This window comes from Seriola lalandi, unplaced genomic scaffold (genome assembly GCF_002814215.2).
Source record: "Seriola lalandi dorsalis isolate HSWRI2012SDOR001 ecotype SW California unplaced genomic scaffold, Sedor1 jcf7180002054972, whole genome shotgun sequence".
NCBI classification, from domain to species: domain Eukaryota; kingdom Metazoa; phylum Chordata; class Actinopteri; order Carangiformes; family Carangidae; genus Seriola; species Seriola lalandi.
In genome coordinates this window covers 6,826,388-6,890,574 of record NW_019525660.1, presented here as the reverse complement: position 1 = coordinate 6,890,574, position 64,187 = coordinate 6,826,388, and the positions used below count along the sequence as shown (strand labels likewise).

The window sequence follows — 64,187 nt, the reverse complement described above, 5'->3', positions numbered from 1 at the left end:
TGACTTATAAAATGAACAGCATGTCACTGTGTGGAGAGCATTTGCATTCAGGTGGCTCTAACTTTAAGTGTAATGTCACAGACCTCATGCACTTCTGCACAGGTACAAGAAAGCTTCCCATTTCACAGTCAGTTTTTACAACAATGGAAAACAAATGCTTATTAACAATCCCTTAAAATAATATTAAGATCTATTAACTAAAAATCCCTATTGAACAAATGTTGGATAAGAAGAAAATCCCAGGTGATGGTTTTCACTGATATTGAAAATGTTCTTGCTTAAACAGCCTAGAAAACATCTGCACCAAAGTCAATTTAAAATTAAAGTAATACCCATGGATGGGTTGGTTTTTGATTATACAAATACCATACCACACAGTTTCCACTCAACACATGACCCAGTTTACACATTGTGTACAGACAAGTCCAAGCCCAAATTTTTTCAACATACGCCAAAACCTGAATCTATCATATTTAGCTGCTAAACTGCTAAACCATAAGACACCCTTGATGACTGACAGGTGGCGTTGCTACATAATCATTTCTCATTTATCCTTACAGGTGCTTAGTATATCAGATTTTAATACAGTCATTATTTTTTGCCATTACAACCAAACAGTTCATTCTTTTTTTCTGCTGTACAAGGTAAAGCCCCCCCTCTCCAGCTCTGCCAGGCTAAAACTGGACAAAAACTGTCTGACCATCAAGTAGGTGGTCCTGCTCAGTTTTTTAAAAGCTGAGCAATGTTGAACCCACAGATCGGAAACTTATGTGAATACAATTTATGTTTATATGTTGTGTGTGTGTGTGTGTGTTGTTAGTCATGTCGCTCGGCCTGCTGTTCCTGCTGTTGTCCTCCTGCCTCCCGGTCTTCTGCACTCCACCAGGCTCTTCTCTCGACGAGGGGCAAATGGACCACAACTCGCATGACAAGCAACACAAGAACATGTTTCAAAAGCTTGGCAGTTGGTTAAAGAAAAATTTCAAGGGTATTGGAGAGGTACTTATTGCTAGTTTAGAGCTGGGGCCAGTAGCTGGGCCACCCATTGCTGGAGCGATGAAAACCCTGCTGCTGCTACCACCACGAGAAGACAAACTGGACAATGTCCACTCTGACCTTAAAGCTCTTTGTGTTAAGTATGACACCTTTCATGCAGAAATGCAATGGGATGCCTGGCCAGCTGGTGCCTACCAAGTACCAGTGAACAATATAGAGAAAGCCTGGATTAAATACACTGAGCTTGTGCATGGCGGTAAACAGAAAACTAACAAAAAAGAGGTACTAAAGAATTTTTTCACATTTTACAGACAGTTTACAGGCAGCACTTTGGTCTTGCATCAATATCTGACAGCTAAACCACTTTCTTTAACACAGAACCTTGGTGACCTCCTGGCTGACAGATTAAGATGTCATGAAAAAGATATTAAAGCCCAGTTTTTGTATTTGAATAAACTTATGTGTAAAGGCAAGATGCTCAATGAAAAGTACTATGAATTCAAAGGCACAAACACCAATGCTAGGGTTAATGCTGCCAATAAGATTGCATCCCAGTCTGCCTCAGCTTAAATGACTTTGCAACAGCGATGCATATCTAGCAGTGCTGCTTACATAGAAAAGGACATTTTTGAGCGCATTGATGACACCATAAAACGTCAAGAAACAGCCAACATCAGGTCATTTTTGCAAAAACATATGACAGGTATGACTGGATGGTTGTTGCATTCACAACCCAAAACTCCAAGCATAAGCCAAAATTCCAAAAAAGACATGCTTTGTCAGGGTTTACTGAGGTAGAGAGAGGAACAGTTACAGTGGCTTTTGCCAAGCAGGTGAATGGAAGTCACACCAAGACTGCCACTGTTATACAAGCCATTAAAAAATGCTTATCTGAGAGGTTTGAAATCTGTTCAAATGTAACAGAGAAACTAGAGGAATATGAGGAGACAGTTTTTGGAAAAAGCTTGTCTCAGGCATACACAGAAGTCCATACTAAACTTCCGCCAATGCTCACAGAAAGCGCTCCATCATCTCCAGAACCCTCTTTACTGGGAAGTGTGGGACATTGTTTTGGAAGTTTATGGTCTTTATTAAAAGTGATGTATCATGGTTTGCCATGGCAGACACTTTTTGTTTGAGTTAATGTTTGGATTTTGCCACTTCCCGTTTTATTTTGTAGTTGGTTTCTTTGTGCGTCTCAATGTTTTTACTTCCTGTCTTGGTCCTGTTTCTCTGTTTGGTGATTGTCTGCCCCGCCCTAATGTGTTTCACCTGTGTTCAATCACCCTTACCTCCATTGTGTCTATGTAGTCTCTGTGCTTCCCTTTGTCTGGGTCGGTTCGTCTGTTCATGTCAGCTGTTATTTTTCCCATGAGTTACCCGTTAAGTCCTTGTCTTCCTCGTGCTTCCAGTTCCTGTGTTTCCCTGTGGTTCACCAGTTTTGTAAGTTCTTCCGTTAATAAACATTTTTTGCACTTCATCCCCATGTGTTGGCTGCATTTTGGTCCAGCCTTACCTGCACTGTGACATGATGAAGAGATAATGGAAGTAAATCCTTGCTCCAAAGTAAAGTGTTGGAAAAATGGCAAATGAAAAATGGACCAACATAGCTATGTGTGAGTTCCAGTACCCTTACTATGGTGAGCAGTGTGAGATGAGCTTAGAAAGTTACAAGAGACGTCTCCAATGGGAACCTGAACGCAGAACCCAAGCCCCAGAACGATTTCACAAAGGCATGTCAGTACCAGCTGGTAATCGTAGATCTCGCCGGCATCATCATAGACGCCGGCAGTGCGCCCAAAGCAAACGTACTAATTGGAGATATAGCCCGAATAACCAATGGCGTTCTTCACGTGAGAAATCGCGCGGTAGATCTCAGCAGTGCACCAGAGGGCGCTCTGCAAACAACCCGAACAGCATATTCATTTTGTGGTTCCCTTTGCAAAAACAAACCCACTGGAGTTTCATAATGTTGTACAGTATATAAAAACACAACAATGAAACTTTCCATTTCTGTTCAGGAATAAATGATTACCATGTTCACCAACTCTGTGCAACAAATTGCACATTTGTTCTAATTTGTGTAAAAATATATCCGTTACATTATTCAATTGTAAAATGCAACAAATCTGTCCCTATTGTTGATGCCCTTTATGAATGTGATCGTGTACTTATACCTGTGTGACTGAAGCCTGATGTACCTGCTGTCAGAATAATCTTGTATAGACTTTATAAAAAAAAAAAAGAAAATTTTAAGCCTTGAATTGCTCGCTTACAAAAAATGTAATCAACTGCTGTCTTTGCTTCTTTGAAATCAAGTGCTTTGAATATAAAGGATATGACTGAATATAGTGGCTCACATAACAATTGGTAAATGCTGCTGTATGTTCTAATGTTCTTATTAAGTGTACACAGGTGTCAGAGTGTCATTAAATTGCAACTGAAGATGAAACGATGCTGTAAATACAGTGTGGCTCAATAAATAAAAGTTTGTAATCATCTATAATGCAATTCCTAGCATTGGTAAATCCTCAGCTTGGTTATTTCAATACTTTTTTACAGCATGAATTTTCCGCTATTAGATGCATTGGCCATAAATTCATTGTCACTACAGTTACAAACTACAAACTTTTTACAGCCATGATTTAAACCTTCAGAGGTGAGTGTTTCATACTGAAAAATTAGATTTTTGGTGGAGTATCTATGAATCGAGGCAAGATTTGTCATCTTTGCAGAGATGATGCATTGGATATATTTAAAAGAGCATTAATATACTGTCAACATTAAAGGAGTCTGATTAAAAATAACTATCTTTAAAATCCACCTCCCCATTTTCTTTCTTTGGTTGCAGAGGTCAAGCAGTTCATATCTTATGAAATAATTAATATGCAAGTTTGCAAGTATTAATCAGTTACAAATGTTGACCAAAGTCATCATGTATTTTGTACATCATCCCCTCAAACTGCTGTTTATCTTTTTAGTTTTATTTGAAACTGTTACAAGATATTAACAAACAATGCTAATCTGTGGTTTACTTCAAATAGAGTAGAAGTATTACAATTCCCAAATTCCATCCTTCTTCTAGACTAGATTTCCTAATTTTAAGATTGTGATGTTCAGTATGAGATAATCCTGCCTTACAAACTAATACATGAAAAGTATGTCACAGGTATAAAAGTGAGAACATTTGCGATCAAATGGATCTTTAAAGTCCACTGAATACAAAAATTTCCTACACACTTCCAGAGAGTCTAAGTCATCTGTACGACCCTGTTCACCTATGATGAGATTTGTTTCCCACTTTCACCATATATTTCACCAATCAAAGAATCAGATCCATGGTTCCCAGCCCACCCAAACCCTGCCTAGCACATTTGGATCCATGGCTTGGTCAAGCAGACAGTCCACCTGCTTCTCCACTGATAAGCCTGCAGCAGGAAGTTTCGCTCGAATGTTGTGCTCCGCAGTCCCCAAGGCCACAGACTGCATCCCCGCGAAGGCAAGGTCCTTTTCAAAGCCCAGCTTCAGCTCCTCACTGACAATATAAACCAACATCTAATCACACACAAGTGAAATGTCTTTTTGAAGACAAAATATGGTATTTTGGATTGAAACCACTAAAAGTTGACCAGATTAAGATCATCGTGAAGTTAAATACCTGGTTATAGCAGCTGGATTTGCTCCCTCTAGTTTTCGTCTGGCAAAGTCCACCTTCTGTAAGGGATACCAGTTGATCTCTTTGGTGTTTACACTCTCTGTCCACGTGCCTCCTTTCTTCAGTTGTTTCAGCTCAAAGTTCTGTGGAACAGCAATGAGAAACATTACTTATACTGCAATTTAGCTACAGTTTACTGTGTAAAGGAAGGAAAAGTTAGAACAGCAACCTACAGTTAAATCAATTCAATCTTTCTAGCAAAAATCTAGTTATGAAAGAACTAAGCATAAATCAATTAGCCTTAGCACATGATGTCTGCCTTGGGGAATAGGTCCTAAAGCTGCTGCTACATTTTACAAAAACTCTAAAAGACAAAAGATCTGATTCACATCACATATTCCATCTTCAACACATTTTAAAATTCACTTATTTACTGACATCCCAAGAGATTTTGTCAAATGCCTTTCTGTCTTCTTCATCTACAGTTCACATGTCAAACGCTCAATGTTTAACAGGATCTTTGTTGCAGGACTGATGGTTACCTTCCAGTCCAGCGAGGGCTCCTTGACGAACACATCCATGGTGTTGAGCAGAAGGTCCGGTTCAGCCCTGTAGGCTCGCAGGGAGTGAACCATGACGCTCTGGATTAAACCCGACTCCTTCAAGGGTTGCATGAGAGTCACAAACTGTCTGGTCAGCCGGAAGGGCATGAGCTCAGGCACGGGGAGGAACTGTGAGGAAGGATTGCACAGACAGATTTTTTCATACAGGTGATGGCTGTGTTTTTTTAAACAAGGTTTAACACATCCACACACAAGAGACACAGTTATTATTTGAACTTGGACCGCTGTGGTAAAAACTCAGCCTTGATATACGGTATGTGCTCAACCAGGTGAGCTACTGGGGCACCCTAACCATATGGAAATTTCCATAAATGAAATATATGTACATATAAAATAAAAACATATGTAAAGATTATATATGAAACTTTTAGAAATTGGAACAATTTCATATATAACTCTGCATAGCAACATATAGCCCACATTAATATGTATATTTATGTATGCAAGCTCATATTGTAAACATATGTTATATAAATATATATCCATCCAAATGCCTGTCAGTAAATGTCCAAAGGTCTGAGACCATTTTCTCAGGATGGGAAATTAGAGATGTTGAAAGTTAACAAGAAATTAATAAGAAAGAAGATATATAAACATATAGAATTTCTATATGTATGTTGTTTTAATAAACTTGCATATATACATTTTCGTTATATAGAGTTGCAACATGTTATAATATATGAAAATTCATCATAAATTTTTAATATATGTACAAATTTTACTATGAGTATTTCACATGTGTTATATACTTACAGTATATCTTCATATATCCAGAAGATGTATATATATGTGATAATAATCTATCCCTTTATAGGTGGCAACATCACTCTTGATATAGGGACACACTACACAGTATGTCATACATTACATTTCTGTATGGGATCGATTGATGTTACATTATTATCATATGGGAATCGTGGTATGAAACGGGAGCTGGGAGCACAGTCTGGAAATGTTAATGCATTGACTTTTGACTAAAGCATTTTTTTAAGTCAACTCTGCCACTTTTATTCTCTTCTCTATTCTTTACTCTATTCTTACAGTAGCTTTTTAAATGACAAGTTTATTTTACAGCGTGTGTGTTCCTTCTCTCCCCTTTCATTAATAATTATAAATAGCAGTTTCATAGCTGCTCTTTGTCTAATGTGTTCTAACCCAGACACTTGGTGTTTACACATTTGATTCTACTCTTGTTTCAGTCAGACAGGTATCTGATTTTCCTCTGGGTGTTGATCTAAATGTATTTTAAACAGCTGCTCTGACAGATAACACTGTTTTTTCGCTTGACCGACCTGCGTGGCTGAACCGAAAGCATGACCAAAGTCGATGCCAATCATGCCTCCTGTTTCCATGTTGATCATGAAGTTGGACAGATGTCTGTCTCCAATACCTAGAATCCAGTGGCTCACACACAGCAAAGCATGAGAGCTGGTGAAGTGAGACCGCAAGGAGAGGAAGGCCTCAGGACTGTTGCACATCTTCAGAAAAGCTCTCCTGGAAATTAAAAAAAAAAGAGAAAACATGTTTTACTGTAAGTGTTAACTTTAATGAGGGTTCCTCCACCATTTTACACCATAATTATTAATGGCTTATCGGCTTTGTTTTATTTAAACCAGTCTTAGACACACTATCTGTAAATGTAATACCTACAACAAATTTATAATATATATTAGACATTTTAAGACTTAATTTTCCTTATTTTAATTTCAGACTTTTTAAGACTTTTTAATGACCTGCGGGAACCCTGTTAACGAGCATTTGTTATTATTTTAGTCTTTACTTACTTCAGGAGATCACTGGGCACGTGCTGCATCACTTTCAAAAAGTTGCTGACTGTATCAGCACGTTTTGCTTTCCTGGGAAAGAATAAATACGTTTAAGCTCATGGATGTCTGATATTTTATATTTGATAACGCCATGTTAAAAAAAGATGAATCAGATAAAATTAGTAACTGTTTACACTGTTTTATAAACAAAAATAAACAATGAGGAGACTTACTTGTAAGCCAGACCATACAGTGAGATAGGATTCACTTTTGAATTTGGAGCAAAGGTTGAGAGCCACTTATTGTAGTCTTCAACAGGCCTGAAAAAGAAGATATTACTTATAATATATATATCACGAAATATAAATATCACTAGTTTACTGTGGAGAGCTGATTGTTGTTAATACATTTACATAGCTGAAAAAAAAAAATCTGCACCTTTTGTGTTTTTTAAACATATAACTTTAAAATGAAATATGTTTTTGTTCAAGAAAGAAATTCAAGAAAAGAAGAAATAAATCCCTCGACAGCGGCACCTCATGTACAGTAATCTCAGTTTGTGTAAGAGGAGATTTTCTGTGAAGTTTTAGGTGATATAATAATAATACAAAAAATAAAAATAAAAAATAAAAAATCCTTTTATGGAAATTTTATTGGACAGTTTTTAATAGGTGTGAAATGTTTACAATGTACCTCTGTGCACTTTGCTTTTCCTTGTCCGTCATCGTGGTATTAAGGAAGTCTTTCAGAGTACAGGTGTTCTCCATCCATTCAATGAGGCCAATTCTGTAAAGGCAGTGAAAGTCATAAATTCATAAATGTATTAATTAATAAAATTATTGTTGGACAAAAAAATAAGTTTGGTATTATCAGGAAACTGTTGTGTTTTATCCTTTTCTTGCTGGATACCACTTTAAATGAAAATCTAATCAAGTTAGATCTACATGCATTAGTTTATACCTTGTGGATATGGGAATGACTTGATAGGTGCGGAGCTGCAAGCCTCTGTGTGTGCAGGCAGCATCACGACTCAACAAAATGTTCATGACAGCAAAAAGCTGCTCAATGCGTTGGTCCTGGCGGAGGTCCTCCCCACCCTTCACCAAGAAGGGGTGGTCCCGCTCATCATCCCCACGGATGATCAGACGTTTGGGACGACGAATGGATGACATCACCTTTACCTGCAGGACATAAATTCACACCAAACTTCCTCGTCAACATGCAAAGGGAAATCACACTTAACAGGCTGTTCGAACGTTTTACTTAATAACAATAAAAGCATACCCTTTCATCAAAGCCTGTTATTTTTGCATGGTACTCTGGCAGAGGTTTAGATCGCCCATCGTACTGTCCTACAGAAAGAGGAAAAAAGTTTGGCATGAACAACACATGTCAATACCAACAATATTTCCAGGGTTTTCAAGGTATTGACCTGGGATCTCCAGCTCATTGCTGAATGTGTCTGCTTTAAATCCGCTGAGCCAGGGCGAGTATTCCTTCAGGTTCCCCGGCTCGGTCAGAAATCCACGCATGGATACCGCCATTTCATCCACCTGCCGCACAAAGCTTTTGTCTTTCCTCTTCTCAAACAGCTTGCTGCCTTTAGCTCCCAGCAGTTTCTCCACATCTTTACCAAATTTCTGTTAAATCAAAAGAAAAAATGGCTGCATTAAAAAAATAGTAACAATAAAAACACCAAAAAGTTAGATACTTCTTGTTTACCATTTGAAGTTTATGCATGTATTTTTCATTTTTGCATTTGCATTATGTGTTTTTTTGATTGTATACGAGTTGAACGATCAAAGCAAACTACAAACCTGGATAAATTTCTTGCGAAACGTTCCATGACCATCTGCGTTACGATCCCCAAGCGAAGAGTGCATCTCGTCATACATGTTGCTCATCCTCTTCTTGTCAAAGTTTGGCTTTTCCAATTCATTTTTCACATAATCCCACCAGTCCTGTGTGGACCAAATGAAAACAATCAGTGACAGGCCAAAAAACATGGAGGATCCGTTCATGGTTGAACTCGTTACCTTAAAGATCATGTCAGGATTTGTAAGCTGCTGCAGTGCATCCACAAACTTCTTCACAGCTCCTCCCTTGTCCAGCATGCTCCTCAGCCTGTTGACACAGAAACAATTATCAGATAAATAAATACATTTTACTATCACACATACTGCAGTATCATCTCTCTTTGTTCCCCAAGTCAAAACATCAGGCAGTTTACCTGTTGACAAATTCCTGCTGATGGTGTCCCGTGGCCGAGTCCTCAAACTGGTAAGTCTCGCTGCTGATCATGAGAGCGTAAACCAGGGCCTGAGGGTAACACTCTGCTATCTGCCCAATGCAGTGTTGCACTGCCACAGCTTCGGGCTTGTCCAGCAGGGCAACCATTTGACTGATCCAGCTAATCAGCATCCAGCAGGGAACTGACATCATCTAAATACAGACAGTGCACATACAGTATATGATACTAATGAAGGCTACTCGTGACAGCAGTGATGTAGAATCTGATTTACGAGGCTTAAAAATGTTGATTTAATCATTATTTTACACTGTTCACTAATAGATTCTACAGTGAGAGCAAATACATGTCAGCAGTGACAGAACTAAAAGATGGAAGAATTTTAGACATACAGTATATTCTCCATCAGTCCTGAAAGGGTTAAATGTATGAATATGCAAATAAACTTAACTGAAGTAATGTGGAGGTTACATCCCTGGTCTTCACACACTAACCTCTTTTGTCATGATATCCAAGGTCTCAGAGGGGTACAAGTCGATGAGCTGGAGCAGACGTGGGAACCTGAGGCGAGCGTCCTCTGAGTTCATCTTCAGTGCCTTCAACATGCTCTCCACCACATGAACAGGCAGCGACAGAAGGTCTGGAGACTGGCTTTCTGTAACAACAGAAAAAGCAGTGGAAAACGGTTTCAACTAGACCTTGATATACTTTTTTTTTCCCCCCAGTTGTGCAATAAAGTTATCGCAAATGTTTCCAGCAATTCTCCAACCAGAGAAATAAGTGATTTTAATCATGGTAACTGCCTGTTTCATTTCGTCACCCGTCAATAACCTCATATCTCCTATGCACATGTGTTGGTGTTGCGGCTTTTATCTAGTTTTAAGTCACATTCTTAAGATACACTTTTCACACCACGGTCGTTTGAAAGATGAAGGATTTTAGTCATTGGACGTCTGGATCAGAGAAAAAAGCTGTGGATAAGCTGAGCTCTATGGATAATTAGCTGCTGTTAAAAACCTCTTCAATGTCTGGATCATAAGTTATCAGAGGAACAAAGGTTTGCAGTCTCCCAGCCACTCCCTGGTGTACACTGTCGGTGAAACACTGACTTTAAATGTGAAACTACTGTATTCTGTGTTTTTATTGGTTCTAATCATGTAGTTCGATTATTTTGGAAAGGAAGAGATCTCTGTGGATAATTCAGCTCTAGGTGAAAACCTCCTGAACGACTGACACGGAACCCAAGCAGAGAGAAGCTGATGATGAAGATGGTGGTGAAGACAACAACTCCCATGATCCCACACTACTTCATGGCGTTACCAAATGCAGTCTTGTTTACTTTGATTGAGAGACATACTGTGCGTTTCACTGTTCAATAAAAGTGCACAATTACTCACTAGTACTACTATTACTCACCGGCATCACTCTGCTCCTCCTCTCGTAGTCGTTTGTCACAGAAGTTAGCCAGAGCCATGTACGTCTCTGTGATGCTGCTGCTCTCCACAAAATCCTGACTGTAAGACTGAAGCTCTTCATCAGCCTTTCTGCTAGCATCACGCAGCAGCTCCAGTGCTTGTAACTGCAGCCCCGCTTCCACTTCCTGTAGGATAAACAGTCTCATTCTCTACTAGATAAATCTTCTTAAAACTACAAAACAGGGTTAGCAGGACATACTTGGCTGTGGCGGCCAAAGTACAAACTTTTCTAATCTAGACACATGAATCACAGTTTAGCTCCTGCAGTTTATACCACTATAATCCACATTTTGACATTTGCATAAAAATGCCACCTGTTCTATCCAGACTGGTCACTAGATTGTAAATTTGAAAATAAAATAAAAAAAATTAGAAGTACCTTTGGATTTTCAGTGGGCCAAGCAACTCTAGAAAGTCTGACAACTCTCTCCGCTTTCTCACGTTCAATAGCTCCCAGGACCGAGGGGCTTTTGCTTACAGCTGTGGCCAGGATGTGGAAAGACGTTCCCTGGAGCACCTTTTGATATCTGAATACTTTAGCTGTGGCCCTCTCACAGTCAGCCTGAAGGTCCTCTGCAGAGAGAAGAGAGCTGACGTGAAACATATCAACAGGCAACAAGACCGGTTGACATCATGTTTGGGCCCAGGTGCGTGTTACTGCCAAAAATTGAAATTCCCTCAAGGCATTACTGATGTGTTTTTTGAGGACTCGGCCATCGGACACCAGCAGCAGGTGAGGAGGGGTACAACTTTAGTGTCTTTTAAAACTCTTAAAACATTCTTTTATCAGAGAGCTTTTATGATTGTTTGATATAATGTTGTGTTTTAATCTATATTTTCATGCAACTTCCTTCTGTTTTAGGATGTATTTTTTTCTCTTGTTTTTAATTCCCCCTTTTCTTTCTGTAAGGCACCTTCTAACTTTAGGAAAAGTGCTACATAAATAATGTTTATCATCATTATTATTATTATTATTATTATTATTATTATTATTATTATTATTATTACACCAAGGGTACAAGGAACCTACTATAATTAATTTGTCAGAAATTTTACTTCCCTAAAATAAATGGCTTTTTCGAGGGCCTAAACATGCTCAAAAAGTCATGCAGATGTGTCAGGCCTGGTGAAAATTTACATATATTATGGGGTGTGGCCACCTAGAAAATTTCAACAAGGCACTACTCGCACTGTGTTTCACCTACATGTATTTTACCAGCTCGACATTATATTTGATTTATCTAATCTTAAGATCTTTACGATTCTAAATTGTGATGGTTTTCAGAATTTCAATGATTTGCACTGAAAAATCAACATTATAACTCCAGCATGCATTGTCCAAACTGCCCTTTATATGTTTTATCAGAGTCCAAGCTTGAAGACATCTATATGTCAATATTTAGATATAATCATAGCGCCCCCTTGTGACGACAGGGAATGTCATGTTTTACACTTTGCTGTACTCCTCCTAGCAGGTTGATCACAGCCACCCCAAATGTTGTCATAAAATGATTGAGACCATGATGACACTTCATACAGAAAATTGACTTTTCATTGAATGGCCTGAAGGTGGCGGTGCAGTGAATTTCAGTCTTTTCGCCACAAAACAAGGAAAGTGCTGTAACTCAAACATACATTCTTCAATCTGCATTTCATGTTTTATCAAAGTCTCACAATGAAGACATCTGCATGCTAATATGAAGTCATATTCACAGGGCCACCTACTGAAAACAGGAAGCATCCCTTGAGTAATTATCATCATTTGATTTACATGACCTTTGTCTGCTCTACACTTGAGATACAGGAACATAATGTGTGTTGGTTGCGTGGTCTCTGACTTCACACAGTGGACACAATTATGATTGCAAATAAATATGCAATAACTGTTGTCCTTCGCCGCACGGTTCAAGCAGGAACTCTTAACCTGCAAGTCCAGTGTCTGGCGGTTGCTACGATGCTTGGCTGCTTTAACTGGCCTACTGCGAGCGGCCCTGAGGAGTGCAAGGGCCCGCTCCATGCTGCTTGCAGCTTCAATTATTATCATTATTATTTTTATTGTTATTGTTGTTGTTATTGTTCACTACATTATCACAAAATCTGTCAAGTTGAATGTCAAATTTCATCATGAGATTAACAGATACAGTAACGATGTTTATATACGGCTGTCATTCTAAGTTGTGTAATAATGTAGAGGAGTTCTTTTCATGTCTTACCTAGGAGCGGGATGATCTTCAGCATGGAACTGATTTGCTCCCCAGGACCCAGAGCCTGGCTGCGTTTATGGCTGTAGCGAGTAAAACTGTGGACCCACTGCCTCAACCAGCCTCTGTTTGTTTTGGCTTCTCTGTGAAGATCCTTCAGCAGCTTGGTAGCAACGGCAAAGTTATTCTGAAACATTACAGGTCAAGGATGAGTTTTTTTAAATTTCCATAGTTTATAAAGAGCAAAAATACGACAACAGATGTTTCTTCACCTGCTTCCGTGCGCTATCAGCCATGTGAAGCTTCATATTGAACTTGCATTCGTTCACTAATGTCTCAATGTCACCCTCTGGGTCTGAACCATCAACCTCCATGCTGTCACTGGGAGCGTGGCCTCTCAGCTTATCCCTGATCTTGTCCAAGAAAAAGCATCTGAACCGTAGACATCAAATTTGAGGCTGTGTCAAATTTGGTTATTTGACAATCTGAAAGATTTTGTAAGCAAAATGTTAAAAACCTGTTCTTCTTACCGAGATGTAATGATATCATCCCATACTTTCACAGGATCCACTTTAGCATCGGGATACCGCTCAGTCCATAATCTGACGAGCCGCTTGAGGCCATTCACAGACACTAAGGAATGAAGTACAAAGTAAGTTACTAGATTGGGACAAAAAAAACTTCTATTCAAAGTATTAATGAAAGACAGATGCAAGAAATTATTCTGCAGAAAAACCCTTTCGGGAAGAGAGGAAAAGACTAATCTAACTGTTCATTTTACGTATTTATATTCATTGTTGTTTGGAGTTTTAAAGAAAGTATCCACGCACCATCTCCTTTAATGAACAGCAGGAAGTCCTGGATCTCAGTTAAGGCCTGCACTGACTGCAGGATGGTCAGCCGACTTTGAGTAAGCAATGTATCCACACTGGAGTAACTCTGTATGAGGGAAAGAGATTGAGTGCTAACTGTCGCCCCGTTTCTGTCCAAAGATGCATTTCTGTACATTCTCTGCCAACTCACCAGATATTCCTCACAGTATGGACCAGTTCTCCATATTGCATATCTACAATATACATTACCAACTTTTCTGCCTTTAAAAAATTAATGAATTATGATCTTTCTTGATCCAAAACTTAGCAGGCCATAGACAAAAGAGATGTATAACAGCAGACCTCAATGAAGAGCTGCATTGCGTAGTTGGTGTAGTATTTGGCGCGGTCATAGTCTTCCTGCAGGATGTAGAGCAAGCTGAGCTCCTGGCTGTAATGACTTTCCAGGAGCTTTTTGCGCTCCTCCACCCTCATGGCTTTGTCAATGAAGCTGAGAAGAGTTTGGTCCCTCTCACCCTGCTGCAGCTGCTTCAACATGCTGCGAATCATGTGCTGCAGGTACATTTCCTGCCGCAAAGGAAAAAGACTCACGTTAGCAAAGCATCACAATTCATGTGCATGTACCTGATACTATCAAATTAAGATAATTCTAAAAAAATCCTATGCTTGCACTGCATTACCACAGGAACTTGAGGGAAGCTTTACTTCCAATGCTGTTATCATGTTGTGAAATGATACAGATTTATTTTCTTTTTCTTGTAAAATTTAAGCTCAAGTGGGGCTCCCGTTAGTCCTAACCACAGCAGATGGAATCCGACCTCATCCCCTCTCTCTCTTCACAACCTTCCTGTCTCTCTCTCGCTGTCTCTATCACAATAAAGGCAAAAATGGCCAAAAAAATTACTTAAAAAAAAAAAAGAAAAAGCTTAAGTAGAACAGCAGGATCATATCAATAAAAATACCTGCATTATTACATAATATAGGTTCTCATTTCAGGCCATCACTGCACGTTCAATATGAGAGGAATTCAGCAATGGTTCCCAACCTGTGGGCTGGTGGGCCACAAAGGTATTGCAAGTGGGGCGACGAATCATTTGCAAAACAGTACAATTTTGATTAAAAGATGCAAAAAAAAAAAAAAAAATTATATATATACATACATATATATGTTTTCAAATGTTTTACAATGAAATGATCCTTAAAAACATAAAAGATTTATGAAAACTACTTTCATTGTTTTTTTCCCCCTCATATTAAGGACTATCACAGTGATAAGCCAATGTTAAAACTTTCATGTTGTCACTGTTGCCACATCGTATACTTGTTTGCTATCTCAGTCTGTTGCGCACTAAAATAATACATCCATGGCAAAAAACTTGAGAATCAAAATGGAAAGCTGGTTAGCAACAGGAAGAGTCCGAAGTAGAGAGATGCTACAAGAGTCTACAAGTGATCTCTCCCCAGTCAAACAAAAAAAGAAAATTGAGCTTCCCATTTCAGTTCAGTCCTGAATGTTTGATCATTATCATTGAAATAAAAAGGGCTCCTGGAAAGCATTTTTTGTCCGACGTATTGTTATTGGCCGCCAACTCTTTTGAGATTCTCAAATAGTTCTATGAGATGGAAAAGGTTGGGACCCGCTGACCAAGAGGGTGGCGGCCCTCCCTGGTACACAATTCCTGGATTGTGAAATGTCACTTCTGTTACCTGGTAGAGAGGTTCTGACCACATCTTCTCGAGGTCTGGTGGCGAGTTTTCATCCACGTACACAGTGGAGCAGTACTGAAGAGACTTCCACTCAGTCAGATGACTATAGGCCTCCATTGCTGCTATTTCCCAGAAGTCCTTCTCAGAGTCAGTGGGCTCACCATCACGCCAATCCTCAGTGTTCAGGGCCTGACATTAAAGAAGAAAGTTTCCTCTCAGCCTTCTATCCAACTTGGATGACTTATTCTACATAGCTTTACACACACAATCTGGTAAGAAAAAATCCATCTGTGTTTTAATGCTACCTGAACACTATGCTAGATTTCATAATTGCATTTCTACAATAACTTTATTCACAAGTAAATTAGGAATCAACCACTTGCTTCTACTGTCATGGGAGAAACCCATGACTTATGTACCTCATTATAGAGCTTCACAGCTTCTGCAAAGTCAGTATTCGCTTCGGCTTGAAGAGCAGCACAGGTGACTGACTTGGTGCCAACTTTACCACCAAAGATGCCACGTACAACATCATAATCCTCCAGAGATCTGTACAGCCTAGAGAGCAGAGGAAGCCAAGAGCATAGTCAGTATTACACGTAACAAAAGCAATACAATTATCCACAAGAGCGTGGGCTGTAGACGTAATGCAGCTGTCATAGTAACATTGTGCAAGGCCAGAGGCAACATACATGAATGTAACAGTCTCCACAAGAAAAAGGAAACTGACAAGATGATGTGGCATTAGAACATATATGAGAGCATCCCTGCATCAATGTATTTATGAAATTAATTTTGTCTATCTATAGTCAGTTATTAATAGTTTGGTGTGCCCAACCTCAAATCACAGTTTTATCATGGTGTTGTCCTCATAAGGTGACGAGCAGAGCTTCTAACATCGAAGAACTAGCAGTGTACCTTGCAAGGTGGATCCATTTCTTGGTGTCTGGTGGGATTTCTTTGCGTTCTCGTGACCGTTTGGCAGGAGGTTCACCCTGGACACTGGCATGCAGTAAGCTCTCCTCCAGGAGCAGGATGCCTGACGGCTGCTGGAGACTCACCTGGCAGGTGGAGCTGATGGCTACTGGATCGAGCTGCTGCAGGTCCTTATGCTGGTAGCACATGTCCTAAGAAGACAAAGAGCAGAATATCAACTCAACTTGTCAGCTTTCAGCCTTACAGTTTGGGATAAATAAAGTACCTGTCTATCTTCAACCTTTTTTCTTTCTGGCCATAAATACATTACCGTGGAAGTAAATGTAGTCCGGTTGCAGTAATTAATACATACTTCTACTTTAATTTTGACACCATCAATGGATGCCATGGTAATTTACAGATTCAAGACTTTGGATTACAGCAGCTGCCGAGGGTCGTACCTGCACACAAGCTATAAATGGAGGGAAGCAGAGCGTACTCTTGCTCAGGAAGGCATTCATGTTGCCCCGCAGCTTTTCTTTAATCCTTCCACTCTCCCCTGGTTTGTCTTTTTCCATTTCTTGGAGGATACCAGCAAACAGGGAGCTGAACAGCTGTTTGGCTAAAATCGGGTCTTTCTGCGAGGGAACATGCAAAGATTAAAATCGAAATGATAGTACATTTACAACCTGAGCCTTTAGCAGAGAGGACACAGAAAGCAGACGCAGTCTTACCTGGGCTAGCGCTTGCAGGGGGGCGATGAGACTACTGTATGGGATCTGGATGTCTGGAAAGTCTCCCACTCTGTAGTTACGATAGAGAGTCACCTGAGCCTCTTTTCGCAGCCGTTGATCAGCTTTTTCTTCCTGTGGGACAAAAACAGAGCCACTGATGGTTAGAGACACACTCAGTTTGTTAGTGACAGTAAGCACGGGATTATTCATCAATCAATCTTGAGACTTTTTTTGTGCTGCCATCCAACATTTCAAAAATGAATTGCTCTAAGGATAAATGTGGCTGTTTGGTACCTTTTTCTTCCTCTGCTGTTGGATCTCTTTTTGTGCAAACCTCAAGCCGACTTTCTCCTGATCCTTGAGAAATCTGCGCCTCAGTCTCAGGATGTTATTACGCTGCTCGGTTTCTGCTGTTGACACATTGGCATTACATATATTCACATTAACACAACTTCAATTCATTTAAAAAGTTTAACCTCTACAAACTAGTGACTGAAGAGAACATCTGACAAGTATAAATGATCATTACTGCAAGAGCATTTTAACACAGGTTCTTGCTTATTGGGTTTGGTGCTTACCATATTTTGTATTTGAGTTTCCCAGATAAAATAAGGATGCTGAGTTACCCTTTCACAGTTAAACAGGTCAGATTCACCAGTGTTAAAACTATACTCACCATCTCACAGCAACGGGTAAAAGCTATTAACCTTTATATGAAGCTTCATCCCCACCACCCTTTGAGCTACAATCAGGTTTTTCTCTATTAAATAGCGAAATAGTTCTAACTGTGTAACAGCTCTCACCAAATGTTTCTCCCTTAGAACATACTTAAGAGTAGGGTTGTCACCAAAACCGATACTTTGGTACCAAGTCGATGCCATGTGGCAAAAACCAGGACGGTACACGTTTTTTCATGGTATCGACGGTACCGAAAAGTACTGACAGGTGACGAGATTGATAGTCACCCTCTTAGGAAGTAACATAAGATTGACATCCTATTGAGGGAGGCAGTTGAATGAGTACTCGTCACGCCCGTCACTAACTGTATGAGCAACTTATCTCACAGTGCAAAAGTGTCTTATCTCAAAAGTGACAGTAATCTACCAAAAACATGTGTAAAAGAACATTAACACTAATAACTGCATCACTGGCAACATTTGAGTGACTCTGAACACATTTAAGCGCAGTTTCTCCGGCACATGCTCGGCCTCTGCCCACCCAAGGGAGGATGAGGAACGTCTACTACTAGGCTGCAGTCTAGCCGCAATAACGAATGGAAAATGGCGACAAGTTCAGGCACACAACTTGGTCCAGCTGCAGCACCTGGGCTCGTCGAAAGAAAAAGCCAGAAGAGGAAATACTTTGCTTTCGAGGCGGATGATGAGAGGTCGATTTTAGAGCCGTAAAAGCCCATTTGTAAACGGTGCCTGTGCACTTTCCAAACCACAGTTGAAATGCTCTGCAATAAGTGCAATATGTGTGTTTTTTTTTTTTACCGTGGTATCAAAATAGGTATCGAGAATCTTTTAATTTCACTGGTATTGGTATCGACTACTAAATTTCTGGTATCATGACGTCCCTACTTAAGAGTGTGACATGAATAATATTTATGCTGCATATTAAAATACATGTGTGATGTTTCTCAGAGACTAACCTCTAGTGCGACTGTCCACCTCATCGCTTGGTGCAGTGAGGCGCCTCAGGCCAAATCCTTCCCCTACTGGTCGTCTTGCCGCCGTTTGCCTCTCTGCTTTCTTATCAAACACCAACAATGAAGACAGAGATTCAGAGCCGAGTGTGTGCTCCGCTAGCGTATCCACACTGCTGCCTGTCAGCCAGTTATAAGCTGTACGTCGACCTGGGGGGGAAAAAAAAACAAAACTCAACAACATTTAAGAAAAAGTGGTAATTCCAAATAATATGAAGTACAACAAAAGTGAATGCATTTTTCCGTTCCTCTTAAAATGTACAGAAATGTCGTCCGGACATTTTACAGTCTCATGTTGCTGCTCTAATGTGGGGGATACTGAATTACAGCGGTACCTGTTGTTTGGGTTTGGGTGAACTCCAGAGAAGTCTGAGTGGCTCTGAGTTTCCCCTTCATGGCTCCAGCCTGGGATGCAGCCACACTCTCTGGGCCTTGAGAGCTTTGGGTTTCAACAAACATAGGAGTCATCACTGTGCTCCTAAAGCGCCAGTTGGAATCAATCACATAGTCCTAAAGAAGAAATTGGAAAAATGGAATTAACACATCAGGCTCATGGGTAGCATACAAATAAAATAAAAAAAACTCATACTAGACAATTTCAAACAGAGCCAGAGAGGAAGAGAAAAATAAATGCAGCGTATCTCCACTGACCTGGAAGGTACACTCTGACAGAGGATACTCAAACATGTTTCGTTCGAAGTCAGGACTCCGGCTGGTCATTTCCAGCAGCAGATTGGTCACCAAGCTCAAGAAACACCTTTCTATTTGACATGAGTACAGGGAACCAAGCACCATCAACATTCGGTCAAGAGTCGTAGTGGGAAGGCGCTTCTCCTGACTCCAGAAGTTCTGAACATAAAGCCTGAAAACAGAGTGGACAGGGATGGTCTTCTCAATCTGAACATTTCAGATTCTATAGTAAGTTATTGGGATTACTCTTCCCTGCATTATTATTAAGACAGTGTATGAAATAAATAAAACATAAAACAAGGGCAAGTGAGAAATGGTGGGTACTTACTGAAGGCCTTGGTTTTCTTCGGACAGTCCCTGAAGTAGTGTTTCTTTAGCTGCATTCAAAACCTCCACTGAAGTGCTGTCGTCCATGCTCTCTGCATCACTGGCAGAATAAGAAAACAGTGTATCATTAAAGATGGACTGCAAGCAACACTAAGTATATCACTATACATGAATAATGCAGTCCAGTGACCTAACAGCAGAATAATAAAAGGTTATTAAGTAATTGCAAATCCATTATAAAGGAGAATTTGCACCATTTACTAGTTTAGCTATTTGGAATTTATTTTGCCCCACATGGTTTAATAGTTTAAAGGTCCCATATTATATAAAGTTAGGTTTCCATGTCTTTTGTTTGATTAAAAAGCAGGTCTATGTTCCATATTAATACTGTTAAAGTATTTAAGCGCTCAGTCCACAGAGAAATACACACAACCTGTATTCAGCAACTGAGCCTTAAAACGAGCCGTCAGGACTTCTGGAACTTTGTGATGTAACAACAAAACAGTTACCGCCTTCAGCTACGCCCCAAGCCCCGCCCACCTGGAACCAACTTCTCACTTTTTCAGGATTTGGTATCTCTGGGCCTTAACTTGAAATCTGCTATATTTCTATTTGATCACTCAGAAAACAGTCAGCCAATCAAAAGAGAGGCTCAGAGCTTCTCCTCTGAATGGCTCACCGGGAGAAGCCTGAGAGAGGAGATGAATTGGTTTAAAATAAATATATCTTCTTATGGATATCAAAACTTATGCAAATAAAAAAGTGTTAAATATGGGACCTTAAAATTTTGCACCCCTTGGGTCAGATCAGAAAATATTACACAACAACATTATGGCATAAATGATGTAAATAATAAGAAAAGTGGGATATGATGATCTGTTTGAGAGCAGAGGCCCAAAAAGGCTCACCTGTAGTTGTCCTGGATCCACATGAGGATGTCATACATCCTCTCTCTGCACACTGGTGAAGGATGGGAGACAAACGCTGTCACAGCTCCCAGCAGCTCCTGAAGCTCAACTGGAGTCAGGAGGCCAATAATCTTGTGGACAATATCCAGACACATTCTCTGTCTTGCTTCATCCCTGAGTGCACGGAAGAACAACATGCAGAAACATGACTCAGCACAATTAAACATTCAGTAGTATCCTTTATTTTCATTTGTTACTCAATAGCTTCCAAGCTAAAGGGAGAATGCCCTGACTGTGAAATGTCTTGTTTTTTCTGTATTTGCAGATTACATAGGATTTAGACAAATTGTTTTGTGTGACATTCATTGTTTTCTAAAAGGCAATCCCAGCACATCTTGTACCTGATCAAAACCCTCCAATCTTTCACTTTACTGAAGAGGAAAACATGTTGGAAGTGACGTCACTATTTAGCACCATCACTTCCTCAAACCAGAGTGACTAAACACCTGCCAAACATGGAGAAGAGTGAGGCTGGGACATACCTATGGCCCATCATCTGAATGAAGCCTGTGGTCTTCAGCTGCATAAAGATGTCTGGGATGACATCAGCTCGGCTCAGGACACACTCCAAACAGTGAGTCTTTAAGATGCCATGCAGCTTTGGCAGGATGGAGAACACATAGTTGACAAACCTGAAAAAAAAACAAAAAAAAAAACCTGTATTTACTTAGGTAGGTAACTCAACCACTAGAATACAATTAAGTTCATTTTTAAGTCTCTGGTAGAGCCAAAAGCAATTTGAAATTATTTATATCACAGAGAAAAAATAAATACATTTGAAATATAAACTCACCGATCCATAAATGGAGGAAAGTGCTTTGACACTTTGTTCAAGCAAATAATAAACTTGTCATCCATGTGTGTTTTCTTCAGATTTGCTATCTTACTGGCAGCAAGACTGACAAGTTCTTGATGTTGCTGAGACAAGAATGAAAAATGAAAAATAAAATGTTGCAGGTGAGTCATATGATAAATGTGATGAACTTAAAATCAGAAAAATAAGACAAATATATTGCAAATAACGTAACACACACAAGAGGATTTTATCATTAAGCTATTCATCTACTGACTTTAACTAAGAATTAACTTATGAAAATAAATGTTCATTCCATTTGAGATCTTTCCTCGTAAAGGTGAATTAAGCAGTAATCAGACATGAACAGAAATGAAATAAAACTGATTCAGTAAAACAGAGATAAGGCTCATACATTGTCCGTTTTATTCATATTCTTCAGGATGAGGCCGATGATTTCAGCAGCAGCTGAGTAGACCTCTTTATACCTCACAAAGGACATGTTGTTGGTGAGAGACTGGATGTACCTGAGAAACCACACAACATGGAAATGATTTAAGATACTTGCCAAGATGGCAGCGTGAGCTACAACACACATTAGTAAATACACTGCTCCCTGCTTCATGGCAGCTCTCAGGTGACACAGTACAATGTGCTGCCATTTAGCTACCAAATATAGTTTACCTCTCATACTCAATTTCACATGAGGCATTGTAAGCAGGGAGGTTGTTGGCCAGGATGATTCCCAGCAGCTGAAGTCCAACCGAATTGTCTTTGCTGTTCGGGTCGGTGCCGCAAAACCGCTCGTATATCAGACTACAAAGGCAAAAAGAGAGATAAGGCAAAGGACAGGTTCACTTCCATTTGTTAGCATGCTACCAAATGTTACATCATCGCCATTTTCTAACGTGCTTCTTCCTTACATAGACATTTAAAGCTGAAAACAACAGATAGGCTGAATTCGACTCTGTTTCTACTTGGGTTTTAAGGAAGATTGAACCATCAGAGGATTGGTCAGAATGCCTTCATCTTTGTTTTTATTCCAAATGATTAAACTTGAGTTTCAGTTTTTTTTTTTTAACTTAAAATACACAATTTAAAAGAGTTTATTGGTCTGGCACTTCAGTCCCAGTCTATTCAGCCGACACAAGAGGTTTTGATGATGATAATTAGATTCAGCTTGAACAATAATAATAGCTAAAGACAAAACTGGTTGCATAATATATAATATATATAATAAAAATATAATGACAACACATTGCTAATATTCATATGAAGAACCCTTAAGATATCAAATTGAACCAGGACCACTCACTCTGTATTGTCGATCTGTGTTCTGCTGTTTCCACAGACCTTGTGTCAAATGCACATCAGTTGTTCAATGAGGATGTGCAAGTCCTACCTGTAAGGCACATGCAGACAGTCTTTCCAGCACTCTACCAGAGTGCGAATGATCTCCAGGTTGTGTCGGAAAACAGCCCTCTTGGAGTGGAAGCTGTGCTTCATCAGGAACTCCAACAGCCGGTTGGCAAGCACTTCATCTCTAGGGTTACCCTGAGACACAAAATACTAATAAAAGTTGATGAATTTTATATGATAATACAATGCAAGACTGACAAGAGGAAATTGGTTATACCCTTAAAATGTGCTGAAACTGAATTGCAGCTGATTTGTTGCCATATGTTGGAATTTTCACATTAAAAGTTACTACAAATCTTGATGTAACGACACAAAGTATAAACAATTTATATTTGCTGCCTTCAAAATGGAACTCTTAGTAACCTTGGGATTGGCCAGGCTTGTCCAAGAGAGCACTGTGACCACAACATCTACCACCATGAAATGTATCCCTTCTCCTCCATTTTTTCCACAGACGACAAGCTGCAAGAGCGGGCCGAGCCAGTGCTTGGCATATGGTCGAAAAACCTGGAAAGATGCAACAACAGCAAAGATTAAATCCATATAGTATCGTCATATCTATTAATCTTCAAATACAACGACTGTGTAAAATTTGTATGATGGCAAGACCAGATGAAATCATTCACCTCCTCTGTGTTGATGATCAGCTTTGAGATGAAGAGTCTAATATTCAGAGGTGTTGCTGGATTTGATAGTTTTCCATGTAGAAATTTCATCCATGGAGGAAGTTCACTTGGCTCGTTTCCCTGTTTCATGAACAGAGAGGAGAGCATACCAAATGACACACCATCTGAACACACTACAGTCATATCTATACATTATAATGTTAATGAAAGACAGCGGCTAAATCACTAGATCCAATTTTATGTTTTGGCAATATATTTAATATGATCTTACGTATTTTCTGTCATTTACATTAAGTATGATGAAATTATCAAAAACCTTTCTACAAACAGAAAGTTCAAACCTGCATTACTCTTCTTTACCACTGACCTGTTCAATTTTGGGGGTTATGTTGCTCCTTTGCATGTGTCCAATAAGAGCAGTCAAGGTTGCCATACATTCATGCTGATTTAGCTCATCCATTTCCAGGTCCACCATTGCATCCTGGGAGGGATTTGTCTCCTCTGTCTCCTACAGTTACAAACATACAACCAAGCCTCTTGTCAACAACAAAAACACATTATACTGTATCTTTTTTTTTTTTTTAAACAATGTATATTATCATTATTATTACAAAAAAAAAATGCTAAACCCATGAAGATTTGTAGGAAGAAAATCACATGACTAACTCTTTTTGCAACGGTGCGTCTTTGTCCTTCTGGGTTTTGGGAGCTGAAGGAAAAGCTCTGGACTCCGGTGGAAAAATCAAACTGACTCATCTCCTCACTCAGGCTGCTGTCGGCCATGTAAGACTGGGAGGACAAGTAAACTGGCGCTTCTACGGAAAAGACAGAAATCACACAAGCGCTCATCAACTTTTACATGATAATGGTCTAATAATTAAGCCTTTACACTGCACTGGACTGGAGCCAGAGCGTGCAGTCAAATGATAAGATGGAGAAATTCCAAAAGTTTCAAGCCACACCTCCATTCTCCTCGTTCACTTCTTTTCTTATCATGATGTATTTCTTCTTCCTCTCAAGTGGTACCTACGTTGATGAAAAAACAAATGAATAAGCCACAACTGAAACTCAAAGTATACTCTTGCAAAAAAAAAAAAAAAAAAACATACCTCAATTTCAACTGGGAAATTGTAGGTCCGTTCAACATCAATGATATTTTCCAAAATGAACTGATTCTGTGAAAGAAAAGAAAAAAACCATCGGTGACATGCTTTTAAGTTCTTCAGCCACTGTTCTCTTTCCATGGACGAGATAAAAAGAAACTCATAGGGTGGAGGATGAGACTGATGACCGAGGTGCTGAAGTCAGGTGGAAATATAATATAATATATGTCTGCCAGTACCTTCTCTGGCTTCTCACTGAAGAGGAAGCCATGGTAGAATTTGGGCTCACTGAAGCTGCAGCTGATGGCCGCAATGGCACAGTTGTATGCAGCACAGTGAAAGTGTCTCCTGAGTTCAAGCAGCTGAGTCTCACCAGCCATGTTCTCAGTGAAAGCTTCAAAACACGACCTATTATGAAATTAACAATAATTTTTTTTTTTAAAAAGGGACATTTTGCATCACTGTCATGTGACTTCTTGAAATTGAAGTTTTGGGGAGTCCTACTTGATCAAGGCCTTGGACAGCTCGTTCCCCTCTGTTTTGTTTGAGCGACAGTAGGCTTGATTGATGCGGGATTCCTTAGAGTAAACCTCTTCTTTAGGAAGCTGAGAATACAGGAGCTCCATCAGCTTGTAGCAGCCGTTCTTCTTCAGCAACTGGAGCTCAAAAGCTGTTTCACTTGACTGAAATTAAATAAATAAATAAAATAAGCAAAAAATATTTATTTTTTCAATATAAATCTTTTTAATTGATAAATACCAGATTAATGGGGCAAATCTAGAACAGGGTATTATCCATAATTCCATAGTTACCACAGTAAAAGTTAATAAATAAACCTATAACAGTGATTAAAGAGGTTATTGTGTTACTAATATCTCCAAATAATTCCTAAAATATAACAGAAGAAGCAAACCTTGGTGAAGCGACTAAGCAGCAATTCAATTATGTCAGAGACGTTTGCCACAAAGAAGTCACTCAGGGCCGTGGTGCTGCAGTAAGAGGCCAGAGGCAGCAGAACCCTCTCCATCATGGCCTGCAGCATGGAGCTCACTGGCACGTCACCCTTCTGGATCACCCCATACACTGTGCAGAGTAGCTGTAGCTGCCGCTCACTGCTTGACCTAATCAGACGTTGATTAATTATTATTAATTAGACACAGGGAAGTGAGCACAATGAAAGCAACACCTGTAATGGAGCGTTACAGGTCTAGACAACATTTCCACTGAGGTTTGTTTCCAGTGGACATGATATGTATTTTGTCGTTACTATCTGCAACTGTACTTGTTACGTTACACATAAACTCGACAAAGAATGAAACCTCACGTGTAACTTTATTTTCTTGCAGATGAAGGAGGCTTTACTAACCTCTTTGCAATTCTTTGGAAACAGGTTTGGAATTGCTCCTCCATGATGTGTTTTCTGTCTCGACACAGAATCCCCGACAGCAGTTTGAGCAGGAGGGGGCTCTGAGAAAGCTCCAGGGCATCCAGCAACTAAGAGGCAGAAATGTTACAGTTGGTGTCACTGTACAAAATTACCACCTCCCAAGTAACAATTTCTACTGAAACCACTCTTTGGTCTTCACCTGCCTTTACACATCATCTCCAATGGTAACAGTGCACTTTAACTAAAATTAAAGTGAAATGGTGACTCCTTCCTTATTTACAACTCAACCTGCAGCAGAACCTCATTCTGTACCACAGACTTCACCTTTCGAATACAGTCCATGTAGTTGTTGCGGTGAAGCGAGCCCTTAGCAAACTCATCGGACTGCATGGGGAAGTGCGACACTACCAGGGCGTCGAGGGCTCTCTGCAGCTCAGCCAGCGGCTCCTCTGGGAGGGTTGTGAAGAAGGGCAACACCAACAAGGCCTGACTCTAGACGGATGAGAAAACAAACTTAATTTACATGAAAACAAGAAAATTAAAAATCACAGTAATTTGAAATAATCCAGTAAAATGACAAAACTCATATCCTCTATGTTACCTTGAGATTCAGTGGCAGAGTCATGTCCACCAGCAGCAGGGTGAAAGTGGAAAACACCTTTCTGAACGCTTCATGGTTGACATTGGAGCAGACAGACGAATCAATCTGATGAGAGGGGGAAAAATGTCTGTGAAACAAATTTGCATCTAAAGACACAGTGTGTACCTTCTGCTGCTAAGAGTCTCTCAAATCGAAACAATAACAAAGGACGGCAGAAAAAAAACCCAAAAAACGGTAGAAACACTGAAAACAGCAGTTTCACGTTTAAAATCGGGGATATGATGTCATTGACAGGTGACCAAATGAAACAAACCGTTACCATGATTAAAATCAAGTATTTCTCTAGGTTTGAAAAGTGCTAGAAACATTTGGGAGAATACAAGTACACATCTGAAGAAAATATATAACATACCTCTAGTCATTTTTATACATTTTAATGTGGAAAAGTTATATATTATATACTTTTTATACTTGCATTATAGTGCATTGTGCAGTTTTTTTTTTTTTTTTTTAAATGATAATGATTTTTATTAGGATTATTACATGTGAATGTATTCACTTATATGAAGGATTTATTTTGGTAGGGGACATAGTCGTAACTTTAGCTTAATTTCACCTGTAGGAGCTTGGAGAGCAGCAGGAGAGTAGCAGTTTTGCTCTCTGGAGTGGAAGATTGTCCTTCCCACCACGACTGCAGACTATTCCACCTTCTTAGCACCTCTTCAACGAGCTGTTTTCCCTGCGTCTTCCTCACAGAGCGCTCTCTGAAGCTGTGGTCCAGCAAGCCATTCAGCAACGTGCTCACCTGACGAGACATTCAAGGCAGAAAAACTCATCTCACATACAGAAAACAGCAATGCTCCTTTACATGTGCACTTCTACTACGAATGCCTTTGAATTGCTTACAAAAAAGTTTTGTACAAACACTGAAAACAATTCAGACAGACAGAGAGAAAAGTTGAGGAGGCGTTACCATGCTGGGATTTTGGGAGGAAGCATTCATGAGGTGTGGCACTGTGGTGTCGAGGCTTCTCAGCAGCTCGGTGTTGACGGTCGTCTGGAAGAGGCTGTAGAAGTACTCGCCATGCGAGAAGCTCAGGAAGTTATGGCTTTGACTTCCAGATATTGGCACAGAAAGCATGATGGTGTTCAGCAGCAAGTCCACTAGCTTCTCGCTCTGCACAGGAATAATAATGTATAAAAAGGAGGCAAACAATGAAAACAGTTGGTGCCTTCAAAGCAAAGGAAAATTTGTCTCACACTGATAGTTCTTTATATTTATGTAGTGGTCTAAGTATATTTTGTGTTTTTACAATCAAATGTTCAAACTGTGAGTTTAATTGTGTCAAAAAAATCCAATATCCATCTGCCACATTCCTATTTTTGGCTGGACCACAACAGCGGGGCCAGTCCCTGACCCAGCCAATGCCCCTGACTACCAAGCCACAGTGTGCAAACAACTTTCATTACATGTATCATTATTGACAAAGGACGCTGAATAACTAAACATAAGACACACCGAGCAGATAGAGCAAGAGAGAGGGAGTGAGAGAGAGAAGTCATCGGTAAGGAGGCTTCGTACTAAGAGCTATGACCAGCTCTACTTATCAAACAGAGGGAGTTGGACATAAAGACCTGCCTCTAATAAAAGTCTGTTACGTTCTGGAGTTGAAAGTAAATAACTATTGTGAATTCCAAAAAAAAAAAAAATTTGGTTTGACTCAAAGTGTGATCCCCAATAGCTCAACTGGTGTGCGTCATCCTCTTTCCCTCTCTCTCTCTCTCCCTTTTTTCATCCGTCTTTCTCACTATGACAGAAATAAAGGCAAAAGCCTGGAAAAATAACTTAAAAAAAGAAAGATAATCTATCTCTCCTTACTTTCTCTCTGAGTATTTATAAGTAAATACAGCTGGAATCACACCTCAGTCTTTCATTCATCTGTTTGGTGATTTTGTCAGATGACGTCACAGTTATAAAATCAGGATTTCACCATAGGTGGTCTGATGGTGCCACATACTAGGTTTGACCTGCTGCAGCTCCAATTGCTCATGGGCAGTTACAATCACCAAACCCATCTAAAGAGCAGAAGCACAGAGGCACTGACCTGTTGACTGAGAGAGAAGGCGAGCTGAAGGAGGCCATCTGCCACCCTCCTGGTGTTTACGTCCAAGGATGGAAGTGCGTTCCTGTCCTCACCGGGTGCTATGCCTTTATACACCGTCATTAGAAGTTGGTAACCCAGGGATTTGGCATAGGCTGAATCCTTTAAGAAAGACATTAACACAAAAAAAGTGTGGACGATACTTCATCTGAGAATATACAAAAAGCACAAAATCCATCTAAGATCACAATATGTAATTAGTCCATTCGGTTACATGTATGAATGTATCAAGTCAATTTTTCAATATGTTTTGAGTGTTTGATGATCAATAAAACTGAGTTGTGATACGAATATTTAGCTCAGTTTGGGGCTAATGTTCTATCACACTGGAATCGAACCCAGTCACATACCTGGCTGTGCAGGATGGAGCTGAGGAAGCCGGCTTTGTGGATCTGCTTACAGGAAAACAGAACCATTTCCATCTGGTCGTGTTGGCTCAGAGTGCCTGAATGGTAAAAGTCTACAGCACACAACTCCTCTACACTATGGAGGTCATTAAATAAATTGAGAAAGAAAGAAAAATATGATTAGTTGTTAATAATGGCACTACAATTCACGATCATGGTCTCAGGGAACGAGCACTCGTAGATGATTAACATACCTTTTACGTGAGATCTTTGTTCGCAGGCTGCTTTCAAGATGACTGCGGTAAGTTGAGCTCAGCAGGGCTTTCAACAAAGGAACACACACTTCTGGTAGGTTCTTCATCACCTCCACATCTGCCATGTTGAAACCAACAGTGGATGGCTCACACACCGCCAGCGCAGTCAACTCAAAAAAAACTGCGCAAAAAATATCGTGCTCCAGAAGCTGTAAATATAGACAGGAAAGGGTGAGAAAATAAACAGTTTCAAAGGAACAATAACGGCCTAGTATCTTGAATTCAGTACCTTCCAAAACTCCTCATCTCCTTTGACAAGAATCATGGTGGCAAATTCCAGCAGGCGAACAATGATGGTGCACTTGCTGTAGTTGTACTGGTCCACTTCTCTTGGGCTGAAGTGAGAGTTCTTAGCGCCGAGATGGAAACAGCTCTCTGCTGCTGCCAGTTCCTGAGTTGCCAGCTCAGTCAAGAAGAAACGTACAGCTTTCAGAAAACTTGACTCGTCTTTGGAGCCTTGGAAATGAAGGGGAAAAAAGAAAAAAGAGATTTATTGAGATCACAACAGGGCCAAAACAATGTCACGAGCTTTTATGTTAGTAAGAAGAAAGGGGCAAAATCAATAGTCATATGAAACTGAAACTCCATTTTTAAAGTAAAACATATTAAAACACATTCAAAAATACAGAATACAGGTGTGAAAAGTGATTTTCTGATAAATTTGCAATAGTGTATCAGAGTGGTTATATCATGGAAACATGCATGTGACAGGTGCTGAGCAGCAATCTGTTAACGTCATCCCACTACACCACTGCTGGTTATGGTTTGGCTGGAAATACAAAAGTATAACTATCAGCCCTTCCACTAATAGGACTTACTAAGCATGTGTTGAGGCTTGATTATGTGTAAGCTGATGAAGGTGTTGTAGCAGTCCAGGGCAGCCAGCAGTAGGTCCATCCACTGCAGCGTGGCTCTGACACTGAACGGGCCCGTCAGGTCCCTGAGAGTGGGTTGGGAGAGGAGACCCCCACCCTCAAACCGCGAGATCAGGAAGCTTATGCCATGATCCTTTAGCATGCCGTCCAGCCACTGAGGCGGAGAGTTCTTTGCTGAGTACGCACACACACACACACACTTAATTAGAAAAGTTTAACATTTATCAATTTTTAATCACATCTATAGTTTTTTTTTTTTGTCTTCTCATCAAGGCTGACCCTGGAAGACGGAGCACTGGGTAGGATTGCTCACCTGGGAGGAGAGGAACAAACTCATAGAAGAGCTCCATGCACTTGTGGCGACACTCAGTCTGAGGACGGCCACATTGTTCTAAAAGCCATAAAACCATATCTGACAGGCAAAGCTTTTCATCAGGTGGGAAGCCCCTGAAAGAAGAGAACGGAACAAATAATTTATTTATACATATAAATTATAATCTCATCACTGCATAAACATCACTGAAATTATTTTTTAACCTCATTTTAGTCTGCAGTCACTGTATATGCTGTTTTTAGAGGTATTATTGTCTTTTGAGTTGTATCGAATGTTTGATGACTGCATTATGACGTAATTGTTATTTGAGTGGACCCCAGGAAGAATAGTTGCTACCCTGGTAGTGGCTAATGGGGATCCAAATAACTGAAAAAAAAATGTTTTTTAAAAAGGGGCAGTGCACACATACAGTACATACAGTATCTATGTAAAGCAATGCTTAATATACACGATTTATCTGACTGCTGAATTTCATTTCAAAGCATCTATAGGTTGTAATTTAGTATAAATGTTAATTTAAGATAACAGATGAAGTGATATCCATGTACACAGATTACCAACCTTGGGACACGTCTCTTAGCATTGTGCTGATTCAGACTGGGGGCCTTGTGCTTGATGATTCTTTTCAGATGGTCAATGGAACTTCTACACTGCTGCAACGTGCCTGAGGATGGAGGAGAGGCATCAACAGCTTCATACAACATGACATGGTTTAACCCAACGTGAGAGCTTTAAAAAAAGAAATACAATTACAACCAAGCGGCTTAAAACTAAATAAAAAAAGAGTTCATAATAATGTAACACAGGGATGTAGATAAAACATTTCCAGAGAAAAAGCTGCTTTTGAAGCTTAAATTAACACTGATAGAAATCGTTCATACATTTCACATCAGCCCATTTATTTATTTTTGATGAGAAGATGCTCACGATGATATGAAAACATGCGTGCCCTGTGTAAGAAGCTGAGGTGGAGGAACAGTTACCCATAGATCGCTCATCTGAGTGTGCAAGAGCCAGACTTTCCACAAATATGACAAGAACTTCAAAGACAAACTGCTCCACCAAGGAATTTTCTTCCCTGCAAAGACACAATCAGAGCGTGCAAAAAAAATACACTACAACAACCCTGCGAGATCATGAACCACATCAGTCAAACCCAAATATCAGCTTGTGATTTTGTAAATGGTCCATAACTGGGGGTCATATAAGGGTCGTACCTGAATTGTCTGTATATACTATTGAATGCTAAGGCAGCACCAAGTCTTTTGAACCCGTTGGGGTGGAGCGCCAAGCTGTAGATCCGCTTAAACAAGGACTTCATGTTGGTGGGGCTCTTCTCTTGCTGCTTGGGGGTGGTTTGTTTGATGGACCATTTGACAAACTCTTCAATGCAGCGGCCACAGAAGTCACGCAGGGTGCTGTCAATGGGGTCGACCACGCCGTCCTAAAGTGAGGCAGAAAAACTAAGTAACTGCAGGAAAAAGTCTGAAAACTCTATTCAACAACCACGTGTATACGTCCCATGGTAGAAAGCAAAAGGTGGTGGAATGACATTATTGATCCATGGTTCAAAGTGTTTGAAAGTTCAGCCTTCCAAGCCCTTCACACAACATAAACACTTACCAGAATGGCCTCTAGAACTGCTACTGTATCCTGGCTTTCAAACTTCTTGTTGTTTGTGAACCAGTGAATCAGCTGCATCACCAGTGGTTCAAAGAGCTGTCTGGTTACCTGAGAGACATCCAAAGTCAAAAAAAGATGTAGACATTATCATGAACAACACTCTGTGTGTTCACTCATCTGCTTGTGTGAAACACTGAATTGGGAGAATCACAGAAAAGAAAAAAAAAGAAAAAAAAGAAAGAAATTTGGGAAATAAACCTGTATCATTATAAAAATACAATAACCATTGACCAATTAGAGGCTGGTACACTTTACATGATGTGCAGTAAAAGATGAAAATGTCAAATACTGGCAAATGTAGCAGCTGAGTCAACAACTATGTTTAAAATTGAGTTCAGTTTCTTAATAGATTAAATAGTTTTACATTAAAACCTTAAAATCAACACCAAGAACACCTTTGTTATTAAATTGTAAGTAAAGTTTTTTTTTTTAATTAATGTTTCCAAGCAGAGTGTCTGTGGGCTCGATTTGTTAGGTTTTATTTTCAGTTAAAGGGGTCCATCTAATTATTATTATTATTATTATTAATTAATAATTAAGTGATTTAAATTAATTAGGGCTGAACAATTAATAAAAATATTACCGAAATCACAATATGGCCAAGGGCAACATCCAAATCGCAGGAGCTGCAATATTTTTAATGAAGGTAAAATCTGTCACAACATACTATAAAATGAAGCATTGCAGTGCTACATAGATGCCCCCAGATGTAAAGAATCATGTTTATTTGGTACAAGACCCAACAAAAAAAATACATTATCATAATTTTATTTTATTCTAATTTTTTTTTATTTTTCAGTGAAAATGAAATGCAAAAATGACCATTACCACTGATATCATGGCATAAATCACAATATCTGCCACAATTATCCCAATAGGATTTTCTTTGCATGTCGTTTAGCCCTAAAATGAATAAAATAAATGTTTTAAATGATGGAGCAAAGATGGAAATTTTCACCAGAGTTTCTGCTGAGGGTTTATTAATCAACATGTCTCATGATTACAAACTTTCCAAATACTATGAGGGATCCCATAATTTAAGGACATGTTATGACCAGTGGGAACTGTATGTGGGGTGACTATCTCAATGGAGTGCACACACCTGATCGACATCACAGGCCAGACGCAGCAGCACAGGAAACAGCCTCTTGTGTAGCTTGTACATAGGCGGCAAAGTATTCTTCCCTTCCACCATCTGAGCACTCTTCCCGACCATGTAGACCACCAAGCTGTGGAGCAGCTCACAGGCTGCTACCTGCATCAGAGACAAGACAGACTGGATTATCATAGTCACTCGTGTGTCAAATTAATTTTGTGAACCGACGCTGACAGCAGAAACTCTCTGATGTTAGATGACGTACTTTGGTTTGTCTGTCACTTGTGGACAGAGCCAGTTCACTGATGCGAGGCAGGAACGGGTCAAGGTAGATGACTGGCTTCATGTCGGTGAATGGCACTGCAAAGTTCAGCCTTTTCTCTGAGTCCCAGGCAACAAATTTCTTCATCTTTTCCTCTGATGAGACCACTAAACACCAAAGCAGAAACTTAGGGTAAAAGAAAAAGAGCACAGCCAACATCTGTATTCACTGTCAAGAGTCTTGGAGTACTACTGTGGAACATGGACCAAATACGCAAAATGTCACGGTAAAGTATAATTTGAAGGTCGGTTGTGAGTCCATACCAGTTACAAGGTTTCTGTTCAGCTTTCCTCCCAGGTGACCGAGCAGTTTCACCACCCTGAGCCTCACCGTGACAAGAGGAGCATCCTCCTGCAAACAGATACAAGTAATAAGTCAGCTGAGATACAGAACCTCAGTATTCTCATAAATATAAAGCTCCTGCACTCAGATCAGTTTCTGTACTGGGCAGTAATTGGTAGCTCATTATCATGTGTCCTGAAGAAATTACAATAGAGGGGATTACAATAGATCCTGCAACAGTGCATCATGACAAATTATGAAGATGACAAATCACACACAGTCCATTTCTTGTTCTGCAGGCTCCGAGCTTCAGCACAATCAATCTGAACTAAAATAATAGATACTACATTAAAATGCCCAGTCTTAGCTTTAATTTGAGTAGGTTTACATCAATATAGAAAGAACTGTGTGGGAGACATGTACAGGAATGTTATGGAGAGAGAGAGAGAGAAGAGATGATATGCAGCAAAGGGCCATGGGTTGGACTTGAACCCGCAGCAGTTAGGATGACGCCATGGTGCTCTACCAGGTGAGCCACCGGCGTCACTCCCCTAATCACTTTTTTTGTCCTTATGTGTGTCCACTGTGTTGCAAGTATTTGCAGCACGTGTCAAATTTACATTTTCTGTATTTTTTTGTGTTTTGTCTATTTATATGTTCCCCCTAAGTTGCAGTACGTTGAGCTCTCAGGGCGACCGTAGATATACACATGAAGTCAAACTAAAAATTCACTAAAATTAAAGCTGACCCTCAGCACTTTAATATAGTATCTATTATTTTATTTCAGATTGAATGTGCTGTAGCTGAAAGTCTTAAGAACAAAAAAGTTCATGTCTGGCCCGTACAAAGCCCTAAGTTTTAGCTTCCAGCTTCTTTACAACCCTCACTATCTCCTGAAATACTGAAATGTGTTTTCCTGTCTTCCCCATCTATTACCGTGGAAAGCTGCTTGGATTGCTTCAGAAGCCTCGTCATCACTTTGCTGTATCCTTTGTCACGTCTTGAAGACGAAGAAGACATCACCTCCCAGCTGCTGTCGTCTTTGTCTGGAGTCCACCACACACGGATTAGACATTTTATTCATTCGGCTGTAATCTCCATTTTAAACTTAACAAAAATGTCCATCCATCACATCATGAAACAAATGTGTCTGACCGTCTGCGACACTGGAATGGCTTACTGTTATTGGAAGTGGTTTTCAGGTATCCATCCAGAAGAGGGAGGATGTTGGTGTAGCAGGGCTGCATGGTCTCCAGAGGAATGTGGGAGGACCAGTCCTCAAGAGCATCTAGGGCTGCGTTGGCCAAAGGAGCATGGCTCAGACCCAGTTTCAGAGCCGCCTAGATGCCCCATAAACACACACACACACACACACACACACACACACACACGTTTAAGAAGTCATGTAGCAAACAATCTGAAATCTACACAGAATGAATCCACTTAACCTCTGGTTTCCAACCTTATTCCTCAGACATACTCCAACAGCCTTGTCAGATGAACTCACCCATCATCTTCAAAATGTGTTCATTTAAACTAAACTGGTTCAGTTATTAATAATTAAATAGTAAATATAATGTGGATGTAACTGTACTTTTTTCTTACAAATGAACTTGGCATTTCAATAACTTATCCATTCCATTTAGCTTAACATTTGTCTTTGCTTCTTTGCTTATTGATTATTGATGACTCAGTATGTGACAATCTTTTTATTAAACTGTAATATCTGTTTTGTGAAATTACTTGGCAATAGCAGAACCCCCCCCCTGAGGTACAAGTATGCCTGGTTGGGAATTACTACAGTAAACCATCTACTGCACATCTGCATTTGTATATTGTATTTATCTTTTTGTTTTAAGCTGTTTACAACCATCATCATCCCACTTATAAATACATGACGAAACAAATAAAAAGAATCCCACCTCAAGAGCAGGACAGTAGGCCTTGATGTCCAGAGCTACAATGCTGTGGTGCAGCGAGAGGACAAATGTCAAGCAGGACGACAGCAGCTCATCTTTGTACTGCTTCATTCTCACACACACCTGGTGGGAAAGCACACGTCACTCACATCTTCTACACATGAAGTTTTCAGTTACTACATTCCCACGAAATACTGCAAAGAGAAACTACCTCTTTTCCAAACTTGGAGAAGAGTGCAAAGCAAGCACTTTTCACTGAGTCACTCTGGGGGGATGTGGAGCTTCTCCGGCCAACTCCCTGTTCAAAAGCAGATTTGTATTGTTTTTATTATAAACTCAATGTGAGGAGTGCACCGTATGGCGTTGCTACTTTTCCTCTGAGTTTGTTCAATTCTGCCGTTATCCTGTACTTCACATGTCTGAGCTCAGTGGACATTCGTTCTTTGTTTCCACCTGGTCATGAATTCAGTCTTTTCTATGACACTCGTACCCTAATTCACTCCAAATATGCTACGAAACAAGCTGAATTCATTTCATTTATTTAAACAGTTGGAAAACACAATTTAATAGTCTTTTAACTGTGAAAACAAGTTCTGACCTTCCCAGATCATTTTACAAACAACAATAAACTGGCTAGCTTTGCACTAGTAGCCATATTACCTGGTAGTACTTGATTCTCTTGGCGATTTTCGTGGCGACTGAGAGCAGCTTGTAAAAGCCACTGACAAGTGGATTTCGTATGGAGTGGAGGATGAGTTCGTGGCTTAAGGGATACATCCAGGACTGAAAATACTCCACATGTCTAGTCAGCAACAACTCACTGCAGAGGCAGGAACAAAGACAACAGTGAGTAAAATGAGTGTGATAACAATAAGGTTGCCAATAGGAACTGCAAGTTTCAGTTTGACTGGACACTTTTTGAGATGCTTATACTGTCATGTGTGATAGATCAAATTTCTTCGTGGACATTAAGTTGAAAATGAAATCGAGTGCAGACCCGTCAGACCTGAGATCTGATCTACTGGACTAGTTCCTTACAAAAATAACACAGATGAGAGGCATCCTACACTGCACTCTTTATTTTCTGCCACCTGGCAGGAGTGTTCATGTCGTGTCTCTGTCACCTGCAGAAGTCCACCAGGTTGATGAAAGCCGTGAAGTCTTTGATTTTATTGGGCAACAGATGAGCTGTGGGGTCAGAGGAGGGCAGGACGTGGGCTGCATCGTCTGGAGCCTGACAGACAAGGAGGCAAGTGCCATGGATCAACACACAGATCACACTGAAGATCAGCTGAATTATGTTTTAACTGATGCTGCTAATAACAAGTATACAAAACCTTTTACAATTTCATGCCATCCAAATGAAGATTTTTTACTCACCATCAAAAAAACTACGGGAAAACTGAAGGACAGGAGTCTGAGACACACAGTATATATAAATGGGACCTGAGAGTGAGACCTCACCTCCTCTCCTGTTGTCACTTTCTGCACAGACAAGTCCAACTTCTCCACAATTCTAAGAATCGATTTCACCAACTCATCGTAAAGGAGACGGCTCAAAGACACAAGAGCAGCGTTCTGACTTTCAAAAGCTCCGTCCAGAAATCCTGAGTCCTGCAGAGGAAGATACAAAATATAATATACGGGTTTTTTAAAGTTCTTTCATGTAAAATATTTTCCACCCAGAAAAGAATGTTTTTCCACTTGCTCATCTGAAAACAATGAAACAATTTCTGCAGCATACACAGTGTACAGTGATCAGTGTGCAGCCACAAGGATTCAAAATGCTTTTGCAGTAGACAATATAATTATTTGACAACACACATGCTGGTAGTACTTTGAAAATACATAAACACTGTCTTCACATGGGAGCTCCATGGCGACATGAACAATTTTAAAACAAACTGCTGAAATTAGACATGCAAATTTTCAGTTCCCCAGGGGTTAATGAACCTTCACAAAGAACACAGCTGTACCTTCAACTGATCACAGTCTAAAAGTCCTTTAAACAGGCCGAGGTAGTTGTGACTAGCGGGAATTTTCCACTTTCCAGTACGAACTTGTGACGACTGAGAGGGATCATTTCCATTGTCTTTGTTCTGGGACAAGAAGGGCAAAAAGGCACATTTTTTCTATCAATCACATCTATCAGATCAGAAAAAAAAGACTTTAATTTAAGGAAACTGAATCTCACTGAAAATAAAACATGTTTTTTACAAGTAAATGTATACTTGTAAAATAATTCCTAGAGTTGTTCCAATACCATTTTTTCCTTCCCGATACAGATTTTGATACCTGAACTCATGTACCAGCCGATACCGAGTACTGATCTGATATCATTATGTTAAAAAAACTGTATACCACTAACCTTATATGGATGTGATATGATAGCAGTTAGTACTGTATGGCATGACTCAGGTTAGACCCTTTGTAAAAAATTAACAGATACATGAATGCCACAGAATCTTTCTTTTATTATCTAATTTGACTGTCAGTCATTTAAAAAGACATTTCCTACATCAGATGTCCTAACACTAGTGTCACCCCTCCAAATCAAAGCCTTGGATACAGTACACGTTGCCTTTTTACTGGTGGGACTTTCCAGTGTAACATGTTGCCAAATTGCTGACATTTTGCTAACAGCTAATATTACACTATTTACAGGAAATCAATTCTTCAACACTTTAAAACAGCAGTTGCCAGTGGCTGCACACAGCAACTTCCTGTATAAGCTACTATTTTAAAGCGGCAAAGAATAATTGATTTCCAGAAAAACTGATGTTTTAGTGTTGTAGTATTGGATCAATGCATAAACTATGTACTCGTCGATATTACAGACAGTATTGGAGGCATTTCCAATACTCATTTTGGTATCAGAACAACTCTAATGGAAATGAATGAAATGAAAACATGCATCTAACCTCAGAAAGCACGATGGGTTTTGAACAGACTCGAATCAAGCCCTGGTGCACTGGAAAAGAAACAAAAGGGAATCTCTTAGCAGGTGTTATGTCCCATCTCATCTCTAGATAAGATCATTCATACACACAAAAGCAGCATATAGTTACAATGAGAAGCTCTATTTCCACTTTTATCACTACTGCAGTCTCACAGGGCTTTACACGCCAGAGATTCAGTGCATACTGCACACACACACACACACACACATTTGTCCTGCGACCTCTCTTCTGTAAATAAAAGCCTTTCTAAAACAATTTCATATCAACACACATCTTACCAGCTGCCAAAAGGCACAATGTGTTCATGATCAACGTACCCACAGAGCTAATGAAACTCCACAGTACAGGACCTTTAGAGGCCGTGGCCACCAGCACCTTCAGGATGGACTTGCAACAGCTGCTCTGCATCCTCTCACTGTACTGAGGGAAGCTGTCAATCTGCACCACGAGGAGACGCTCCAGGAGTGGTGTATACACCTCTGGTATCTGAGGCCATGGTCACAAATCAGAGGTTCAAATTATTAGCGTGCAGTGATCCTTTCTTGCTACTGTATTATGGCGTAAAGATGTGAACCGCTCCATTGAGAGGAGCTTGTCAGTTTGATGCAGGGTACTGTTGTTATTCAACATCTGCATGAGAGACTGTGAGTTTGTTACCTTGTCCAGGTGAATCAGGACATTGGCTATAGAGTCCAGGAAGCTGGGCAGCTGGTAGAAGCTGTCCTCCTCCCCATCAGACTCCGTCAGGTACATCTGCTTACAGCGCTGAATCAGCTCTGTGTACATCAAGTCCACATCTTGTGGGCAAACTTTCTTGCATGGCTACAGAGGAAAAAACAAAGACATTTTTTTTGTTTTTTTTTGCATTTCGTACTAAGAAGTCTAGACTGAACATGAAGACCAACACAAGCTCAAAGATTAAACTGATTTGTCCAATAGCTTGTCCAGGAGGACGATTGTGAAACAATGCAGATACACAATATTATGTCTAAGCAACTGATGGAATTGTAGCTAACGATGATTTAGTTTACTTATGTGCATACACTTTTATATTTCATACATAAACAACGTTTACAACTGCAAGTAGAGCAAAGAAAGCGGTAAACATACAGCTGCAAAGAATCCATATCCTCGTATGGCGATGGACAGCTCTTTGTGTGTTGAATCCATGGTCTTAATGATTCCGCAGAACTTCTGCATGAAAAACTTCAACTTAGTTTTATGCTCCTCAATATTTTCAGCCACCAGTATTGCAACCTGAAAAATTATCAGAAAAAACACTGTTCAGCAAAGGCGTTGGAATTCAGGAATTTTTTGACTCTTGGTATTAACTGGTCAGTCTGATTGTCTGCATTGTTTGTGTGGTTTGTGTGTTTACCTGTTTGAGGAAGCTCTCCAGAGCATAGTAACTTGTCTTCTTCATCTCAGCGTTGATGTGTCCACAGAGTTTAGACATGACCTCGAACAAAGTCTTGTACTGGTCCATCAGGCAGCTGCTGAACTGGGATGCATGTCTGGCAAATAGTCTAAGCCCAGCTGTTTAAGACACAGAGACAAAGATGTGTTAGATTCCAAGGAGAGTTGTCTTCATCTTTCTATGGAAAGCAGGAGGCCTTACCAAACGTGACAGCATAGCGACTCATTTCCATCTGCAACAAAAATGGAAAGATAAGCAGTTACATAATGTTACATTTAATGTAAGTCACAGTCACAAACCAGTTCATCATGCCATGACACAGTATGCTCAAACATAAGAAGTACTATGACACCATACGCTACATAATCAGAGCACTTAACAAAGTACCAGTAGGTTTTCTGAGCTCTATTCATAACTGTGAAATGTAATGAGTCTGGTTCATTGTTCAGTAACGGCCATCATATAAGCGACAAGATCTACAATAAGCTAATACCACCTGCAGTGACAGTTTCCACTGCTCGCCAAGACTGACATGTTTGTGTCGGTAGCAAAAGGATATTGACATTCTAGACCCATTTCCCCCATAAAGGTCTGGTAGAGACAGTGACATTTACCTGGGGGCTGACTGCCTTCAGGGCGTACTGAAAAATCTCCTTACACGTTGCTGGGTCTGCAAGTCAGAGTCACACTGTAACCCACTGATCATGCAGAGACAGAACTGAGAATGTTTGTTGTAAATGCAAAATAAACACATGCACGCACGCACGCGCACGCACGCACGCACACGCACACACACACACACACACACACACACACACACACACACACACACCTTCCTCCATGGTTTTAGTGAAGTTGACCATTAGAGAAGTGATTCCTCTCAAACATCCAGCAACAACAAAAAGTTTTGGTTCCTTTGTTGAAGAAGTCATCTGGAAAAAAAAACAAAACACAGAAAACCACAACTGAAAACACACACTCGTTTACCCGCTGTTTTAACTGACTGTATTAGCTATTGCCATGTTCAGGAAATAAGATCTATTAAAAAAAAAAATCTTGAGAAACAAGACAAGGTGAAAACCTAGTATATGGCTGGACCGCATATAGTCAGTGTGTGAAATTTAGGACATAGTTGAAAACTGTTGTGGAAACTGTAAGCGACTGACATCATTGTGTCCTATTCTCTCCTACTCTCTGTGCTCACATGTACAGTATTTTAATACAGCTGAATTCCCAATAAAGTTGTTCTCATTTACATGTTTTTCTTGTGTCAGACAACAGAACAATAGTGAAATAGTGACTGAATGGCAGCTCATTCACCTCCAAGCTGCTGCTAAAATCCTGACAAAAATCACCAAACACAAGTTCAAGACAAAGACTGTACTGGGTTTTCACCTATATTGACTTATTAAGTGATCGCTCAGAGAGAAAGTTAGAAGAGACAGACTATCTTTTTTATTTTATCTCTTAAAAGCCCCCCTAATAGAAGCTGTTTGTGCCAATTCATTTTGAAAGAGCAAAGGCCAATGGGGTTACTCCAACTCTGTCATGTAGCACTCGGCTGACCAACGGTGGAAATATGATCAGTCAGTCAGTCAGAGACATTTGCCATCATAGGGCTGGCCCCACTGTTGCGGTCCAGCTAAAAACACACAATACTTGCATTCAATAGTCATTTTGCCCAAAAACCAGCCACAGAATAAATCATTTGATCCCTGTCGATAACATAACATCTTTTAAACAAACCTGCTCTTTTAGCTCCCCCAGATAGGCTTTGTAGAGTTTGTCAGAGTTGTTAGACATCTCACTGGGGTGAACCTCTGCAAGAACTCCCAGCAACTCATAGATTTTTCCAAGAACTGTTCCAAAAGAATAAAAAAAGAATAAGTGTTTCAATGATTTACATTTTCATTGGCTGCAATAAGCAATTCTCTTTACAATGTTAAAGCACAGCTTGGCATCAAATGAAGACTCACCCGAATCTGGTAGTTTGCTCTTCTGACAAAGCTCGCTGTAGTATTTGTTGAATATTTCACAGATTTTAAAGTCTGCAGCGACACTGGAAGCTTTAGTTGTTTGAAGAACCTACAAAGATTTATCAAGAATGAGCTCTAAGCAAGTTCTTTTAAAGTTGTTCACTAAAAAGTACAGCAGCAGCAATTCAAATATTTATAATCTTGTTTCTGTCACAAGATCATAGGAAGAAGAAAGACAAACCAACCTTGATGAGGAGCTCCAGCACCGAAGTCCGACATTTGGCTAGTTTTTCCTTTGTATACACAGCCATGCATGTGTCCTGCATAAAAAAAGGAGAGAATAAAAAACACGATTAATTGTGCAAAGATTTGTTCTGTTAGTTTGTGGTAGTGCTGAATTGTTTTGTGTTATACAGAGTGAATGGATCGACAGAGAGGGTGCCTAGTGTCAGTCTTACTGACACATTGAATTACATTACTTTAATGACATGGACGCATCTTTACACGTAATGATGTTTCCTTTGCCTTCATTGTCCTAAGTTGTTGTCATACACACACACACACACACACACGTGAAAAGTAGATGAATCTAAGAACAAATTTTAAATATTAAAATTTTTACACTTGCAGGTATTTATTAAACAGGTATTTAATTTAACAAAAACCTTAATATTTATCCTCGTAGGAACTAGAGAACTTACTTTTATGTCATTGGCGTAAGTGTTCTCCCATCCTTTGACTCTTGGTGAAACCCTGTCCAAGAACGTCCCCAAAAACAACAGGATCTCAACTCGGCTGTCCCGGAACTGGAAAACGGATGTTTGTGTCAACATAAGAACTTTCTCAATCCACCACATTATTGTTCACTAGATATTCCTCGATACCCACCTCCTCTGATGGCAGGGACTTTCTGAGGAAGCTGAGCAGACCATAGTCTTTCGAGAACAATAAGGACATCTGTAAAGCTGCAAGATGGAATCATATGGAAATGTTAATATGTGGTTCTGCATAATCCTTACTAGAGCTACAACAATTGGTCCATGGTCAGAAAACTAATCAACAACTATTTTGATAATCATTTCAGTCACTTGTCAAGAACAAATGCCAAATATTCTGCGGTTTCAGGTTCTCAAATGTGAGGATTTGCTTATTTTCTTCATCGCATTTAACAATAAAGTGACAGTATGACAGTTGGTACATTAAAGACATCGCAGTGGGCTCAGAGAAATTGTAAATTGTTTTTTTTCACAATTTAAAAAAAATATTTTGTTGCCTAGACGACAAATCGATTAATCCAGAAAATAAATGGCAGATTATCAATAATGGAAATAACCACAGTCTGTGCATCATGGTACCAACAAAACATCTGTACAATCAAAAACAACATCAAATTTTCAAACATAAATAATACATGTGTGCAATTTTTAGCCTCTACTGACCATCAGCTAACAAGATACTGGGACAAACACTGCAGGTGCATGAAAGTTGGGTGGACGAAGGAGGATCTAGAGGAGCTGGGGACCAGGATGCTAAGAGTGGAGCTCAGGGTCATAGCTGTTGTTTGTAATGTGATAATATGAGCGGATGCTTTGTGCTGCATGTGAACTAAAGAGTGAATCCCACTGAGGAGCAATCCGCCATGGAGGGAATCTGTGGTTACAGCATCTTTCAGAGATCTGAACTATGCTGAACGTTTTTAATACAGAAACACCGCTTTTAGTGCTTCCAGTGGATGACAGTGCACTCCTGCAAGCTTTGATTTGATCCTCTGAGTCACATGGATGTGATAACACGTTCCGCCCACCACAAGAGTTTTGGCGGAAGAGGCTGATATGATGCAGGCAAACTTAAATAAAAAAGTTGTCATAGTTATTGAAACATTTTCTGCATACCGAACTGATAAGCAGCTTCTAAAAGTCCCTACAGCGCCTTCTCCTGCACGGTGTTTACCGCTCATTAACAACAGAAGCATTGTTCACCTTAATTTGCCAGATTGTTAACGGAGTTTGGCGCGGATTCAAATCGCTCCTAAGAGACTTTGAGAGGAGTTATCTGAGGTACTTCACTGTCTTACCAAGGTCATTCTCGGTTGATGTTAGCATGCATTCCTGCCCCAAGTCACCGACTATATCGTGACATCTCAAAGCCGCAGCTCGGCTGTCTTCGTCTGATAGTGATTCATGAAGTTTGAGCAGAAGCCCGTGAATCCCGCCAGCAGCTCCGCCGTGGGAAGACATCACCGCTGCGCTGACCTGAGCTGCAGTCAGCTTCACACATGCACAACCGGCACTTTATCCTCCAACATGGACAGAAAGACCGCGCTCTCCTGGCTGGATAAACCACTGAAGAGCCGGTGCACAGTCGCTCTTCACATTAGCCCTCAGAGCAGGGGACAACCAGGATACAGACTGCGACAGTTTCAAAATAAAAGCCCTAATAGTGCAGCTTTCTTCTTCTTCCGGCACTCAGTGCATTAGGTGTATTTATCACCACCCTCTGCCCGGAGTGTGGACCTGTTAGTCTGATAAGATCAGTCCCTGACTTCCAGCCTCCCAGAGATCGTCTTACTGAAATGATCTTTCTTGTTCATACTTATTGCAATCCATAAACAGCAGTCTCCTCAACCTGGCAGTGCTCACATTAAATAGTTGGATGCTTTGCTATTATCTTCAGTGTGCTGTTTAAATTGGAGTGACCAAAGGCCCTCTCCTTTAACCTTCCTATGTTTCTAAAAGCTGATTTGACTTTGTTATTTAAATGGTACATAGACCATCTCCTTGTTTCAGAGTCCCCCTGCTCCTGCCACTCTATAATGCTTTACTTATGAATTAAGTGTCTCTCTGTAGTGCTTGTTCTTCTGAGCAGTCCTCATTTCCTTTCACACAAACAGAACTGATCTATCTTGTTGAATAAGTGAGTCTTTAGTGTACATGTAACACAAGAACTATCTTGAAGTGATGGATCTAAGGCTCTTGAGAATGAAGCAGAATCACATCAGATTATAGTGGAGTAGACATCAGATCATCCCACACCACCTTTCTTTCTGGTACTGGGAAAGCCACATTAGATGTCTGTTAACAGATCCACTTTCCCTCTCTCTGCCCTTCTGAACTCCCGGACTGGTCTGTCAGTGGTGTTAGAGGCTGGTCTGTGAGGAAGATCAGATTCTGACTACTCCAGTTTGATATAGATCTGCAGGCTATGTCATGTCTCGATGCTTGATAGTTGTGATAAGTGCACTGTGCCCTGCCATCTCCACACAGCCTAGTTTGAGTTGATGGTTGAGATCTAGCATCATGAGTATACTGGTAAAATATAATTTAACATAATTAATTATCGTTAACTGTTATTACGCAATTATATCTGCGTTGGAGCAACGCAGTGTTGTAGTTACATGCTATAACTCTTAGGCATGGCCAGATTAACCTCCCAGGGTAAGAGGTAATAGAAAGCAGTAGATAAGTATAGACAGATCAATACCCGTGTTCATTATGGTCACTATATTGTGAAAGTATTTACCGGAAGTTTTACTCTGCTATTATGTCTGCAATGATGCTAATTTGACGAAATGAGTTGCAGTTTGTGACTTTCACCACTTGGGGGAACTGAACACTGATGATTTTACACTTAAATAATTTTTTAAGTATAGAAAGCAAGAGTACCTGCAAGAATTACAAACAAGTACTGAATATAACATTTTATATTTCATTATTATATATATTTTGCATTTTATATAACACATTCAACTTGGATCAAGGTAGACATAATAGCATAGTGATACTTCCGGTGAAAACATTCAAAATAAAACCTTTGAGCTGGACTGGTTTATAGTTACACAACGTGACCACTGGATGGTAGTGTATACTCATCTCAACTCTCAAGGCAGACATAATAGCACACGCATAATTTTGGTCAAGCTTTCAAAATAAAACAAAATGAAATACAAAAGGTTTTCAAACAAGTACTGAATCATTTTCACTGGTTGATTTGACAGGTTTTTGTTTATTTATATGTGTTTACTTACTTTTAACTGTTTAATAAAAGCAATATTTCAGTTTGAATCCCACTAGTCACAGCGTCATTGTCTATCTATTTGTCAAGTCAAGTAACTCAAATAAATTATGGTTGTCATTACAGGTTGCAATGCAGTTCATTAAATACTGTGTGTGCTGTGAACTCTTATTCATTGGGGAAGATTTCCCGAATTCTATACATGTGATACTGTGAAAGTGAAAGGGAATTACTAAAAAAGGTTCTATTTCCCATTGGTGGATCAACATTGACCTGATATATGATACCTTAGCGAGGCCTAGGGGTAGATCACATTTAGACAGTAAAGTGCTGATCTCATGTTTCTACTCATTTCCCTAAATGTGTCCTGACAGGCTGGACCCTGCAAAATGAAAGACAGTTATATTCCTGAAATTGTTTGATCAAGAGACTCTTGAAATGAGAGTGGGTTTGTGTGATCATGGGACATATATGTATGTGTTTAATTTTCCGCAATTAATCCATATTGCCAAGGAGGTTAAACATAAACATTACTTTGACCATTGCACTATTTTTTCAGCAGGCTAAATTACTACCTAAATTAACTATTTGCTGCCATTTCTAAACATTATCTATGGAACAAAACTGAATAAGAACAGTACGTAATGGATGCACATTCATTATTGCAATTTGGGTGGCATTTCATGCTTCCAACATAGTGATATCCGCGGTTATTAACATGTAACACCAAATGAGAAACATTCTGACCTTAGAGTGAGCTACCATAGCCATCAAACTAAAACATCCTGAATTTCCCCTATAGAGATAAGTAAGTATCTATCTATCTATCTAGTCATTGCTTTAACAATACATAGCTTATTACTTACCTTTAATTTGTCATTTTATTTTATGGTCAGATACAGTACATTATACACAACAGTGTTATGTTGATATTATGGGTAAGATTATTGTTCTCTGCGGCTCTTGCATATGTTTGCTTCCTGTAGACCAAACACAAACCCACCCACTCCTGCATCCTCTGTGTCTGATCAGCACACTGTGGCGATGGCTTTCACACCGGAGCCACCTAGTCTCACTTACATTAGTACTTAATATTTTAGTCTACAAATCACTTCTGAAGCATCTCAGAGAGAAACTTTGTCAACATATTTCATTTTCAACAATTCAACGTCAGCTGTCAATTAGCATGAAGGATGTCACTGGCAAGTGACATTTCAGGCAAGTTGAGTTATTGTGCTGAATTAGTGTTTATTTATCATAAGTTATCATGTCAGCAAAAGGATAGAGGATGAAATAAGCAGATTCAGTCTATGATTTACAAGCTACTGCCCTTGGCCCCTGGTGTAACTTTTGTCTTCGTGAAGCCTATTATAATCAGTTTATGTTGAAACAGGAAAGGAGCTGAATGAACTGTGAGGTTATTTTGAGGCTGTTGCTATTTGTTGCATTGCATTGGACTAAATTATCATATTTTATCTACCACCATTTACAAACTTGTGGAGGGCAGACTATTAGAGGCACAGCTCACATCTCAAACTGCCAACTTTTATTCTCAAGGCCTTTAACATGTGCAGGGATGCATTCAAGAACACAACAAAATTGGAAACAAGCAAAAAAAAACCTTGGTGCCTTCCTTGGTTTTATGGGTTATTGTTGACTGACTCCTGCGGGAAGATGTGAATTAATGTTCTTTTGAAATCCTCCTTTCTGCTCCCTGTCTCTCCCAAAGATGACTTCCAGATATTCACAGGCTCCCTCCTTGAGTCCAGACACAGGATCCAAACTTTCCTTGGTGACGGTGGCTTTGGCTACAAATGTGAGGACACTCGAACCAAAAAATGAGTGGCAGTTAAAATATGCAGGTGAGGTCCTAGTTTTTAATTCATGTTTGCTGTGCTGAAATTTAAATTTTTAATTCTAATGAGAATATGTATTTGTGTGTGTTGTGGCGAGCCTTGCTGTTTGTGCGGCAGTGTCCGATTTGTTTTGCAGCATGGTCATCGGCGCTTTCTGGTGGCACCTGGGCCCTGTGTTGTGCCTCTAAAATCAAGGTCCTGTCACTCACTCACTCTCTCTCTCTCCTTCTCTTTGTAGGAATCCCTGGTGGTGATGTGACAGCCTCATTTTCTTTTAGTTTCTGTTTGTTTATTTTACGCACTCTACAACACTTACACACATCCATGCTTACCACTCGCACATCATGCACTTCACACTGATCTTACTGACATTCACACCCCATGATTTGTGATTATTTGTTAAAAATATATTTTCATTGATTTCTGTTAATGTTGACCTTTAAAATGGTGAGTTTCCCTCTTTGTCATGGCTGTAAGAGCCAGGCTGTGACAGTGTTCAGTTAACCACCGCAGTAACTCATCTGGAGTCAGTTGGCATTATATATGCTGATGTAAAGCCAGAAAACATTATGATTGTGGACTGTTGGCTGCAGCCCCCTTGCAGACTGCAAAAGGTCTCTTGACACTGGAATTTATCCTTAACCGATAGTGTCCTTAGACCAAGTGAAAGAATTGTTTAAAAATGTCTCTTTTAAAATGTGACATGTTGTTTTTTGTGTTGCCCAGATGAAATTCATTGTTGAGATGCAAGGTCAACCAGCAGATTATCTGCTTAACCATGGATCAGAAAGCACACAATTCTTCCACATAGACTCTGAGCAACTATATAAGAATCTCTGGAGACTTAAGGTGCCATCACTCCACCACATCTGCAGTATTGATGTGTCTGTCTGTCTGTTTGTCTGTCACTCTATCAATCATTCTATCTATGCTAATGTCAATGCTTCGTCTTTGTAGTCTTCGGAGGAGTTTGCCGCTGCCACAGGGTATCAGAGTGAAGACACTAGAATCTACACTCAGCTCTTTGGATGACATTGAGCATGTGGGTGCTCATTTGTCTCTGCAGACCAGCTCAGTGATGGCGGGTAAGTTGTGTCTTCATGTGCAATGTGTCCATGTGTGCAGCTGTCTGTGAGCATCACAGATTCACAGACTTGATTGTCTTCCAGTGTTGACACCTGCTTGAGCATGAAGACACTAAGCCCTGTGGTGAACGAGCCACAGATCAGGCAGCAGAGTTCCTCACCAGAGACTGCCGAAGATGGTGTTGAATCCACCCTTGCTGAAGAAACTGTTATTACCCAGCCATGTGCTATTTGTGTAAGCCTGGAGGGAGAGAAAGCTATATCTCTAAGGCAGTGGTTCTCAAACTTTTTCTCATCAAGGACCCACAGAAAGTGTTTGAAATGCATGACCAAAATAGCTATAAATTCTGTCATTGTGTTACTTATGGATGGAATTATAGGGAAAATATTTTTTTGCTGGTTCTTGTGTTTAGAACTAACAACACATCTTTCGATTATTAGATGTCCTTGTAACAGATGACAGCACGACAGAGGGATGTATCAAAAGCTTTTTCAAGACAATCAAAAGGGTTTTTTTCCTCCTGCCTTTATATTTAAAATCATCAACCAATCAACTTCTCATTTATCACTTATATTACTTATTATTTTTCATTTTTCATTGATAAACATGTCATTCATGCTTTGGTTGTTGTATTTTTTTGTGATTACACATGTGCTTGCAAGTAATGTGTTTTTATGAACTGTCTGATACCATAAATGTGGAACATTTTGTTTTCTATCATTTTCCAAGAAAGAACAATGGCAGTAAAATATCATTCAAATTCACTCTGGTTAAACAGGCAATTTCTCTGCCATGTATCCCAAGTACAACCATGCATTTGACCTGGACCGACAACTGATTTATTAGGCTGCACAACATTAATTTTACCAGCAGATGCCAATAGTGTGCACTGTGTTACTTGAGGTCTCCAGCCATAGACTATATATAAAAACTCTCCAGCACTGGAGAAGCCTCAGAGGATAAAGTACCTATAGGGTCTTCTTTACCTTACCAGTTATTTTCACCTTCCAAAATAAAAGGTTTGGTCATAGATAAAAAGTCAGTATTTTGTGTTGTATTAGGCAGACAGTGCAGATGTAAATTAAACTTTTACACCATGACATAAACACTGGCTCTATTGTAAAAAGACTCCTGTTTGAGACACTTCCAGTCCAGTCTCTTGATTTTAAAGGGTGGAGCACTGGTTTACACTTGGATGTAGCTTTCCTGATCATTAGCCCCTGTGGAAAATCAGTTACAGATATATGAATATTCAATTACAATCCACTCTAAAGGTAAAAAGCTGCCTCCATCACTCCATGTCTATTCCTGCTAGGAGTGAGAGTTTACCTGACATAGATCTAAATGGCTAACAACTTCTTGGTGTCAGTAAAAAATAACATCATGGATTTAAAAAAAAAAAAAAAATCAAATTTCCGCCATGCTTACTTTACACTGTTACTCATCTTTGGAAACATATCGGTGTTTTGAGTTTTGATGATAACATAAGTCTGAAAGCATCAGGTCATATCGGTGCAGTTCCCAGATAAACCACTCCTCTTTATTCTTTAGAAGGACAGACAGTGGTGTATCTTTCTCAGAGGGACGTCTCCACGTCCAAAGGTTTCCTGCTCCAAGAAAAACAAAGTGCAGATCACACTGAATGTGTCAACAACACAGTCAAGAAGGCCTTTATATAAACTGCAGAGATTTACAACCCAGGCAAACGCAATGAACCTCTGCATCAGTTAAGGTTGGTTAAAGGCTCAAGTCCATCAGAATATTGCCGGAAGTAGAGAGATTTTGAGTTCAGAATAAAAGTTTAACACGTGTCACTCGAAAATGCACTTTTCATCCAGGTGGTTCATGAAAGGTTTTACATTAGTACTAGTTGTATGTCTAAGGATCAGGGGTTAAAATCTAAACATATAAGCTTGTAGGCTACTTTATCTGGCCTCGTTTATAAATCGTCCATTTTAATTTAGGATATGAAGCATGGTGTGAGGACACACATTGTATCCTAATTTTTGAGAAAATTAGGGAAATTCTAGTATTTATGTGTTAGCATTTTATTTTATTTTAAGTCTTTCAAAGTTATACCAACAGTTTGACATATCAGGTTGTCGTGATTGCTTACCCAGGAAATGTATTTTGAAAGGAATAACAGGAAGTTTGTCGTTTTATTGTGGCAAACTTGCAAGTTTAAAAATCCAGACACCTGTTGTTAAGGGAGGACTCCACACACATACGCACACGTACTCCACACACGCGCGCACGCACACACACTAATCACACGCTACAGCCAACATCACATGGAGAGAGGAGGCGATTGAACACAGAGGAGCGGAGCTGGGTTTGGGATACAGCTGTGTGAGAAAAGCGCCGCGCTGCGTGTTTCTGTGGATTAATTTGTCTTTCCGTCACTTCTCCGTTTAAGGATTTCCTTCGGCTGCGATGTTTCAGGACTCAGCGGCAGGTGTGTAGTTTTATCTGATAAGTTTTCACCTTTGTTTGGGTAACGTTAGCCACCGGCAAACTCGTGCTCAAAAATAGTTTGACCTAACATTTAAAGAGAGTGGTCTTCGTCCTTTTTTTTTTTTTTTACAATGAATTTCACGTGCGAATTCCGTTCACATTTAGATTACTACTGTGCTGCTGCTAATACCTGTTCTTGGTACCTTTAATCTTTTCTTTCCTCAAACCACACTTAAACCACGTAATTCGGCATATATCCAGTAAACGTAGGTTGTCTGATTTCCATAAAATTCAAACTTTTCTTCGAGTTACTCTCCCGAACAAAACGCTAATGGTGGCCGCAGTCCAGGAGCAAATTAGTCACCGTAAATCGAGATTTTAATAAAAAGGGTGTTGCTTGGTAGATTTTATGAAAGCCGAACTAAATAAACGACCTTCATGATCCGACGGCGTTAAAGTAGATTAAACTCATCTTATTTTATTCAGGATAAGTAAGAGGTCATCCCACTATGGGATTCTTATTGAGGAGGGGGGGTGTAGGTATTTAATAACCTGTGCACGGGGCGATACGGTCAGAAGGTAGTAGATGAGAAATCAATGAACAGTTGTATTCTTATCTTTTTTTCTTTTCCGTCTACCTCTGTGGACACTTGATTTTGTCAGTGAATGCTGCCTTAAATTCAAATACCATTTCATCATAGTGCATTTACATCAGTTGTAACATCAGACACATGGCATAGGTTATTATAGAAAGGTAACTGATGATGTGTGAGATGTTATCACATGTGTAGCAGCTAATTATGGTTTTTGGTTGTGTTCTGTATCACTACTTAGACTTATTTAAGACTGCAACGGCTACTTGATTAAATGATCTCATACACTTTAATAACAGGGCTGTGCTTACACTTCAGCACTGTTCAGGAGCTGTCCAATTACAGACCATATTTTCTTCTGATAAACGCAGTTATTATTGTCTCAATCTCACCTGTTGAAAACACTGTCATACTTGTGAAACAATCAGTAATGTCATGTTATTGCAGTTGTTTCTTCTTATAATTAAGGCTTTTCTCTCTCCCTAGCAGCCTCCTCCATCCCTGTTGTGATGCAGTGCTGGGTCTGAGAACGGAGCTGAAAAGTGGGATAACATTTGCCAGGCCCAAGGGCCGCTAGACCAATAAGACATGTTGGCTGCCATGCTGCGCCAGAGTACTGGTGGAGGGTCAGGTGGCGGTGGTGGAACCAAACTCTCTCTTGGCATCTCCCGCCTGTCTAGCTCCAGTTTGGGTTCAGCAGGTCCTGCACGGGTCTCCAAGAGTGGCTCGGTGAGCTTGGACAGCCCGGATATCCCCGCCTCAGACCCAAACTACATTATGCAGCTGGTCAGTGATGTCCGCAAGTTTGCTGATGTGCTTCTACAACTCAAAGAAGTTTTCAACTCCAAAGGTATGTATGGAAAGAGTCAACATTTGCATTAAGAGAAACTGTGGCAAAAATACACACAGTTGTTTTTGTAACTTTTCTGCTGCGTCGGTTGCTTTTTCTGCTGATGATGAAAACACAGTCTTCTTACAAAACAATATATTTTTTTGAGGTGCTGAGGTCTCACACTTGACTTGATAAATCCTATCACATATTCACACTAAAATATTCAAATAGAAACTTAAGTTATATCTGCTGCTTTTGGAGGTAACCTGTCAATGATCTGTTGACACAACAACTGCCCACTGTGGATGTGGGCTTTTCAATGAATTACACGTGAGTGCCTCCACGTATTAGCAATGTCATCTTGTCTCCCTGCTTCTTGTGATGAGATGTTACATCAGTGTGGTTAAAATCTGCCCTCCCTGCTTTATAATTTGCTCTTGGCTCATAAACAAGATGTGTACTTACTTAAAATCCAAACTATGTAAAGGAGAAAAAACGTGGAATAGTATAAGCACGGTTGAAGGGATTTGTAACGGAATGTAGCTGCCAGTCAACTCTTGTGCACACACTGTTGCTTTCACCACAATGTACACAGTCCCAGAGATATGTACCTGTTTTGTCCAGCTATAGCCTTGGCTGCACGGTCAGTCAACCAGCCTTATCTCTCTATCTCTAGTTGGGTTCCTGAACTCCGTGTTTCCTTTTGTAAAGTACAAAACAATGTGAATTCACTGGTCTCTTTAACCATCTATTAATGAAGAATTGATGACACATTTGACAAACGAATACAAATGGAGCATTTTGCAGAAATAATCTGGTCAAAAGGAAGCATTCAGCTCCGTCTTACTGCTTTCTCCTCTAAATCTTCAAAAAATACGCAGCAGCAGCAGCAGCAGCAGCAGCATTCCAGCAGGAAAGTTTGACGCCCAGGCTTCGTAGACAGAATAAAACCCTCACTAAGCCACTAATTAATAGGCTTTACTTCGTCAGTGGTGAAATGGATAATTTCCAAACCATAGGGGTGTGTAGAGACAGGGCTGTGTAACTGTGAATATGTGTATGGGTGTTTATTACATTCCTGACTTGGTATGTTTGGCGTTGGCTTTTGGATCACATCCATATTTATTAATCACCCAGAGCTGGTAAGGACGGTCTAAATAAGATGAGCTGAAGGTGCATGTGGTCGGCCATGTGGTGGTGGTGATGGTACCCTTTCCCTCCCCATTAGCACTGTGACATGACACCCACCCACCCAAGGAATTCCAGGCTTTTTTTTTTTTTTTGTGTCTGGAGAGGTCGGTAAAGGTGCTTGACCCGGCTGGACAGGGCGGCAATATAGAGAGCAGGACTCGCGCCAGGCACCTTTTTAAGCTTGAGAGACTTTTCAGTGACCTGTCAACATGCCATGGATCAAAGCAGGGAATCATCATGTGCATGAGATTGATATCTGAAACTTCATGGAGGAGAAGAAGGCATGATTTAAATAAGACATACACTTAGAAGCTTTTGTGTAGTTCCACATTTTCATTGTGGGATCAAACAAATTCAGAAGTGATTTTGGTCTCTTTAATGGCCTGTTAAATAAAACATACAGGTTTTTGCTATGTAACGAAGTTACATTTCTGTAATGCGAAATGTTTTGCCGTTGTCATTTGTCAATAAGATACTGGTTTATAATCTTTATATAGAAGAAACGTCATACTTTAAATGGACTTAAAAAAACAAAATCAGAAAGAAAATTATTCAGTGACTGTCAGCCCACTCTGCTGCACATCACATAATTTACAGGTCCAGTAAGCACAGGCTCAGATATGCAAATACAGTCACTGAGATGCCAACACGTGATTGTAAAGCAGAGTATTCCCGTTAGATGGCTTATTTTGGCTAAATACAGGAAAGGGCAGATTTGGGAAACTAGGCTAAATACGATGTGGAAAACAGATAAAAAGCAGCAAAGAGACCATTGTGTCTCAAAGTACTTTCAAACACCAGGAAAAGTCTTGTGACTGTTTTTCTACTTGTTATTTCCACTGCTCATTCAAATATGATACGGCTAACACGTGTGTGAAATCAGCTTTTATCTTGTTGGTCATACCTGGGTGGTTTGTACCTGTTGTCAGTAATTTATCTTCAATGTATCTTTATTGAGGTTTAGCACTCTAGGACTTTAGCAGAGCATGCTAACAGATTGTTGGGAGGCACTGACTTGTGCTGTGATTGGATGGGATTTAACACCCCCCCCCCCCCCTTCTAATTTATGGCCATATTGTCTCTGCAGTGCTGGTTCACAATAGTTCAGACCTCTCATTACCCTAGCCACTCACTGAAGCCACAGGACAGCCTCGTCTTTTTTTCCCATAGTCAGGGGCAATATTCAGTTTAAAGCTCTGTGCCCCTCTCAACATGGCCTACATTCACAGTCAACGATGTGAGTCTGACACCCATTGTTCCCAGGAGGCATCTCCGGACTAGCATGCTGCTGCTAACTGGCAGCTTTTAGAGAAACTATACTTTCCCAAGTCAAGAATAGCTGTGGCCTGTGGGATTGGTCCCCAGGGGATTTCTTGGGCCAATTCCTTTTTAAAAAAGTTTTATTTATAAAAAAAAGTTTATTTTTCTAGTGATGCACATCAACCTTAAATGGTAATTATTACGTGGGGGCTCTTCAGCTGTGGTCACATTCATGACGCATGACTGCATTTTGGTTTTTACTAGTGCCTCAGAAGAAACTGGCTGCGTGTCTTCGTTGTTGTCAGGCCCGTGTTGAGGACCTGTCACAGCATCTCCACAGATATTGACATTCTTTCTTAAGGTCGTGACCTCGTCCAGTAGCCACTTGTGAAGGAGATGTAAGTAATTGGAGGGGATTATTTCTTGAAGGTTGGTCTCAACTGGGGTCACTGAGGACGTTTGGAGACCAGATGAGCCGTGGAGGTGGTCCCCCTGGCTTTTGTGTTGGACGGTGAGTAGGGCCTCTGGAACTCGCCATCATAAGATTAACGTAACAAACATTTGGCCCCAGCCTGTCTTTATTCAGCAAACTCTGCGGTAGATAGTTGTGCTTTTCATCATCTATTTTGGTGTATTACTGTGGCTGCCTGTCTGACTAGGACAGGTGTGTCATCAGTGTTTCATGCTCCGGCTCTGCCAAGCAGAATCATCTGCCAATTTTGTGTGTCAGCTGCTTAAGAATGAAAACTGCACCAGCAAGCAATTCACTGTGTGAAGCTGAGCGGAACAGGGTGTTACAGGAAAGCTTTTTAAATTGAATGCTACACTTCATGTTTACAGTGAGCAATTATCTAAATCTGTATCATCTGGATCTCTCCTCTGTAGCTACAGGAGGTCGATCTTATGTTTAAGGACGACAGATGTATGGGAGTCTTGTTGGGTTGCTATTTCCTTTTCAGTAGACCTGGAGCTGCCTACGTGTTGATGTATCAGCACCTTGTTAATTTGCACTTGCCAGACAGACTGTTTTTCTCTTGTGTGTTGATTGTTGTTGCACTGATATGTTGTCACCACTATAAAGCTACACCTTAAAATCTTAAAATGAAGCCAAATCTTCATTCACAGCTGACAATGTGTGCCATAATTAGTTTAAAATCATGTCGTCACTCATCATTATTTGAGTGTTTTTTTTTTTTTTTTTGCTTTTAATGACCCTAACCCATAGCAAAGCAGCACATGAATTTCAAACAACACTAGCCTGGTTGCTGCAAATGGGTCCACCCTAATTCTGTGCCCTCCTGTACATACCCTTACCCTGTAGTTCATTCTGCCAGTGAAACCTGACCCACTCTCAAATATTGCGCAATTTCAGTCAGTCTTTCTAGGAAGGATTCCTGTGTGTTCAACGTGTGTAAAAGCAAAGTTTTACTACAACTCCATCAGCATTAGTCACAGTTTTAATTTGTCAGTGTTAATGTATGACTCACATGCCCCCAGCTCCTTCAGTCAGTTCTATGTTGTGCTTTGAGTCATATGTGGAGGATCTCTCCTCACAGTGAACGTGTGGTGGGTTTTTAATGATTAACAGGTGCCTACTAAAAATGTTCCACAGGTGTTGTGTAATGCACAATGATACACTGTAATACACTTGACCACTCAGTGAATCACAATTTTATGGCAGGGAGCCAAACATGTTTTTAGAGAGACAATTTTTCTTTTGGAAAAGCAAACTGGTAAAGTTGTTGCAGTGATGCTACACTTCACTTTACCACGTTGCCTTTTGGCTTTGTTTTTGTGCCTTTAGTTGAAATATGCTGTAAAGATGTGGGAGAATAATTGCTTTCTTTCTCTTTGTGAAAGTCTGTTGAGTATGATGGTAAAGCTTTGTGGGAAAGTGATTTTGGTCTGGGTCCTCAGAGAAAGCCTAAATGCTATTTTAGTGATTTGTATTCTAAATCACCCCTTGTGAAATACCAGCCTAAAATTAGCCCTACTTGGGCTTTTCACTAACCATTCCAGACTTCCTTAATAGCTGTAACTGTGCTCTGTTTAGACAGTCTGTCCCACTGGGTCTGGGATCCACTGTAAAGCATTGCAAGCTTCTTCTTGCCTCCAAAAAGTTCCTTTTATGGTTCTTTTTAATGTGCCCATATTTAAAGCCACTGTAAATTATCCCGAGCACCAGACAACTAACCTTCCTTACTTTAAAGTTGTCTCTTGTAGATCAGGTTACATCAATGGTTTGGGAGCCTGGTCCCTAAATTACATTTTCCAAAGATCTTGATTTAATACTGTGTAGTTATCTTACCAACTAATCTGCCTCACAGGATTTATTACATTACCTTAATTGTTTACGCTGATCCTTGTTTAATAGCACAGGCATTGTTTTAGCATTAGTGGACATGCAAGGGTTAGATCTTTGGATTGCTACCCTCCAGGATTAAAGGGCAGAGTATTGTGACATATGGTAGGTCCTTTTATATCCTCTGCCCGAGGAAACAAAACATGAACTGATATATTGTACCGAGCACCATCAGCTGAAAATCCGTCTTTTAGAAAGCCACAATGTGTGCAGTGATGGCAGGCTGTGTACAGGTGGCAAAACGATGCCGACTTGTCGAGTTTAATAGCCTAAGTGCACTTGAAGATTTGTAAGTTGTTTTCATGTTGGAACCCAAGGGAGCTCCCTCTCTGTGTGTGTCTCTCCTTCCTTCCCCCTGCTAAGATTTATGGTTATAGGCACTGTTTTTGCTGGGGAAGCTTTGTTCTAGGAGGCTGTCGATGTTTGCCACACACTAAGATAGAACTCCAGGATTCCCACACTACACATGAGAAGCTTTAAGATTGCGGGCTCCAAAGAAGGGCTGGACTTGAGACACACTGTACTGAAGGCTTCTTGAATACACAGTTTTTTTTTGTCCAACCGTAAAGTATACTGAAGACTGCAGTGTCTTGTATTTGCATGCATTTAACAGGGAACTTGGCAAACCATAAAAATATCACATTGTTTTCTTACATGTATTCCTCAGAAGAAAGATACCAGATTTAACCCCCCTCTTTTTGTGATCAGGGGACCTCCCTTTGTCCTTCTTGGATTAAAGCTTTGCAACAAAGATAGCAAATTTATCCTCTGTATAAGCTTAAGTACCCCCTGAATCTGTGGCCTCTATCCCTGCATTGGATTAAAATAATATAGAATTAGGCAAAGCAGCACTCAATTGAAATCCTGCACTTTTTGGTGCAAATTATTCATCCACTAACACAGTCATTTGATTTAGATTTATCCACTAGCAGGTCTGCGAAATGTATGAAATTATCATCAGTTAATTTTTGGGCATGTTTGTTATTAATATCCATTTATTATCAGTAACTCATAAAACTGAATATATATGTTTTTTGTGGTTAAAAGCTTGTTCTGAAAACATGCCAAGGGGAATTTTTGCAACAAGACAAGTAGATTAGGTTTTCAAATTAAAATAAATTCAACCAAATCATTTGAATTTTAAATAAAACAAAATAATTCAAAATTGCTTTTGCTTTTGTTTTTTACTCAACAACTGGCCAACAACATTTTGTGCTTTTTATTTAAAAGCAAATGTGAACAATTACGGCATCAAGGTAAGTAATGTCTTTTACAATGCTGTTCTTGTCACCTAGAAAAACCCACTCGACCAGTTGTCTTATCTAAAGCACTGATTGTGGCTACTCATAGCACAGTGCATGTATGCTGGCCTCATTGTTCACCAGTCATTACTTTAAATCTTCTTCACAAGCTCTTGTCAATTTCATGTCTACATCACTTATTGTTGTAATTCCCGGTGTAGCAAGAGCTGTATTCAGCATAATTGGCCTTGTTTTTCTGCCAGAGCCAACTTTAGGGCATGCTCGCATGTGACTGGGTCAGCCCCATGCTGGGCACAGCTCATAACTTGTTAAAGGCCGATGCCGCTGATGGGAGAGAGTATGATAACCAGCTGTTGTCTTTGTCTGCAACACTCTCCGTGTTTAGGCTCTCAGATGCTGTGCTCAGTGAAATGAAGTGAGTCTCTGTTTGATGTGGAGGTAAACAGACTGAGCGTGAAGCATGGCCTGTCTTGTGGGACTCAAATTAGGTCTCATTGGTTTGTAGAAAGGGCAAAGGAGGAAAGTGGAGCTATTGAGGTGGGATTGAACTTTCCAAAGCATACGGCACAAGAGCAAAAATACCCGTATCTCTCTTTTCAGTTTGCTTTTTGAAACTGATAATGGCTTTGTAGAACAGATACTTCTCACCTGTTGTCAGACAGAAATCAGGAGTCTCTAAATCAGCATATTTGATAATGGGGCCCATCAATGCAGGAGGCCTATTGGCATTAAAATGTTAATTAAAATGTTGTATCTTTGGTAGGGTGTAGATGAGCGTTGCCTCCACAGCCCTGAATAGCTCCACTCCCATGCAAGGCCTATGCCTACTCAAGCTGCCAATTGTAACCATGGTAAAAAACATCTTCCATCTGAACATGTTCTTGAAATGCTAGGTATATTTGTCTCAGTACCTTTTTATAATCTGCATAGTTGCAGTTGCATGCATTAAAAACAATGTATCTCCCTCAAACCCTTGATGTTATCCAAAGCTCAGAGATACTTGGAATTAGAAAAAGTTGTTGTATTTATTGCATTTGAGTCAATTAAATGCCTTGACAGTTATGAGAATAATTGTGTTTTGAAGGTCTCTTTGCAAGGTCTCAAGAACACAAAGACCATTCTCTCAGGATTAGGATGCTAGTAAAGCTGAACAGTGTCCTCTTGTTCTCAATGTTTGTCCCCCAACCTCAGCCCCCTCAAATCCCAGTTCTGCCCCTTGACAGGTGTACTAAATGGGCCCGTCTTTGCGCTTGTTGGACAGATCTCCCAACTCCCTGGCCTGCTGATGTTTCTTTGCCTACATTACACAGCGTGGGGAGCAACTGAAGTCTCTTCAGGCTAATGCCTGACCAGTTCTGCTGCCAACTAGAGGTTGCACGGTGGGGGGATTTGCAGTTTCTCTTAAAGAAAGCATAGTTGAAATGCCAGCCTTCAGAGCTTTGCATCAACAGTAGGCGGTGATGGTGGTGGTGATGGGGGGGGGGGTCTAGAGAGAAAGGTTGCCTGTCTTTCCTCACTGTGACAGACAGCTCCAAAGAGAAATGAAAGAGGGGGAAAAACAAATTCTTCATTCCTCACCGGGAATCTCATTTATATGCGAATGATTAAAGAGAGAAATATCCATGGGTAGACATGTTTGTTGACTAGAAAGAGATGTTGGAACATTTTACCAGTTCACCCTTGGATTTTAGGGTGATTGTCAATGTCTTATTGGGTGTTATTTTTATTTCTAAAGTTTGGAATATGTGGTTATATCATTTGGTCCTCTCTATTAGTCAAACTTAATGTCAGGTATTTTCTGTCTTCAGCCTTCATTCATTGATTGGCTTTTGGTTTCCTGAGCTAACGGCTAACAAGCCTGACAAAGGCAGTAGCCTGCGGAGTGGGAACATAAAAGCCCCCCACCTAGGTGGAAGGTGCTGTGTGTCTAGCCTAGGGCTCTTTTTTAAACACCAGGTCTTTGTGCATGCAGTCATGGGAAAAAGAGCTTCAAAGGTGAATCAACAGGGAATGCCTCGGTATGAAAATAGAAGTCTGGGAAGGCAAAGTTCCCCTGCCTTTTACCAGCTGCATGTAATCTGCTAATCCGTAGAGTGGACTGCCGGTGGTCTGTCGACAGAGGTGGACCAGGGCCACTGACCACAGGAAGTATGAGGAGGGGCATATCAAGGGTGTAATGGGCCACCCATTGCAGTGACCCTGCCCAAGTGTTAAAGGTTAAGTGGACCCATTTTGCATGACCCCCCTTATATTTGGACAAATACTTTGAAATGTGGATTGAAACGACAGGCTCGCTTGTAGCCGTGAGATGTCATACTAGTGAGAGGGAAATGTGAAAGAATGTGGCATTTCACCCTTGCCAATTAAAGAGGAATCTATTTGACAAAACAAAGGTTATTGAGTCACACAGTGATTGATTGTTAGACCCACATTTGGTAGCATGTCTTTTGAAGACGGGGGCTCGCCTCAAAGGAACCTCTTGAAACGTAGCTTTACCATAGCTTTTGATGAATGCACAATTTTTTTGAAACTACTACAGAGTCCTAGTTGGTTATTTAGGGGGTGAGTAGCTGGAATGTCCAGCTGTGGTCTGACTCAAAAGGACACATTGTGAGATTTTGATTGACATTAGTCATGGCTAACATCCTATTTGGCCCCCTCTGCCATGAGCTGCTTCTATTTGATCGGACCTCTGCAGACCCAGTTGTGACATGTTTAGTGATTTCACACTTGCTTTGTGGCAATAAGCACCCCTCCGTTCTCTAGAATGTTTTGAAGCATAGATAATACATTGCTCCCATGATTTGCAATGCATGACTGAGCATACCAAGGTCACAGCGAAAGGAATGTTGCCAAGTCATATTGTGTCAGGCCCTAGTGGAAGTTTTGAGCATCGGAGAGTCGAGCCTTATGGTACACATCAACAAAAAGTGTCAGCATCTTTTTAGTGCTGATCGTAACAAGAAAACATTTATGGTAGTCCATACATTGTGGGCAAATGTAGTATTATAAACCTTTTCAAATGATTGAGTTTAAAATTGTTTGACTCTACACACACACACACACACACACACACACACACATATATATATATATATATATATATTTATAAAACATACATTTCAATCTGTCCCTTCATTTTGTGCAACTATACTTGAACCATTTAGTAAACTGACCAATAATATAAAGATCTAATGCAAAAAAACCTAACCCTTTGGTAAGCAGTCTGTATATTCCAGATGTGGCTCTTTTTACAACTGCGCTACATTTTCCTCGCGCAATATTTGGGTATTGCATATATTCCAAGTCAGAATGAAACTACCTTTTGTTGATTCTGTTAGAATCTGTGTTGGGTGACATTAGTAGATCCAACTCTATTGTTGTGTGTGTTAAAACTGGTCAAATAACCAAGCTTGACCATTGTATAAACTCTGCAGGTTAACACTGGACCTACGTAGGGGCTTTTACTTTGGTCGGGTACCAAAGAAATGATTTCACATAAAAAAAAAAAAAAAAAAAAAAAAAACTGTATATGTAATAACTGTGATGTTCTCTCTGTATGAGATCTTCTGGAAAAAATGTTATCAAAGGGGTTCTATAGCCGTATGTCTGCATGTTTATAGGTGAGTGACATGGAGAGTCTCTGTTCCACAGCAGCATCAGAATGTTTTGGTATTGAGGTGTCATCTCGATGGTGAATGATCTGACAATGTTTTCATTATGGATCCCCCTCCACCCCTGACTCCTTCAACTCCCGTCCCCGCTCCCAAACAAGAGGCTGGAATGTTGGGTTTCCATGACGCTAATGAAGTAAAAACCTGGCAATGTGTTGCTGGCAGCCTCTGAGCAGCTCCTGATCCGCGGCCTCCTTCTCATCAGGATCAGAGTCTGATCCCCCTGTAGCCTTCATTCACCAGGGCTTATTATGCCCAGGAATGTCTCTCACTCTCTCCTTCTCTCATAACCCGCACTGAGGCAGGGATGTGGGGTACAGGGGTAAATTTGGGACAAATCCCAAGGGAGGGTACTACCCCAAATCACACACAAACCCCTTCCTCTTTTTTTTTTTTTTTTTTCTTTAACACTCCCATACTCATTAAAACCCCTCCCCTATCACACACATATACACACATACTCAAACCCTTTCCCGTAAAAAGTGAAAAGCTGCTGTTTGATTTATTGTTCCATAAATGCTTCATGTGGCAGGCCCATGAGGCGACCAGTCCCACTGTTTGCTAGTGGCCCCAGGGACAATGGTGAGTTTTCAGCACTCAAACAAGTCCTCAATCAAAACTATGTGGTCCTCCCTGGGGAAAACAGAATGATCTTCCCAGCAGCTTGCTTGTTTTCGCTGGTTTTCAGATGGCCTTGAACTAATATTTGCAAACTAAAACAGCTTTTTCCACAAAAAAAGTCCTTTCTGAACTTTATTTCCCGTCCTAAAAATGACAATACCCCAACTGGAAAAAAAAGCACTTCTCAGACGTTCCCTTAATCGGCCCTTCCTGGTGGGAAAGAGTCTTCTTCCCTTTGTCTCTCTCCCAGAATGGTAGTTGAGGGGTTAAATAATCAGTCTCTGTACATTATCCTGTATCCTGCTGGGCTGGTGGACGCAACCATAATGTCTTGCTAATTAGCCTCCATTTAGGATGGTCCAATAGGCCACACAGCCCCCATTGAAGACTGAAGCCCATGGAGCTTTGCAAAGGAAAGACCCTCTGTCTCGTGGGCATTCATCGTTCGGGCTCATCCTTAATAAACCTCTAGCTTGCCCAGGCTTGATGCCTCCAGGACTCAGGATTCAGTTACTCAGTCAGT

General features: G+C 40.2%; 2 protein-coding genes across 4 annotated transcripts in view; one reads left to right on the top strand and one right to left on the bottom strand.

Annotated features, from left to right (window-relative positions):
• Window positions 1-3,877: 3,877 nt before the first annotated feature.
• On the bottom strand, window positions 3,878-44,853 carry prkdc (protein kinase, DNA-activated, catalytic subunit). The gene is made up of 86 exons (XM_023398093.2): window positions 44,537-44,853; window positions 43,351-43,427; window positions 43,164-43,268; window positions 42,708-42,782; window positions 42,463-42,571; window positions 42,233-42,345; window positions 41,319-41,418; window positions 41,101-41,156; window positions 40,688-40,718; window positions 40,448-40,605; window positions 40,180-40,326; window positions 39,727-39,891; window positions 39,387-39,555; window positions 39,031-39,080; window positions 38,086-38,208; window positions 37,574-37,723; window positions 37,234-37,343; window positions 36,770-36,929; window positions 36,321-36,407; window positions 36,113-36,232; window positions 35,371-35,530; window positions 35,127-35,236; window positions 34,172-34,259; window positions 33,852-34,015; window positions 33,593-33,745; window positions 32,431-32,538; window positions 32,025-32,251; window positions 31,791-31,885; window positions 31,369-31,471; window positions 30,787-30,920; window positions 30,417-30,647; window positions 29,828-30,054; window positions 29,539-29,747; window positions 29,288-29,420; window positions 28,881-29,039; window positions 27,749-27,952; window positions 27,392-27,580; window positions 26,776-26,880; window positions 26,499-26,666; window positions 26,154-26,281; window positions 25,701-25,908; window positions 25,292-25,470; window positions 25,027-25,195; window positions 24,794-24,859; window positions 24,647-24,710; window positions 24,351-24,499; window positions 24,052-24,192; window positions 23,685-23,804; window positions 23,422-23,565; window positions 23,042-23,193; window positions 22,324-22,455; window positions 22,055-22,166; window positions 21,640-21,764; window positions 21,329-21,478; window positions 20,787-20,960; window positions 19,880-19,978; window positions 19,513-19,723; window positions 19,197-19,371; window positions 18,808-19,011; window positions 17,448-17,563; window positions 17,154-17,285; window positions 16,881-17,057; window positions 16,423-16,631; window positions 15,924-16,062; window positions 15,505-15,693; window positions 14,140-14,364; window positions 13,795-13,903; window positions 13,495-13,597; window positions 13,237-13,396; window positions 12,977-13,151; window positions 11,143-11,336; window positions 10,705-10,888; window positions 9,783-9,943; window positions 9,271-9,482; window positions 9,077-9,164; window positions 8,858-9,001; window positions 8,473-8,680; window positions 8,325-8,392; window positions 8,001-8,221; window positions 7,734-7,826; window positions 7,274-7,360; window positions 7,059-7,130; window positions 6,567-6,768; window positions 5,194-5,382; window positions 4,655-4,794; window positions 3,878-4,531 (listed from the first exon to the last, which is right to left on the bottom strand). The coding sequence occupies exons 1-86, from the start codon at window positions 44,697-44,699 to the stop codon at window positions 4,327-4,329; spliced, it is 12,339 nt and encodes a 4,112-aa protein (XP_023253861.1). The 5' UTR covers window positions 44,700-44,853; the 3' UTR covers window positions 3,878-4,326.
• A 6,791-nt stretch (window positions 44,854-51,644) lies between these two features.
• The window catches only part of arhgap29a (Rho GTPase activating protein 29a), a 33,581-nt gene continuing 21,038 nt past the window's right edge, over window positions 51,645-64,187 (top strand). The window contains exons 1-2 of one of the 3 annotated variants that reach the window (XM_023398118.2): window positions 51,645-51,870; window positions 52,952-53,312. In XM_023398118.2, coding sequence (XP_023253886.1) covers window positions 53,051-53,312 — 262 coding nt within the window. In that variant the 5' untranslated portion in view covers window positions 51,645-51,870; window positions 52,952-53,050. Of the gene's footprint in view, window positions 51,871-52,948; window positions 53,313-56,174; window positions 56,257-64,187 lie in introns of those variants that run through there. The other 2 variants (XM_023398117.2, XM_087171712.1) reach the window with 2 other exon arrangements.

What these genes read in the sequence shown, in the direction of transcription:
- prkdc (XM_023398093.2), bottom strand. Translation starts at nt 44,699, where the DNA reads ATGTCTTCCCACGGCGGAGCTGCTGGCGGGATTCACGGGCTTCTGCTC. An exon ending in CAGTTCTAGAGGCCATTCTG is followed by an intron (nt 32,252 to 32,430) that starts GTAAGTGTTTAT and finishes GCCTCACTTTAG; the next exon opens with GACGGCGTGGTCGACCCCAT. An exon ending in CCTTCTCTCTCAGTCAACAG is followed by an intron (nt 27,953 to 28,880) that starts GTCAGTGCCTCT and finishes ATTCCTGTGCAG; the next exon opens with AGCGAGAAGCTAGTGGACTT.